Source organism: Fukomys damarensis, unplaced genomic scaffold (assembly GCF_012274545.1).
Source record: "Fukomys damarensis isolate Sample0158 unplaced genomic scaffold, DMR_v1.0_HiC HiC_scaffold_1, whole genome shotgun sequence".
NCBI classification, from domain to species: Eukaryota; Metazoa; Chordata; class Mammalia; order Rodentia; family Bathyergidae; genus Fukomys; species Fukomys damarensis.
In genome coordinates this window covers 37158631-37230719 of record NW_022900913.1, presented here as the reverse complement: position 1 = coordinate 37230719, position 72089 = coordinate 37158631, and positions in this window count along the sequence as shown.

Genomic DNA, 72089 nt, shown 5'->3' with positions numbered 1-72089 from the left:
CAAGACCCCTGATCTCAGCTAGTTAATGGCAGAACCCCACAACACAGACTGACCTCAGGCTGCGAGGCCCAGATTGAGTTCCCCAACCTCCTGAATGATTGAACTCCGCACAGTTCTACTACAGATTTCCCATGCCCTTTCTTTAAAGATGTTCAAAGTTGGGAACTCAGAAAAATGCCCTTTATGACCACTTCTGCCTCTGCAGAGTGGGTGCAAAGACTGGCACAATCAGGAGTCAGGGGGGGTGTTCAGGGACACATGAGCAGCTACTTTCCTGGCACTGGAGCAATGGCGGTGGCCCGGCAGGGGTGAGCAGGTCTATGTGTCCCACAGTCTGGGCCCAAACAGGCCCTCGTCGTACTGTAGCAATGGTGGCAGCCTGGCCTGAATTAGATATTTTTAAAAAATTAATTCATCAAATTTACATTTTCCTAGTACTTGTCATCTCATATAAAACAAATGACTCATATCCCAGTACTTTAATAAGCCTCTTAAATCTTAACTTTAGAATAAGCTGAATCTTTTCATCTTTTCAATAGTTTCCCATTCACTCAGTAAAACCTAAGTACACATACATGGTTATGAGATTAGAAAGAGAAAAGTATGTGGCAACCCCTATATTCTCTAATTCACAGCATAATGAGTAAAAACTTTATAGCAGAAGAATTGGGCAGAAAATCAGAAGCAGATTTGTGGTATTCACTTACAGATGTACTACTACCAAAGTGTCTCACACTATTCGAGGGCAGTGGCATTATCTTCATTATTACATGCTTCACATTAAACATGCAGTGAGTTTTTGGACAGTACAGGTGATTGAACTAAGGGGTTCTTGCACTTAAGTACATCCATAGCTCCTTTATTTTTTTATTTTGAGACAAGGTCTCACTAAGTCTCTAAGTTGCTGGGGCTCAGCTCAAACTTGTGATCATCCTGCCTCAGCCTCCCAGATGCTGGGATTATAGTTGTGTGTTATGGCTCATGATACAGGAGAAGGTAAATCTATTAGGACTTTGAAGACTTAGGTTTATATTCAGATCATTAATTGGCCACTTCACCTCGAAGAATAAGGTAATTTTATGGAAATCATTTAATCTATCTCAGTGTATTTTCTCTTTCATGACATCAACATAATAATGCTGACATATGCATCTCAAAAGATGGGTGCAAAGAAACTTATTTACCTTTGTCTTAAGTACCTCTAAATTTCAGATGATTTTCTTAAAAACTTAACAATGATCATTGATATCATTATTGCTAACTAATGTTTATTTTGTGATACTTGTTAATATAATGTCTACAAAGAGAAAATTTTGAAATATATTGGAGAAATAAGAGATACACATAATTGTGACATACAATTGGATATGCTGAGGATCAGATAATATGACAGCAATAAGTGGTAAGGACTTAAAAGTTCAGAAGTCATCCATTTCCCTGGCATCCTGTAAAAGTCTTTATAGAAGTTCTAGGAGGAAAATTTTACTTTGAAGTAAAGATAGGACCTGGAAAAATAAAGAGAATAGAGGGAATTTTGACAAACAAGTTGCCAAAATTTGTCACATCAAAAAAGTTAAAGAGGGTCAGGTATTTAGATCAATGGTTCTGCCACCTGCCTCACAAGTGTAAGTTTCTGAGTTTGATCCCCAGTATAAAAAAAATAAGTTAAAGATTTTCAGCTTGTATAATGAAGTGTGAGGACACCAATTTGACTAGACTATGGATGATTTGCATGTCATTGTATTAATCGTCTTTCCATTGCTGAGACAAAATGCCTGAGAAACACAACCTAGAGGAGAGGTGTATTTTATCTCATGATTTCAGAGGTTTCAGTCCATGGTCAGCTGCCTCTACTCTAGAAACATCATGGCAGAAGTGCGGGGCAGAGGGAAGTTGCTATCCACTGGCAACCAGGAAACAGAGAAACAGAGGGAAAGAACAAGAGAATAAGAACTAGGGACCAGATATCATTCCCCAAGGTCAGGCCCCTATGACCCACATGGACACACCACAAAATGTTTTGTTAATCTCCTGGGTTTTTCTCAAGCCAGTCAGGTTAACAATCCAGTCATTACAATAATATTGTCAGAAAATTACTTTTAAATAGTAAGTAGGATCAGAAGCCTGGAGGAGGCTTTGAAGTTGAGCTAACAATGTACTGAATGGTAATGTTGAAAATTTCAGGCTTCCTGAATACAAGAATAACATGATAAACTTTATCGCATATATAATATGGGGAAGTGAGAGCAGCAGCAATAGCACTCAGGAGAGCTCAGGGGTGAGGTTATGGATGTTAGGGATTGTGTCTAGTAATATAAATGACCAATATAAATGGCAAAGTGTATGGAATGGATAACTATTCTATTTTCCTTTTATGCCCATTGCCATTTCCCCTTTGTTCTAGGAAAATTACTCTCATTTTCACTCACACCTTGCATAAGAACTATCCCTCTTTCAGTCTGATGGTTCAGGAGATGTTGATTTTATCCTTGGGTGTGGAATCTTGCATTAGTCATCCTCCATTCCCACACAAGGGATATGAGCCAATGTGACATAGTCTGGGGACTTCGGTTGAAATTAGAAAGGAAGAATTGATACTGCTAAAAGAAAAGAATGCTAGTAGGGAGGCTAATTTGCCATTTACAGAGAAAAACTGAGAATGGAGCCAATACAGAAGGAGGAAGTCTAAGACATTAGGAGAGTACTAATTTGGGTCTGAGAAAAAGCCAAGGTTCTGAAATTTCTGCCACTTGTAACTGACATAGTGCTAATTACCACATGGGAATTAAAATAATTTTGAAATTTTGCATACGTATTAGTTCCCTAGAGGAGTCAAAGAAAGTACTAAAAAATTACACAGTTTAAACAGCAGAAATTTATTATCTCAATTTTAGATGCTAGAAGTACAAGATCAAAGTAATGACAGGTTTAGTTCTTCCTGAGACTTTTGAGGAAGAATCTTTTCCATATCTCATAGCCTCTGCTACTTGGCAGTCTTTGGCTTTTAGACACATCATGAAGACCCTTTCCTTCATCCTTACCCAGCAAGCTCAAATGTCTCTGTTCATAAGGGCACAATTATATTTGATTAGTGATTATCTTAATGGCCTTATACTAACTTGATCATGTGTAAAGACCCTATCTCCAAATAAGGTCACATTCACAGGCACTGGTGTTAGGCCTCAGTATCTTTAGGGAGAAAACAACTCAACACATAATGATATCCAGTAATTTTCCATGTTATAGAAAGTTGTAAATGAATCCCTTTTGATGATCTCAAAGTAAGCTATTATACAAACACAGCATTTACTTTTCCAGTCTTCCATAAATTATTCCTTCATTCAGTGTCATTAACATCCATTCCTAAAGTGTATCTCATCATCCATATAATTGCTAGGGTAAATCACATAGAAAAATTCAAGATAGAACACTGAGTGTAGAACTATTCCATTCATGAAAAGCGTTTGTTTCCACAGGGTTAAAAAAAAAAAAAAAAGGAACTCACACAAGGGAAAATGGTATATTTTTAGTTTGTAAGACCAGACATACAAAATGCCATCCACTTGAGTTATACTGCTTTCAGTGTCAAAGATTGATATGAATTATATGCTGTTGTGTCTGACCACAAAAAGCAAAATGGCTCCAGCTTCATGTGTATCTGTGAGTGGACATTTGTGATTTTCCTTGCAGTTGTTACAGATAAAAGATACAGTAAAACATTACGACAGAATGTGCTTCATGATAGCATGTGGTAATAGGACTCTAAGTTGATCAGCCTTCAGCAGCAAAAATGACCACCACAGAATAGTTTCCTGGGGTTATTATCTAAACAATCTAAGTTGTTATATGTGAACTGTGGGTATTGAGCATAATAGCTCTTTTTAGACTCAGACCTTGCATAATGGTGTATTGCTGTCTTTTCTGCACTAGCTAGTCAGGCAAATGTGGGTGACCTCCTTAGCAGCATCCTCTCAATTTAATCTGAAATAGACTAATCTTAAGGGTCCCTAAAATAAAAGATTTGAGAAAACTTATTTTAATCTTTTGAAGTAAAATGGTTTGCTTTGCAAAGAATATGTTCTTTGATGAAAGTAATTGGATGAATCGTACCTTGTCCTTTTCTGTCAATGCCAGAGGAAAAATCATTAGTTAAGTCAGTGAACACAGACACCCACCCTATTGTAAGGTGATCTTACAGAGGAATAGTAGTGGAGATGAAGGAGAAAAATCATAAGTCTTAGTGCCAGAATAGACCTAGGTTTGAATCCAAGTTCAGCTACTTGCTAAGTTGCAGGATATCAGAGATACAGTCTACTGAAAAATAAGGAGAATGCCTCCCATGTAGAACTTTTTGAAGATCAAATGGCATAATATTTGTACATATGATAGATTAATGACAATAAGATGAATTACATGGCATTGAATATCTTCTTTTAAGTTTGATATGACAATATTTTTGGAAAAATATATCTAAACACTTATATTGAATCTATGGTTTTCTGCCTATTTCTCCAATGCTCTAGCCACTACTTAGTGTATCTAGAGATTAGCTTCTTGGAAGAAAATGACAGAGTCATTTTAGTAAATTTCATCATAGTACACTTTGGTTTTTTAAGTTGTGATATTTTGAGCTGGATTCCCATGAATCAGACTCTGAGGAGAGAATATGAATACAAGGGATTGTTAAGGGCTTTCCAGAGAAATTGACAAGGAAGTATAAAATATAAAACGCAGAAGGTGAAGAAGCAGAGTATCATCATGTCAGGCAAAGTCCCTTGTGGTATCATTATAAGTAGATCACATGAGTGCTCGCTTTGGCGGCACATATACAAATAGATCCTATGGGGAGCTCTAGAGCATATATCATTTCAGAGTCGTTCTTGCCTAAGGCAAGGGAGCTGGACTTTACTAGTTCCACATTGATCAATCATTAGCTAAGGCAGCAGGATGCAGTGGTAGAAGGAATGTGGGACATCTCAAAGCACCACTATGTCATTCACTGCATTTTATCCTGCAAAATTTAGTAGCAAACTTTGTGTACATATGTTTATAATACATGCACATTTAAGAAATGTCAGTAGTGTATATATAAATACACATAGAGATGTGGACTTCAATTCTCCAATTTCTCCAAATTCTACAATTTGTTTACTTCTATATGTATATCAGCAATTATAAAGAAGAAGCATATTTCCTTGTATTGTATCTGGGAAAGGATGTCAGAGATTCTAACAAACAGCTCTTCTAACTTCTCTTAAATATTTGTTTTATCTTCAACAGGAGCTATAATATCTTCTATAACTAGTCATTCTCAAAATAGCATTGACAATGCCTAAGAATGCAGAGCAAACTAAGGTAATTTATGGAGTATGTAGACATACTACTAGCCCATTGCCACCATAGTATCATTTATTCCTTAAATGTTCAGAAATGACTTGCTGAATCACCTAACATTTATATCCTATAATTCATAGGCAATACAATATAAATTGTTATTAATGCAACACTTATAATCAAGAAAAAGATTTAAATTTGTCAATCCTTATAACCCAATTATTTTGTTTTTGGCAAAAACTGAAATTTATGAGGGTCTTTGTTCACCTTCCTGTGAAAACTTTATCTCTTTGCAATGTTTTAGGCTGTGAAGGTAACTGATTCTTACTTCTCTTACTTATATCTTGTTGCAAAAATACAACTTTACCAACTCTTACCCTTGTCAAAGCTCATGTTTTATAGTATAATAACATTTCAGCTGTCCCTAAACAAGAAAAGTAGAATGGAAGATAATAAAACCTGCAAATACAAAGTTATCATCATTTTGGGCAACATGTGCTGGACTTCAATGTCACTATAATTATATGTTGGTTTACTTTTCTAGCTATTTTCCCTTTGGTTCTGGATTTACATACAGGATCTCTCCCTAGATTTTCATATGAAACCACTGACTTATCTAAGCTCATTAACTCATCATTCCTAACTCCAGTGGTGCCACCAGGTTAATTTTTCCTAGGTATGGTTCCCAATATTCTTCCCTTGCTCTAAAACCTTTTTGATAATTTCTCATTGTTTGCCCTCACTCTTACACTTAAGGCTTTCTACGATATCTTTTATCTTTTTTTTTAGAATTACTTTTCATTTCCTTTAGGTCCAATTAATTTAAATAGTTGGCATAGATACAATTCTATCTTTCTTGCCTCCTTGTCTCTATTTTCCCAAAATTCTTTGAATTGAAAATATTTTAACTAGTAGTACCCCCAAAATATGATTATTTCTGGGTGTGATTCTTATGGTCATGTTCATAATTTTTTGTACTTTTTACATAGTACATATTTTATGTTCAGGACAAAAACAAAGTAATATGTGTAAGTCATACCAGTCTTTCAGAACTGACTCTTCCTACCAGCTTCTTGCAGTCTTCATACTTTCCTTCCTATAGATCTTCTCTGTCTTCTTCCCTTCTTGGCTAAAAGGTGACTTTCTTCAAGGCTTTTCTTCTACTGTATGTCTGATTTATTCTAAATATGTAAAATGTAGCTCTCAGTCTGATTTTTAGCTAAATGAGAATAAAAGAAAAAATTCTCAGAAGCCTCTTGATTTATATCCTTTCCAGTAAACAGCTTTACAAATGTAACATTTTTCCTCAAGTGAAAGCATAAATCAAGCAAGAGCTATCAAGTATTCTAGAAAGCAATGGGCTAATATTGGGCTCAAGTATCAGACTATTTACTAGATTCTACTACTTGCTAGTTCTGCAATATTGAACCTATTTAAATTTTTGGTACTTGATTCTTCATCTGTAAAATAAAGACAGCATTACACCTATCGTTTAGAATTATAGCAAGGATTAAATAATCTGGTACGCTTAAAATACTTAGACAAGTACCTCTCAAGTGGTAAATTTCCATAAGTAATATTTATTACTATTAGGAGATGAACTCAGCCTACATCATTTAGAATATATGTCCTATATTTGTATATATAATGGAGAAGACTTATTAACACACAATTTAGGAGTACCTAAGCTTACATAATCAAGATATTATAAAATGTGCAAATTTATATAATTCTATAAAATATGATAAAAATCATGTTTTATGCAACTTGAATATTTTACCTCTTAAAAGTTGGCATAAATTTGCATATTTTTTCCTTCAAAACTAGAAAACTGTTATTATCTTGTTGTTTAGAAATATAACAAAATATTATTGTGAAATAATTTATCAATACAAAAAAATATAAAGTAGAGAAGTGCTTCATGCACTGGTGAGGATCGATCATGAGGGAAGCCTGCCAGAGCCCCAGCCTTCATCCAGTGGGCCTGTGAGGATGAGCCAGCTGCACAGGAACATATGCAACATATCCACCTCCCATGCTCTTGAGTCTCTTGATTGTGCCAGTAACTGAATCCACTCTGTAGAGGCACAGGTGATTATAAAGTTCATTTTGCTGAGCTCCAGAAGATAGAATGGAAGTGAACAACTGCAATAAAGGCACATCAGAACTCTGTAGTTGGTAAATTGGAGGGATCACTACCTTCCATCAGAACTTGGACTATCTTCAAGGGAAGGGAAGGGAGAACCTGTAGTAGAAACTTGCAGAGTTCAACCCTGCAGGAGATCAGGGAGCTCAATTTTGGCCTTGCAGCTAGAATTCAGCCTGAATCTCAGGGATCTAGCATCAGCTAGTTGAGACAAAAATGACTTAATTCTGCACATTGCTGCTCACATTGTCTATTGTGACAGCAGAGATATACCCAGAGAGGCACATCGAATTCTTTTTCTTCTTTTGTTTCCTCACCTTATTCTGAAAATTCTTTTTTTTTCTTTCTTCTTTTACCCACTCAGACTCTTGCTCCCCAACATTATACGTCATCTTCCTTTTTGTTCCTGTTCCTGCCCTAAATTGGACTTCTTTTTCTCCTTTCTTTCTTTCTTTTCTTTCTTTCTCTCTTTTTCCTTCGCTTCAGGGTCATTAGTTTCAAAGGAAAGTGAGTCACTATTACTGTTAAGTTGTTCTATTTGTGTCTTTGTTCTTGCACTCTGTCTTTTCCTCTTCTTTTCAACAGTTTCCTAAAGTTTGTATGGTCATCCTGTGTCTTCTGGCTTAACACTTGAAACCTTTTCCTATTCATCTACTTATCTATTCCTCTCTTCCTAACTCCTTCTGAGACCTCATCCTAAAGGGTAAAGTTGCTATATTGAGGGTTTATTCACTATAAACACATTTAAGGCTGGTTATTAAATATTATTTAATTCACATGGTTTAAAGGTGAAGGATTAGTAACTACTACAAATTGTCAATTTTTAAACTGTGCTTGATTCTATTGTGTTGCTGATTGTATAAAATGGGCTAAAGGGTTGTGTTAAATGAGTTTTCCTTTCTGATATTATGAAAATGAGAATGTCTATGAGTCATTAGAAACTGAAAACTAAAGAACAGCTATATCAGGAAGATCAAAGTACTAACTCAGGAATTAAACCAAGGACAGCACAACAACAAAAATAAAAATGAGAATATACTTATGCAAAACATGACAGACTTCTACTTCACCAATGGCAAACTCTAGGGGAAATGAGGTTGAAAATTCTGACAAACAACCAGCAGGATACTCCAAACTTGTTACTGGAAGTAACAAAAGAGATCAATCAAGCTCTAGAAAAATTCAAAACAGAAATAATTTCCCAGATAACTACAGAGATGGTGAGCACAGTGAAAGACATGATTAGAGACTCTAGAACAGAAACTGACAAGAAAGAAAAAGATGAGCTCAGGACCATGATAGATGCCATGAATGCCCAAACGAAAGAAATAGAATACATGAGCAGGGGATTTGACTCAGTGGTTCTGATGCCTGCTTCACAAGTGTAAGGACCTCAGTTCAATGCTTGGTACAAAAAAAAAAAAAAAAAAAAAGAAAAAGAAAAAAAAAAAAAAAAAAAAAAAAAAGAAGAAGAAAAAAACAAATAGAATCCATGATACAGATTCAAACAGATATCCAAAAGATTAAAATCTCTATTGAAAGCATTTGCAACAGAATGAACAAATGTGAAGATAGAATTTCAGATATAGAAGACAGGATTGCAGTCAGTGACTGTGAAAAGGGAGATCTCTTAAAAAAGTGAGGGATCATGAGAAATCAATCCAACAACCCCTAGATGATGCAAAGAAGAATAACATAAGACTGATAGGAATCCATGAAGTAGTAGGAGAAAATGCAAATGACTTTAAAAAGCTGTTCACAGAATTAATGACAGAAAATATTCCAAACAGAGAGGAAGACTTTGACATACAGATAGATAAGTGAGGCATATAGGACTCCAACTAGCCATGATCAAACACCTAGACATATAATAGTCAAGATCCCAGAAACCCAACAGAAGAACAAAATACTACAAGCAGTTAGAGAAAAGAACCAAATCATATATAAAAGAAAGCCCATTAGAAACACAGTAGACTTTTCAACAGAAATCCTCAGGTCAAGGATAGCCTGGAGTCAGGTATTTCAAGTCCTAAGAGAGGACAACCTCCAACCTAGACTGATGTATCTTACAAAACTCTTTTAAAATGGATAGGGAAATAACGTACTTCCATCACGAGAAATAACTGAGAAACTTCATGAATACCAAACAGCACTACAGACAATTCTAAAAATATCCTAGAAAAATACAATGAAGGTCACAACAACATGAATTACAATGGGGCAAATCAATTAGGTGAGGCAGGAAACTAAAGACAGTGTTAATAATTAAAAAGAGCTAACAATAGAAAAATAACATGACAATGATAAGTCAATACATATCAGTTATAACCATCAATGTCAATGGCCTCAATATACCAATCAAAACAGACTGGCAGAATGGATTAAGAAGCAAAATCCAACATGATGTCTTGTACAAGAAACATACCTAGTTCAAAAAGAAACTCATAATCTGAAAGTGAAATGATGGAAAACAGTTCTCCATGTGATAGGAGCCCAGAAAAGAGCAGGGATACCTATCTTATTCAAAGATAAGTGCAATTAAGCTGGAGATCAATAGCATAAGAAACAGTAAGAACTTCACATACACATGGAAATTGAACAACAGGCTTCTAGCCAATCAATGGGTCAAAGAAGAAATTACTTTTTACAAATAAACAATAATTCCAATACAACAAAGAGGAATCTATGGGACACAATGAAAGCAGTACTACATGGAAAATTCATAGCAGTGAAGGCCCACAGTAGGAAAACAGAACGAGTGCAAATAAACAAACTAATGATGAATCTTAGGCTCCTAGAAAAAGAAGAGCAAGAAAAAACCAAATCTCATTCAAGGGAGGAAATTATAAAGATCAGAGCAGAAATAAATGAAATGGAAACTAAGAAAATGATACAAAAAAATCAATGAATCAAAGAGTTGGTTTTTTGAAAGAATAAATAAAATTGATGAACCCTTAGCTGATCTTGGCAAAAACAGGAAAGAAAAGGCTCAGATCCATGCAATTAGGAATGCAAAAGGTAAAGTCACAACAGATCCAGCAGAAACCCAAAAGTTCATCAATACCTACTTCAAGAACCTATACTCTAATAAAATGGAAAACACAGAATAAATGGAAAGATTTCTTGATACTTATAAATTATCAAAGTTGAATGAAGAATTTTAAAAAATTCTAAACACCCAAATGATAATCAGTGAAATTGAAAATGTAATTAAAAGTTTACTAAAGAAGAAAAGCCCAGGTACTGATGGATTCACTGCTGAATCCATTGTAAATGTTTACAAGACATTTACAGAAGAACTACTGCCATTACTCTTTAAACTTTTCAATGAAACTGAATGCGAAGCAATTCTTCCATATTCATTCCTGGGAACAAGTGTCACTTTGATTCTCAACCCACGGAAAGACCCAATTCACAGAGAGAATGACAGGCCAATCTTCTTAATGAACATAGATGCAAAAATCCTCAATAACATACTGGCAAACAGAATACAGAGGATCATACAGCCTGACCAAGTCAGATTTATTCCAGGGATGAAAGGATGGTTCAACACACACACACATCAATCAATGTAATACACTATATTAACAGAGTCAAGGACAAAAACCATGTGATCATCTCAACAGATGCAGAAAAAGCATTTGACAAAATTCAACACCTATTCATGATGAAAACCTGGAAGAAAATTGGAATCCATGGTCTTTATTTCAATTTCATAAAGGTATCTATGAAAAAACCAACATCCAACATCATATTGAATGACCAAAAGCTAAAAACCTTCATATTAAAATCAGGAACAAGACAAGAATGTCCACTATCACCAGTCCTGTTCAATATAGTTCTGGAAACATTAGCCAAAGCAATTAGGCAATAGAAAGAAATTAAAGCAATAAAGATAGGAAAGGAAGAAGTTAAAATATCATTATTTGCTGATGATATGACACTCTATGTAGAAGACCCAAAAAACTCTACCAAAAGGCTTCCAGACTTAATTGACACTTTCAGCAGAGTAGCTGGATACAAGATCAACACTCATAAATCAATAGCCTTCTTGTACACAGATAACAGACTCACTGAAAGAGAAATTAGGGAAAAAATTCCTTTCACAATAGCATCCAAAAATGAAATATCTATGAATCAATCTAATAAAAGAAGCAAAAGACCTCTACACTGAAAACTACAGCACTCTGAAGAAAGAGATCAAAGAGGATATAAGAAAATAGAAAGATATCCCCTGCTCCTGGGTAGGAAGAATCAATACAGTGAAAATGGCCATACTACCAAAACTGCTATACAGATTCAATGCATTATTGATTGAAATCCAACAGTTTATTTCAAAGAACTATAGAAAATAATCCAAAAGTTCATTTGGAACCAAAAGAGATCTAGAATAGCAAAAGCCATTCTAGGCAACAGAGATGTGACAGGGAGGTATCACAATCCCCAACTTGAAACTATACTCCAAAGCTGCTGTGATAAAAATAGCATGGTACTGGCAAAAAAACAGACCTGAGGATCAGTAGAATAGATTGGAAGATACAGAAACAACTCCAGGTGTACTCAGCTACCTCATCTTTTACAAATGAGTCAACCATCCTCAGTGAAGAAAAGATGGCCTTTTTAATAAATAGTGTTGGAAAAACTGGATTTCAACATGCCAAACATTAAAAGTAGACCCTTACCTTTCATGTGCACTAAACTAAAATCCAAGTGGATTAAAGATCTAAACATTAAAAAGGAAACACTAAACTTGCTGGAAGATAAGTCAGGCTGAACTGTCAAAGACATTGGCATAGGAAAAGACTTTTTGAACAAATCCTCAGTAGCACAGGAACTAGGACAAAGAATCAACAACTAGGATCTCATTTTATTAACAAGCTTTTGCACTGAAAAAAAACCATCAAGAGAGCTAAGAGACAATCTACAATGTTGGAAAAGAATTTTACCAGCTGCTCCTCAGCCAAAGGACTATTACCTAGAATATACAAGGAATGCAAAAACATCAGGCCCCCCAAATGTAAAGACCCAATTCTAAAATGTGCATCCAAAATGAACATACATTTCTCTGACAAAGAAGTATAAGCAGCAAATAAATATACAAAAACATGTTCAACATCACTGGTTATTCAAAAGATGAAGATGAAAACAACACTTAGATTCAACCTCTCCCCAGAAAGAATGGCTGTGATAAAGAAATCAACCAATAACAAATATTGCTGGGTTATGGAGAGAAAGGATTCCTTCTCCATTGTTGGTGGGAGTGCAGATTGTGCAACCACTGTGGAAATCAATATGGAGATACCTCAGACAGCTAAGATTAGAGGTTCCATTTGACCCAGACATCCCCCTCCTGGGTATCTTTCTAAAAGAATTAAAAGAATCATACCACAGTGTTATATGTGCATCCATGTTTATAGCAGCACAGTTTGTAATAGCGAAAACTTGGAAACAGCCCAATTGCCCATCAGTCAGAAACTGGATAAAGAAAATGTGTTTTTTCTATAAAATGGAGTACTATTTAGCCAATAAAGAATAAGAAACTAGAGTCATTCATAGGAAAATGGATGCATATTGAGACCATACTCTAAGTGAAATAAACAAGACACATATGTGTAAATACCAAATAGTTTCTCTGGTATGAAAAACTAAAAGTGTATATAAGGTCCAAAATGTGTATTTGACAATGTGAAATAGGAAGAAAAAGCCTAAAGGTGTAGGGGAAGAGGGCACAGTAGGTGAAAGGAAATAAGGGAAAAAAAATGTGAAAAATGAAAAAATGGAAACAATTGCTTTGTGTGTGTGTGTGTGTATATATATATATATATATATGGTAGTGCATAGGAATATACCATGCCAAGCTGTGTATATTTATATTTATATCATTACACACACACAAATTAAACATAGTTCTAAATATATATTTTTGTAGCCATATTTTTTTAATTAATTATATATCATAAACATCTTTTGCTATCAATATGAATGTATCTCATTCTTTTTAATTGTTGTATATTTATGGAATAAATTACTGATATTGCATTGATAGATCTGGGCCAAGGATTGAGTTCAGTGGCCCAGTGCCTGTGTGGTAAGTAGTAAGTCCTGAGTTCAATCCCTGTTTGGAAAGAAGAAAGAAAGAAAGAAGGAAAGAAGAAAGAAAGAAAGAAAGAAAGAAAGAAAGAAAGAAAGAAAGAAAGAAAGAAAGAAAGAAAGAAAGAAAGAAAGAAAGAAAGAAAGAAAGAAAGAAAGAAAGAAAGAAAGAAAGAAAGAAAGAAAGAAAGAAAGAAAGAAAGAAAGAAGGAAGGAAGGAAGGAAGGAAGGAAGGAAGGAAGGAAGGAAAGAAAGAAAGGAAGGAAGGAAGGAAGAAAGAAAAAGGGAAGAAAGAATACCTTCACTTACATTTTGTTACTTTTCAACAATTGATTCCTTAGAATAGACTCTAGTATTGAATTTGATAGATTAAAGGGCATAGTCAAGTCACATTGACTTCTAGAAAATTCACACAACAGTGTAGGAACGTATTTATCATTTTTATCATATTGGATATTATTGTTATTATTAATTTGCAATTATAACTATTAGGTAATCTTCTATTTTTAGTGGGTCATCTACATTTTTTTCTATTGTGAAATATGCAATAAAGTTTCTTAATGACATTAACTCCAAAAGAACACAGATCGAATCCATCAATTTCTACATATGTGCATATTTTGTATTATTTCTGTGTCCCGCAGACACACATACATTTACAGTTAATTTACATTTTTTCCTTTTATAATTTTACTAAAGCACTATGATGTCTTTTTCTCTCCTTTACCAACATCCACAAAGTCTCTGACTCTTACAATAATGACAGTCTTGATGATGGAAAAATAATGGAGAAAACACAGCATTTGCACCTCACTTGTAATATCACTAATATGAAAAACCAGCTCTTATTAATAGTCATACACATGTAAGACTTGGACATCGCTAAGGAAATTCCCATTGAGTATAATATTTAGAGAATATTCTCATTTCTATTTGTAATGAGTCACACAAACACAACTTTTGTTAGGACACAAGCTTAAAGGGTTAGCAGTGTTTTAAAAACAGCTGTCAGACTCATGTGAAACACCTGGTAAGATGTGTTTTTGCTTCAATAGTTCCATTATTAGTATTGCACAAATATTAGGAAGTATAATCTTCTGTCTAAATGTTGGCACTGTATGGAAGTGAAATAATTTTGGTTGATCAAATTAAATTTAATACATAATGTATAGTTAATTACTCTATATTTGTCTTAAGTTTGTAGATAATGTATTCATTAAGTACGGAGAAGTAGGAATGCAGATTTCTCTTTCTTGGTGGCTCTCTTAGTTACTGACACTGGGGTTTAGCCTATTTATACAAATTCATTGGTTCTTAGTGTTTTTTTAGATCTGTAGTAAGAAAATTAAATTAAATATTTTCAAAACCCTTTCTAGGGCAGGGGATTTAGCTCAGTGTTTCCACCGCCTGCCTTGCCAGTGTAAGGACCAAGTTTGATCTCCAGTACCAAAAACAAAACAAAACAAAAAACCCTTTCTAGTTCTGCCAAATTACCATACTACTGAGCCATAGTAATAGGATTTTGGACTGTGTATAGTGTCCAAGAGTAAAATTAAATAGAACCTAGACTGAGATAAGAAGCTTAGATCAAGTGGAGCAGTCGTAGAATTATACTTGGAATAAGTTATTTTCTGCCATTTGAAATATTTACATTTTTTCCCATTAACAATTCTGTGGATGGAGATAGGAGTTTTTACATTCTTCTTTCTACCTCCCTGCAAAGATGTACTTTTTCTGACATTTATTAATTTTTTTAAAGTGTCAACAGAGGTTATCTGGGTGGTGACAGTATATTAGATCCCAAAATAAAAGGCCCAATTAAAACATGGGTAAGTAAAATGAATAGACACACTTTTCAGAAGTGCAAGTGGCCAATAAATACATGAAGAAATTTTGGTATTATTGGCCATTAGAGAAATGCAAATCAAAACAACATAAAGATTCCATTTTACCCTAGAAATAATGGCTGTCATCAAGAAATCAAATAAATGCCCAGCAAGGCTGTAGGGGGTAAAGAAAATTTTGTACATTGTTGGAGGGAATGTAAACTCATAGAACCAATATAGAAATCAGTACATTCTCTGGTATGAATAAACAGCAATAATACATAAGATCCTAATAAGATTACTGACATTGTGAAATGGGGAAAAGGGGGCTAAAGGTGTAGGGAAGGTTAGATGGGTAGGGGAAGGGTAATAAGGGAAAAGAAAAAAATGTGAGATAATGAAAAGATGGAAATAAAGTGTTTGTAGATGGGGAGGGGAGGAGGGGGTGAAGGAAGGACAGGGACAAGGGGGAAAACTGAGAACCAAGACCTGTCATGTAGAGGTACAAGATCCCAACAATGAATGTAACTGTACTGTTTCCCTAAAATGTAGCAATAAACTCAATTAAAGCTGGAAAAAAAAAGAAATCAGTACAGAATTTACCAATTGCTGTTTCATTAATCCTTTCCTGCAGATGACATTGTGACACTTTTTAATTTTTAACTCTGATAGCTGAACATTTTATTCCTTTATTCCATATTTATTTCATTCTTAGTAATATGATATTGTAGTGTCTTTTTCTTAGCTTATTGCCCATCTATCCTTCTGTACGTGAGTGATTCGAGTGATTCTTGTGATTCTCTACTTTGCCTCTGATCAAAACACAGGAAAGCCCAGAGAAGGGGGCCCTTATCTGTCCCTGTTTCTGAGGTCAGAGAAGAATGGAGGGACAGCTTGTGAAAAATGACAACAGTTATTACCTCTCATGTCTCCCAACTGGGAGACCACCATTGCACATTCTGCTCTGACATCCTGGGAATACAAACCCTGAAAACTACATTTTTCTCTTGCCAGCTGGTTTCAGTGGGTTTTTCCCAGTGGGAAAACTAGAAGGAAAGTGGAAGCATGAGGACGGGGCCAGGATGGAGCAACCTTATATATGTACTTGCTGTTGCCTCCCAAGAGTGCTCCCTCCCATAACAGCAGTAGTTGTTTTGTGCTCCAGCTGGTTGGCTGGCTGTTTTTCATTCTGGAAAGCAGTGTCGTTACTTTCCATGGACTCCAGCTGCAGGCTGAGAGGGCTAAGTCCCGGCTGTGGGTCTTGCTCATTCTACCCACTCCTCAGCATGAGCAGGGCGTAGCCCTCCTCATCGGCTGCTCACTCAAACCCACTGAATCCTATGAAATCAGCTCAACTTACACTCGTTTTCTTCAGCAGCTGCCTACTTTGCTCACCATCTCTGTTTAACCTCCGCTCCAATCTATTTAACCAATTTATATTAAATCCTATGAAATACCTAATGTGGTTTTGGTTTTCTTTCCTGGACCCTCACTGAAATAGGATTTGAGTAACTTTTGTGGAGAAAGAGCAGCTTCTGCTTTACCTGCTAAAATTGGTGGACTTTTAGGTTTACTGACTTTAAAATGGAAAACCTAGATTGGAGCCCAAAAAGATGATAAGACTAGAACTATCAGAATACTGTTTTCTCATTTACATAGAACTGGTTTTGAAGTAAACAGTGATTTTCTGCTTTAAATTTTGTGAATACAGAACTATAACGACAATCACATATTATATATTTGTAACATATACACATACACTTACATATATATGATGATAGTTATATACTTCTTCAGTTATGGAACAATCAGGAAAGTATAAAATGCACAGGAAAATCTTTATGCTTTATGTTGTCAATTCAAACAGAAATTGTACGTGGTAATACAAGTTTTCAGAGTGCTGATGGAAGTGCAAATGTGTCTATTATTTTGATGACTAGAGTAGACTTGGAGAGATTTTCAGTGCTCTTCTCATCCAAACAAGAGCTTGGAGTGGATGAGCAGTTGTCCATTATCACTCATGAAAAGCTCTCTTCTCTTTGCCAGTTGTCACAAAAGGAAATTTAAATACTACTGGAGGGTTTTAGACATTGGGATAAAGCCTTTTTAGATCCTGATAATAGAAGACCAAGAACAAGGTTGGAAAAACAAAACACTCCAAAAACCGTATCATAGAGTTATTAAGTCATAAAAACTTTCCAGCACACTAGAGACCTCAATTTTTTTCATACTGTCATTCAATTGATGTGGTCATTGTAGCTAATGAGCTAGTGTGAAATGGTACTTTTGAGAAAAAAAAAGACACTGCCTTTGGGAAAGATTTATAGGTGTCTTTGTTAGGTGATAAGTTCAAGGGAAACCCAACTTGGGTACTCCAATAATTTCAAGGTGGTTTAAATGCAGTGAAATGCTTTAATAAGCTCTCTTAAGCCAAATTTCTTCAGCCTGATATTTAGATGTTTAAAGGAGAAAAACCTTTTACAAATGCAGTAAAACATGAGGCAAAATCAAGGGAAGTGTATATAAACCAGCATGAGCATCATTTTGATGTTTATAATGTGCTCAAATGATGAAAGACCACACTACACAGTTGCAACAGATTCTTTTCCATTTCTTGTTCTCTGGCCCTTGGCTTTGTCCTTTCTGCCTCTTCCATTGCTTCATAGTCACTGGTTTGTCAGGGAATAATTCAAGCATTTCATTTTGTAGGGAGATAAAGTCTGTAATTTTGTTTTTTGTTTTTTGTTTTTGTTTTTTTTTTTTGGTACCGGGGATTGAAGTTGGGTCCTTGTGCTTGCAAGGCAGGCCACCGAACAGCTGAGCTAAATCCCCAGCCCCTGTAATTTGTTTTGAGACTGAATCACTGGTTCTGCTTGTTAAAATGTGATGAATTTTATTAGATGAAAATATTTTAAAATTCAGCTATAGACAGAATCTGTAAACTGAATTTTGTAATAATATAAACAAGTTCTGAGTTGTTGTGAAATGCTTTTGTTTTACACTTTTTATTTAATATTATAAGCCTCTTCTGTCTTCCTATTTTTTTAAGAAAAAGTACATACAAACTATAGACTAGAAATCTCAGGGAAGACATCCTTAAATATGTAGTAACTGTGGTCTGAATGACTGATCTTTCAATATGTATATTGAAACCTAAGTCTTAGTTTGATAAACATTGAGAAATATCTTTTGGAAACTCTCATAAATAGTAGCTTTGGAAAAATCCTTTTATAAAGGGCTGAGGCACAGCTATGTTGGTACATACCGGTAACCTCAGATATACAGGAAGGTGAGGCCAGAAGATTATGAGTTCTTGGCCAGTGAGACCCTGTCTCAAAAAATGAAAACAGGATAGTGATAGAGCTCAACGGTTGAGTGCCCCTAGGTTCAAATTCTAGTAATACACTCACATACATACATGGGGCTTGAGGTGGCCAGTTTGTCCCTTCCACCAGACAAGTCATTGATTATGAGAAGTTCATCTTCACGCATCTACCCTGCTGTCACCTGTCACAGTGATTTTAGACTTCCCAACCTTCCAGACCTTACAAGAAGTAAGTTTCTGGTATTTATAAATTACCTAGTTTAAAACATTTTGTTACAGTGACAGAAAATAAAACAGAAATTGATACAAACACTTGGGGTGCTGCTGAAACAAACACCTGAAATTGTGGAACCAGCTTTGGAACTGGGTAAAGATCAGAGGTTGAGAGTAGGAAGAAAAAACCTCCATAAAGCCTAGGATACTATCAAAAGAGCAACAATCTTGTGGCTGAGATCTAAACTATCCTCACAAGGTCTCATTTGTTTGAAAGGTGATTAGACCATAGGAGCACTGTACTTATTACTAGATTCATCCACTGATGAGTTCTGCAGTTAAATGTGTTTTTACGAAGCAGGGCTTACTTGGAGGAGGGTCACTGGGGCTGTGACCCGGAAAGATACATTCTTGTCTATGGCTTCTCCCTTTTTTACCTGCTTCCTGGCTGCCATAGGGTGAGTAGCTTGTCTCCACCATCTCCTTCCACCATTTTGTTTCTGCCTCGGAGCCAGCCAATTATAGACAGAATTACACTGGAACTTTTGAGACAAATAAACCTCTCCCTCGAAGTTGCAAGTGTTAGTTATTTTGTTTCCAAGATAAGAAAGTGACTCGTAGACGAAATGAGAACTGGGACAAACTCCTCAAACTGGAAGAATTTGAAGAAGAGAGCTAGGAAACCTGAGGGTGCTGACAAAAGAGTAGGATTAACATGATGGTTCATGGATCCCTAACTATTTCATCAGTACCCATTATTGATTTACAGTTTAGTTTCTTGGCTCAGAAGAAAAATTTTTAAAGCACTACTTTACTAATTTAAAAAATAGAAAATACATTTATTTTCTTTGATGCCCAGTTTTTGTTATTGGACTAGACACAAGATGGGCTAATTCCCTAAGTAAAGAACAATTTGGCAGATATAGTCCCAAAGTCATAGTAACAAGAAATGTAGTTGTATTTATGGTTCAGATTAGTACACTGATGTGGAGACCTGAGAAGAAGAGAATTACAGGCTTAGCTATGAAAGAAATTAGAAGGAAGAATATGATATAAGTGATTCAGAATCTACTTTGGAAATGTTGACCATACATTTATTCTCTGTGGTTATTGAGAAGCAAACCTGGACAAGTAGAAGGTGTAGCCTAGCTTTTTTTTTTTCCTCATTGAGTTTATTGGTACATTTTAGGTATACAGTACAGTTACATTCATCATTGGGATCTTGTACCTTTACATGACAGGTCTTGGTTCTCATTCCCCCCCTTGTACCTACCCTCCCTTCACCCCCTTCTCCCCTCCCCATTTACAAACATTTTATTTCCATTTTTTCATTTATCTTCTTGCCATTCAATTAGTGTGTAAGTGGCATTTTTAAACATAGATTCTAAAGTTTTAAAAAAATGGTTAATTTTGATTGTGAACTTGATTGACTTGAGAGACATCTAGAAGACTAGTAAAAAATATGCTTGCAGTGTTGGAGTGGAGCATGGAACTGTGACCCTGGCAACTGTATTCGGTCCCCGGCCCTTTCCTATCTCTTGTTCTTACCCTGCATTCTGTTTCCCAGTTGCCACAGAGGGAACAGCTTTTCTTCACCATGCCCTTCTTCCACCATGATGTTTCTGCCTTGGAGCCACCAAACAGGAACTGAAACCTCTCCCCTTTTAAATTGTAGGTGTCAAATATTTCATCCTAGCAACAGGAACGCTGACCAATGGAACTGTCTACAAAGAAATTTCAGGGGGATGTTTGATGACAACAAACTGGGCTGCAAATTTGAAGAACTGTTCTAATTTGTCCTTAACTGTCAACTGACGGTGAGCTGCATGTTCTGAGGAAAGTCACTGTCATTGTTTTTTGTCCATGTCTAATGAAATATTTTTGTGAAGAAAGCACTTACAAAGTTTTTAAAAGTTAAAAATTTTCTGTGAACCCAAAGTATTATTAATCAGTCAGTATTATAATTTGAATTACTGTTAGCATTGTAGACAAGTAATTAGGTGTGAAGTAAAGCATAATTGTCTTCTGTTAAGAAGATATAATAAAACCACACAAATTTTAAAACAATAAAGTATATATAAAACCTCATATTGTGCATATATAATGATAATAAAAAGTTTCTAAGAAATAAGTATCACTCTGTACATGCATTGTAACTGTTATTACAAGCTTGTAATCATTTATCTACCAAAAGATAATTCAAAGCTGACTGTGAGAGTAATCGAGATGGGTATTACCTAGAGCTTCTTCCTATGTGAAAAATACATTTATAAACTCATATGGCATAGCTCTTAATGTACAAAGTGGAAGAAAGTAAATACATAAAATATTTTCCTTCCATTTGATGATATAAGGGTTTAAGGATCCTTAAGCCTCGTGTTTCCTTAAAGTCATACTTTGAATACCCCATGCATGCTGAGGAAATATTTCTTCAGGCATCCTAATCCTACTACTCCTACCATACATGGTTGTCAATGGATAATTATGAACATAGAAAGATAGAGATGCAAGTTTTTCACACTATTTGCTGGATTTCCAGCTGTTATTTATAATCTTTCTATATACTAATCTGTATTGTCTATTTACCCATCTGTCTGTATGTATCATCTGTCTATATGGTTGAAATATATAGCCATATCCTCTTGGTGTAAGTGCAAAATGATACATCTAGAACATTTTTCAGCAAACATTAACAACTTTTTTCTTTTGGTGGGACTTCTGAGATATTTTGTATTTTTTTCTTTGCACTATTATGAATTGATTTTCCTCTTTAATTTGTATTTTTATTAGTCCATTTTTGCAGTATATGATGATTGTATTCATTATGGAAAGTTGGTATGTGTACATCTTAATTCCTATGCTTTCCTTTCCTCCTTACACTGTCTCCAACTCTTGGCACTCTACCTACTTACAAAAATTCATTCTCCCGGTTTCCTATTATCTATATTTTATTTTACTCTAAATATTTATCGATTTGGGTGAAGGGAGGACAAGGACAAGGGAAAAAATGAGAACCAATACCTGTCACTTAAAGGTACAAGATCCCAATAATGAATGTAACCGTACTGTACACCTAAAATGTACCATTAAATTCAATGAGGAAAAAAATATTATGTATTTCTCAGATAAGACAAAACACATGATACTTAAACTTGTGTGTCTGATTTGTTTCACTTAAAATTATAGCCTCAAGGTGCATCAATTTTCCTACAAATGACCCCAAACCTTAATAGTAGACTAGTACTCCATTGTTCATAGATACCAAATTTTCTTTAACCATTCATCTGTTGATGAACATAAGACAAACCAAATATTGACATACAGTAAATATTTATTAAATGTGATAACCTTATGTCCATTAATAGAGAATAATTCAACAATAGTAGTCAACCAAATGCCTAAAGGTTAACAAATCTTAAAAGTAATACTAGTAAATATAAAGAGGGTTGGGAATAAGAAAATGAAAGAAATAAACTTTGAAAAATGAAAAGAAATATGACAAGAAGGAGATAAAAGTGAGACAGAGGATAGGTTTAAGATAAAGAATGACCGTAATAGAATTAGATCTAAATAATAGAAAAGAAAAATAAGAAAACGCAGAAATAAAGGAAGGAAAATAAAGAAAATAGAAAAAACCCAGACTCCCAAAAAGTGAAGAAAAAGAACTGAGACACTTCCCAGTTCCGGTGTGTGCCCGTGTGTATGTGTTTTGTTTTGTTTTTGTTTCAGTACAGGCGATCCAACTCAGGACTTTGTGCTTGAGAGGCAGGCGCAGCACCACTGACCTAAATCCCCAGTCCCATCCTGTGTGCTTTATAGTTTTATTTTATTTTATTAATTTATTTGTTTTTGGTATCAGGGATCGAACTTGGGTCCTTGCTCTTGCGAGGCAGGCAGCAGCACCACTGAGCTAAATCCCCAACTCCTATCCTCTGTGTGTGTGTGTGTGTGTGTGTGTGTGTATGTGTGTGTATGTGTGTGTGTGTGTGTGTGTATGTGTGTGTATGTGTGTGTGTGTGTGTGTGTATGTGTGTGTATGTGTGTGTGTGTGTGTGTGTATGTGTGTGTATGTGTGTGTGTGTGTGTGTGTGTGTGTGTATGTGTGTGTGTGTTTGTGTGTGTGTTTCTTTTTTCTCATTAAGTTTATTGGTACTTTTTACGTATATAGTGCAGTTACATTCATCATTGGGATCTTTACATATTATACCGTGGTTCCTATTTTTTCCCCTTACCCCTTCCCTCCCTTTACCCCTCCATCCTTCCCTATTCACAAAGACTTTGTTTCCATTTTCTTGTATTTTTTCATTTCCCTTATTTCCTTTCCCCTACTCTTTCCAATTTCCCTACACCTTTAGCCCTTTCCTTCCTATTTTACATTGTCAGTTATACAATTTGAACCATAATTACACTTTTACTTTTTCACACCAGAGAAGCTATTCGGTATTTACACATGTGTCTTATTTATTTCACTTAAGAGTATGGCCTCAATATGCATCCATTTTTCTGTGAATGACTCCAGTTTCTCATTCTTTATGGCTGAGTAGTATTCCATTTTATAGAAAAAAATGCATCTTCTTTATCCAGTCTCCAACTGATGGGCAATTGAGCTATTTCCAAGTTTTAGCCATTACAAATTGTGCCGCTATAAACATGGGTGCACATATATCACTGTGATATGATTCTTTTAATTCTTTTGGAAAGATACCCAGCAGAGGGATGGCTGGGTCAAATGGAACCTCTAATCCTAGTTGTTTGTGCTATCTCCATATTGATTTCCACAGTGGCTGCACCAGTCTGTACTCCCACCAACAATGGAGAGGAGTTTCTTTCTCTTCACAACCCCACCAACATTTATTATTGGTTGATTTTTTGGTAGCAGCATTTTTTCTGGGATTATGTGGAATCTCAGTGTTGTTTTCATCTGTATCTCTTGAATGGCCAGAGATGTGGAACATTTTTTTATTTATTTGCTGCTTTTACTTGTCTGTCCAAGAAGTGTCTGTTCCTTTCAGATGCCCATTTTTTAATCTGATCCTTATATTTGGGGGGTCTTGGAAACAAACCAATGCCCATCAACTGATGAATGGATAAAAAAGACTTTTAATGTTATGGAGTACCATCCTTGTGTGTTTTAATGTGTGGTTTCTTTTCATAGTCTCCAGTACTGGAATCCACCAGATATGTGGGACAGATAGTGAGTCTCTCCTAGGTCCTATTTTCTTTTTATAGCCATATTTTTGTCTGGGAATGATGGACCCTAATTGCCTTTCCTGCTGAAGGTGGTCTGTTAATGGTTTCTGTCCTAGGGCTATGTTCACTTCTGCTCCCTCTTCATGGCCCAAGTTATTACTTTTTCCAAGTACCTTTAAGGCCTATGGGTCTTTAGGGCACTCTCCCACCCATTACTTCAGAAGCCACTCTCTCTGTACACCCCAAGTTGTGACCAAGGCACATCCTGATCACTTAAAAAAGGAAAGGAAAGAGATCCCTGAGCTCTGTGTTGGGTATAGTCATCAGGACAGAATGTCAAGCAGTCCCCTACACTTAATGCCAGCACTTTCTAACCCAGACCTTTCTGAAAACCACACATCAGGGGACTGGCTTCTCAATATAGCGGGTAGGAAGGATGTGCACTTCCAAGCCTGATCTTAAACTTCTTGGGATGTCAGCCTATGCCTAGCCAGCGCCTTGTCCATGACTACCACTTGTGGTCACCTTCCACCCAGTTGTGGCGATAGGGTGAGTCCAGAATCCCTGGAGCATAGTTGTTTTATAATTGTTTCATGGCTCAGTCTTAAACAATGAACGCTTTTCCTGATTAATCATTCTCAAATATAGTGGGCACTTTGTTGGATTCCTTCTCCAATTATAGCCTACTATGTGGAAAAATTTACTTTCAGTAAAATCCCACACTGTTTCTGCATTTTCAAATTTCCTTGTAGCTAGCACTGCTGCCTTAGTCTGTTGTTTCTCTCTGGGGCCACTGACCCTCTCCAGACTTACTTCTGTTAGCAGAGACAGGTTTCTTTCCCTAGGAGCTGAGGTGAGCTTTCCAGACAGCTTAGTTCTTTTCTCTGCACTGGGCTCAGTTTCTCCAGTTTCTCTATCGTTTCTAGTTTTCTTGTCAGTTCCCTCCTGATTCCTGAGGATCCACATCTTTTTTTTCTTCACTCAATTGTTGTTTTCCAGGTGTCTTGATTCCAGGTCCCAAAGAGGCTGCATTTTCTCAAGTGAATTATTATTCCAGTCTTTTTTTCTAATACTCTCATTAAATTATTAAACTATTATTAAATTATTAAAACTAATTATTAAACTTTGCTATTGTGCTGTTTTGTGGGTGTAAACTTTACAGATCCTAATGTAATTTCTGGCATTGATGGCAAATACCATCTTTCATAAAACAAGTTTTGACTATTATTTGAAAAATTATTTATAAAATAAGTCATAACTGTGGCAACCAAAGTAAAACAAAATTGGCAGTTTAGTGAAGAATAATGTAATGTTTCTAAAGAGTAAATCTAAGTACAGGTTAGGGACGAATTCAAAGAATATTAAAATCTTATCATAAACAGGAAAAAAGCTAATGTAAATACAAAGACTTTTCCTACTCATCTACATATTACCAATCCATTATTGAATTCATTTTAGTCTGCATATATTCTGATAAAATCTAAAAAAAAATTGATTCACTAATAAATCTGATTAAACAAAACCATGAGTACTTCAGACTTACTGCAGCCATGCGATGGGATTCTGCTGGAAACACGACAGCAATGAGGTAAACAAGTTCAAGTTTACTGTTTGGTTTTTCTCAAATTGTAATAATTCCTAGTGGGAGCTAACAGAAATATTTGTATACTGATTCTTTGGCCATAACATATTTTACACATAAAATTCCAGATATAATTTTCTTTTTCCTCATTGAGCTTATTGGTACATTTTAGGTATACGGTACAGTTACATTCAGTACTGGGATCTTGTACCTTTACATGCCAGGTCTTGGTTCTCATTTTTTCCCCCTTGTCCCTGCCCTCCCTTCACCCCCTCTTCCCCTCCCCCTTTACAAACACTTCATTTCCATTTTTTCATTTTCTCATTGTTTTTCTTTTCCCTTACTAGCTTTCCCCTACCCTTCCCACTTTCCCTACACCTTTAGCCCCTTTCTTTGTATTTCACATTGTCAATTATCTCATTAGGATCTTCTGTACTATTATAGTTTATTCACACCAGAGAAACTATTCTGTTTACATGTATGACTTATTTATTTCACTTAAGAGTATATCCTCAATATGTATCCATTTTTCTATGAACGAATCTAAAATGAATGTTAATTCACAGTTCTAGCTCTATAATTCTTTTGTTTGTTTGTTTCTTTGTTTTTTGGTACCTGGGATCGAACTCAGGACCTTGCATTTGTGAGGCAGGTGCGATACCACTGAGCTAAATCCCTGGCCCCTGCAGATACAATTTTAATATCCTTTGTTGTTTGCTTTTTCTGACAGTTTCATTTTTATTCAAGTGCTGTCTTAATTTTCTACTCATTTTCACAATAGATAACTTTTTAATCTTAAATGTAAAGTAAGTTTACTTTAAAATTTATGAAGTCTTTTAAATTTCTTTATTAAACCACTTCTTTTACTGAGAAAACCAACATGAACTGTTTGAGTAGGGGAATTACAAACCCAAGTAAAGCATTAAAGATACTTCAGTTATAGCAGGGTTCTATGCCACCTTCACCTGCCTTTGGTTATAAAAAAAAAGGGGGGAAAAGAGAGCCCCCATTAACCTAAAGTTCTCAGATCCATTGGCAATGGTCTTAGAAAAGGAAAGATGGTCAAACTCCATCCTGTGTGGAATTATTTTTCAGAGTATTTTGGCCCCTTACACATTTGTAAAGGATTATGTGAGAATACAGCACACTGGGCCTTCATACTATCCCTGATTCTACATCTGCTGATTAAACTAACCAGGAATAGAAAATATTTGGAAAAACATTTGCATCTATACTGAATATGTTCAGACTTAGATTTTGTTTTTATCATTATTCCCCTCAAATAGTATGATAGCTATTTAAGTATCATTTACATTATATTAGGTATTATAAGCCATCTAGAGATAATAAAAACATGTGAGTATGTGTGTGCAGGGTATATGCAAATAATGCACCACTTTATATAAGGGATTTGAGCATCCGTAAGCTCTGACGTCTGTCTGAGTTGTTGAACTAATCTTCCATGGATTACAATTGTAATTACTTCTCACCTTAAATTACAATTCTTAAACCAGACTTTAAAGAAGTCTTTTGCTGTGATAAGTTTGAGATATTCCTTATTTCTTTTTCCTTTTAATGTGGAAACCTAGACTCCAGCTGCATGATGAAATGGTTTAGTAAAAGCACCTTGTGTAGTACCTGAGACATTGGAAATACTCAAGAGTTGTTAATTTTCTTACCATTTTTCTAGAATGAGAAAATAAATACACATTGCTCTCTTTGTTAATGCAAACCTAATGAATTTTTGGGGGTCTTGATATTAAAAAGAGCCAAGTATATACTCAGTCATTCAGAGGAAAAAGGAAGTTTTCTAGTTCCTGAGTCATGAATTTCCCATTAACATTTTAATTCTTTAATCCATAGAGGAAACCATGGCTGGCTATTAATATAATAGAACATTTACTTTTAAATCTTTTGAAAATTATACTTCATGTACAACAGTGATACATTCATATTTTAAAAGTAAAATGAGAACTTGTTTTATGAGTAACATCCTGTAGTGACACAAGACTTTAAAAATGAGCAATTGTTTTTATTATACCTTTATTAATTTTAAGGAGAACCTCTGGGTGAAAATGGTCAGATATAGTCATTAGGATCATCTTATGAAAAACAAAAGAGTAGAACTTATATTTTCATCATTGTTATTTTACAGACCATGAGGACTTCAAAGGTTTATTATTTAAATCTCCCTGGTTTTATTTCCACAAAGTAGAAAAGACATACATGAAAACCACTATTTCTCTTTTGGCCCTCATGTTCTGAATACAAATGGCTGTTCTTTCTTCTTATTATTTCTTAGATATGAGTTTATTCTTTTAGAACTAAGAAGGCATTGGTATGAGAATGAAGGGAATATTTTTGGAAAACTTTATTTGAGAATGAAGTATAGCAAAACAAGGTCTAGGAAGGAAAGATTTCGTTGAAAACAAATGTAGCTGGCTTTAGGTACCTTTGCTATTGAGAGGAAATCTTATTAATATCTCTCAGCCCACAACATGTACAAAATTAACCAAGAAAGAACTCAAAATGAAAAAAAATGTTAAAAATAGATCTTGATAAAACATTCCCTTTCCTCTAAAACTTGTGAATTCACCACAAAAACCTCCCACTAGTGCAAAACTCATTCTAAAAGGAATAACTAGCTTCCACAGGAACCTCCCACAGGATTTTACATATTATTTAAATCCCCTTACCAAAATCTTTCTTTCTATTATTCCTTTTTCAGTTATATGCTCAGCTGTCAGTGAATATCAACATGAAGAATTAGTAAAGTAAATGAACATAATAAAGAAAAATGGAATAAATATTTCACAGTATAAAAATAGTTTATTGAAATTCTAACTTAGAGTCTTTGCATTTCATTGTCAGTTGGACCTTCTCTTTGAATCCCTTGTGGTTCAAAGTGTGTTTTTTGAACCAGTAACCTCTTATCACCTGGGAATTTTTGGCAACATGGGTACACCTTGAAACCACGATTTTAAATAAACTAAATCAGACCCACCATCTTAAATATTGCACAATTTCTCTTTTATGAAAAACCTAAAGTATAAATGAATTAAAGAGCAAAATAATATATAGATAATAGAAAGCAAGGAGATAGATCTTTTACAAATTGAAAGGGGACCAAGGTAGGGGTTGTGTAAAAAGTATCAGGTATATCATGTACTTCTACCAACTACCCACAGAGAATGTAGTCACTATGCATGACAAATATGTACTAATAATAAAAAAATAAATTCAAAGATGCAAGTTCCAGCCTACTTAGTAGAACTTGAAGTTTAATGAGGTTTCCTTGTGTTTTGTATGCCGATTAAAATTTTAATAATTTAATTAAAAAAGACTTCTGCTCTGCCTACTCAGAAACAACATAAGAACATCTCATTCTTACTTTTCCTATGCATAAGACTGAAATACAAACAAGCTTTTAAAAAAACACTTATGTTCTTGGCTTTTAATGTTAAAATTCAATAAAACTCCCTTTTCATGTTTCTAATATTAGATATTATAGCCAATTGGACTGATTCACTCGTGTTTAATGATTTTGAATTTTTCCACTTCATGATGCAGTCTAATTTCCTGTCATACATTAGATATCAGCCAATGAAATCTGAGAAAAATAGTACCAACAGATCATTCTCTTCTTTTCACTCATACCACTATGGTGAGGCTAGAAAATTCAGATTTTTAAAAAAACTCCCTTACCTTCTTCACAATGTCAAATACCTTTTTCAAATGACCTCTGATTCTCTTTTGCCTATATTTCTCTAGTCATCAGCCTGCTTTTCTCCCTAAGACAGCTCTTGGTGTTTATCCAGTCTCTACATTTACTGAACTTCTGAACATAGCACTTCCTAGTCTCTGTACAGGATCACCAGTTCCACAACTTAACAGGAACAACTCCCTCTCAATGAACCATAGTCAAATACATTAATAAATATTAGGCTTGATAAATACAAGAATTTTTTAATTTTATCAATCATAGGTCACGCTTTGATATGGAAAGTTCTTATTTTTGTCAGGTTTTGTTTTTTTTTTTTAGTTTATTGGTACATTTTAGGTGTACAGTACAGTTACATTCATTATTGGAATCTTGTACCTTTACATGACAGGTCTTGGTTCTCATTTTTTCCCCTTGTCCCTGCCCTCACTTCACCCCCTCCTCCCCTCCCCCTTTACAAACACTTCATTTCCATTTTTTTCATTTTCTCATATGTTTTTCTTTTCCCTTATTGGCTTTCCCCTACCCTTTCCACTTTCCTTACACCTTTAGCCCTTTTCTTCCTATTTTACATTGTCTGTTATATCATTAGGATCTTATGCTTTAACTAACAGTATCCTAAAGATAGTATACACTCCACAGTCTGGAAGAGATGAGAAATTCAAAAACAAAAATAGAACTGATTCTCGACCAAAGCTTTTACAGGCTCAGAGTAATTTAATAAGCACCAACAGACTAGATAAAAGACAAAGCACAATTATATATTTTACCAGAGAAGTCTTTTTTCCCCCACAAAATATCTGCAGAGCATTCTGTGACTATGTTTTGAAAAAAGTAGTTTGAATAACCTGTCTTTATTTTCCTCCTGCTACAGAATTTAAATGGCTTCATACTCTAGAATATCAAATTAGTTTTTCTGCTTCTTTCCTCATGAGTTACCTAATACATTTCTGTCTACTGTCTTATATGTATCCAGGGCTTACACCCCCACACTGTGTTGAGAATCCCCTCTCTTCCACACTTACATAAACAGTACAAAACCTGGTGGATCCTCAATGCCTTTTTCTTCCTTGTATTCTCCCTTCCCTGGAATGAAATGTGCAGCACACCTCTCCAATCATATTTTTGACAGCCCAGTTTATTTTCAGTATTGTTCATCTTAGATTTGGTTCCCCCTAAATAGACACAAACAAGAGGATTTTTGTGAAAATGATTTGTTAAGAAGTATCAAGAAAACCTAGGAAAGGAAGAGGAAAAAAGATGCAGATGGGAATGGAGCCAAGCAAGCTTTGGATATGCACTAAAGTGCCAAGGAGGGTCACTGCCTCTGCCTCATGGGGGTTTTGGGGGACAGTATTAACCCTCTGTCCCAATGCTGCCATGATTCCACTGACTATGGAAGCCAAGACTCTGGCAGGAGTTGATTAAGGACTGCGTTGGTTGTAACAGAGGAGAATAAATTCATGTACACCCCAGCCTACCTCTTACAAGGACAACTGGGTGCTAGTGGCTAGGGATGGAAGCACATAGGAGCCTATGAGGGCACAACTGGTGAGACAATGCTGGGAGGGCAGACAGTGCAAAGGATAGCAGCTACTGCTTCTTTGCCTTCTTCTCTAACAAGGTGCCTTTCTATTGGGTGAAAGTTTGATAAACTTGGCTTTAGCATTGCTCCATTTCATATTTACTTGCTCTGGAGCTTCCATGTCTATTTTCTTTTTCTTTTTCATTGAGTTATTGGTACTTTTTAAGTATGCAGTATAGTTACATTCATCATTGGGATCTTGTACCTTTACATGACAGGTCTTGGTTCTCATTGTCTCCCCATACCCCTGCCCTCCCTTCACCCCCCTACCCTATTTACAAAGACTGTTTCCATTTTTTTCTTTCCTCATATCATTCATTCCCTTCTTTCCTTTCCTCTACCCACCCCAATTCCCCTACACCTTTAGACCTTTTCTTCCTATTTCACATTGTAAGTTTCACAATTTGGATGTTATTTACACTTTTACTTTTTCACACCAGAGGAACTATTTGATACTTACACGTGTGTGTCTTATTTATTTCACTTAAGAGTATGGCTTCAATATGCATCCATTTACCTATGAATGACTTTAGTTTCTCATTCTTTAAGGCTGAGTAGTATTCCATTATACAGAAAAACCACATCTTCTTTATCCAGTCTCCAACTGGTGGGCAATAGGGCTGTTTCCAAGTTTTAGCTATTACAAACTATGCCACTATAAACATGGTGCACATATATCACTGTGGTATGATTCTTTTAATTCTATTGGAAAGATACCCAGCAGTGGGAAGGAAGGCTGAGTCAAATAGAACCTCTAGCTCTAGTTACTTATGGTATCTCCATATTGATTTCCATGGTGGTTGTACCAGTCTGCACTCCCACCAACAATGGAGAAGGGTTCCTTTCTCCCCACAACCCTGCCAACATTTGTTATTGGTAGATTTCTTGATAGCATCAATTCTTTGTGGGGTGAGGTGGAATCTCAGTGTTGTTTTCATCTGCATCTCTTGATTGACCCATGATGTGGAATGTTTTTTCAAATGTTTATTTGCTGCTTTTACTTCTTTGTCAGAGAAATGTCTGTTCATTTCAGATGCCCATTTTTTAATTGGGTCTTAATATTTGGGAGGCCTGTTTTTTTTTGAGTTCTTTATATATTCTACATGAGAAGCAGTTGGTAATGCTTTTCCCACATTGTAGGTTGTCTCTTAGCTCTGTTGCTGGTTTCTTTTGCAGTGCAGAAGCTTTTTAATATGAGATCCCAGTTGTTGATTCTTTGTGCTAGTTCCTGTGCTACTGAGGATTTGTTCATAAAGTTTTTTCCTAGGCCAATGTCTTTGAGAGTTCTGCCTAACTCAACTTCAGCAAGTTTAGTGTTTCTTTTTTAATAATTAGATCTTTAATACACTTGGATTTTAGTTTAGTGCAGGTGAAAAGTAAGGGTCTACTTTTAATTTATGGCATGTTGAAATCCAGTTTTTCCAACACCATTTATTAAGAGGTTATCCTTCTTCCACTGAGGATGGTTGACTCATTTGTAAAAGATGAGGTATCTGAGTACCTAGAGTTGTTTCTGTATCTTCCAATCTATTCCACTGATCCTCAGGTCTGTTTTGTTGCCAGTACCATGCTGTTTTTATCACAGTGGCTTTGGAGTACTTTTTCAGGTTCAGGATTGTGATACCCCGCTGTCACATCTCTGTTGGCTAGAATGGCTTTTGCTATTCTAGATCTCTTCTAGTTCCAAATGAATTTTTGGATTATTTTTTCAAGTTCTGTGACATACACTGTTGGAATTTCAATCAGAATTGCACTAAATCTATATAGCAGTTTTGGTAGTATGACCATTTTCACTATGTTGATTCTTCCCACCCAGGAGCAGGGGATATCTTTCTATTTTCTTATATCTGCTTCAATCTCTTTTTTTAGAGTGCTGCAGTTTTGAATACAGAAGTCTTTTGCTTCCTTCATTAGATCAATTCCTAGATACTTCATTTTTTGGATGCTATTGTGAAAGGAATTGTTTCCCTAATTTCTCTCTCAGTGAGTCTATTATTTGTGTACAAAAAGGCTATTGATTTCTGAATGTTGACCTTGTATCCAGCTCCTCTGCTGAAGGTGTCAATTAAGTCTTCTTAGAAACCTTTTGGTAGAGTGTTTTGGGTGTTCTATGTAGAATATCATATCATCGGCAAATAATGACATTTTAACTTCTTCCTTCCCTATCTTTATTGCTTTAATTTCTTTCTCTTGCCTAATTGCTTTGGCTAATGTTTCCAGAACTATATTGAACAGGACTGGTGATAGTGGACATCCTTGTCTTGTTCCTGATTTTAATATGAAGGTTTTTAGCTTTTGGTCACTTAATATGATGTTGGATGTTGGTTTTTCATAGGTAGCTTTGTCAAGTTGAGATAAAGACCATGGATTCCAATTTTCTTCCAGGTTTTCATCATGAATAGGTGTTGAATTTTGTCAAATGCTTTTTCTGCATCTTCTGAGATGATCACATGTTTTTTTGTCCTTGACTCTGTCAATATAGTGAATTACATTGATTGATGTGTGTGTGTGTTGAACCATCCTTTCATCCCTGGAATAAATCTGACTTGGTCAGGCTGTATGATCCTCTGTATTCTGTTTGCCAGTTTCTTATTATGTTTGAATCTGTTTAATGGATTCAATTTCTTTCCTATGTTGGGCATTCATGCTTTCCATTTCTTTCCTATGCTGAATATTCTTGGCTTCTATCATAGTCCTGAGCTCATCTATTTTTTTGTCTGTTTCTGTTCTAGAATCTTTAATTATGTCTTTCATTGTGCTCACCATCTCTGTAGTTGTCTGGGAAATTTATTTCTGCTTTGAATTTTTCTAGAGCCTCATTGATTTGTTTTGTTCTTCCAGTGATATGAGTTTGGGGTGTCCTGGAGGTTGATTGTTAAACTTTTCCATGTCATTTCCCCTAGAATTGCTGTTGGTGACCTGAAAGTCTGTACTTGGGTCCTGCTTAAGTGTATTCTAATTTTTATTTTTGTGGTTGTGCTGTCCTTGATTTAATTCCTGGGGTAGTACTTTGATATTTCTGATATAGCTGCTCTTTAGGTTTTCAGTCTCTAATGACTCATAGACACTCTTGTTTTCATAATATTAGAAAGGATAACTCATTAAAACAATCACAACCCTTTAGACCAGTTGATATAATCAGCAACACAATAGCATCAGGCACAGTTTAAAAATTGACCATTTGTGGTAGTTATTAATGTATCACTTTTAAACCATGTGAATTAAATCGAAATCCAGCCCAGCCCAAATATGTTTACAGTGAATAAACTCTTCAATATCACAACTTTACCCTTCAGGATGAGGTCTCAGAAGGACTTAGCAGGAGAGGAATAGATAGGTAGCAGAGTTGGTTTCAAGTGAAGCCAGAGGACACAGTGTGATCCCCTAACCTCTAGGAAACTGTTGAAGACAAGAGGAAAAGACAGAGTGCAAGAACAAAGACAAGCATAGAACAACTTAAAAGTAATAGGGAAGCTATAAACTATATTCACTTTCATTTGAAACTAATGACACTGGAGTGAAGGAAAAGGAAGAGAAAAGAAAGAAGAAATCTGAATTAGAGCAGGAACAGGAATAAAAAGGGAGATGAAACATAATGTGGGGGAGAAGAGACTGAGAGTGAAAAAGAATAAATGAAAAAGGAAGAATTTGCAGAATGGGAATAAATAAATATTTAAAACAAAAAGTTTGCTTTTCCAGGTTCTGCAGTCATCTGAACAAAATTATAGACATTCAGCACATTCCATTAAAAAACAAAACAAAACAAAACAAAAAGAAACAAAGAAAAGAATAATATCCAGACAACAGCAAAGTTCTGTTGCTGTTGTGGTACCAGGCACCATTTTTTTATTAGCATCTTAATCATCATCTGGAAAGAGAAAATTCTACAGTAATATCATTAAATGTAGCTCTGATAAAGCACAGTCCCTACTATGTATCACACAGCAAGTATAAGATATTTTACCTTCATAGAGGTATGATACAGTACCATCCTACATCAATAATACTAGAATCAGTTTTGGTTTGAAATTTACTTTGTCTGCAAATAAGATTGCTAGAGCTGTTGCTGCTATTGATGCTATATATATAAATTGAATTTGGGGAAACTTTAACGGTGCTGCCAACTTTGGAAAAAGTCATTCCAATTTACTGTGTTGAGTTGGCATTGTACAGAAATGGACAGCCATATTGGTCTAGAAATGTTAATTTTTTATTTATTTATTTTTTCCATGTATACAGGGGTAGCACATCATACTAAATATGTAAGGTCATATCTACTTGGGTTTGATTACAGAAACTAATAAAGTAATCTCTAAATAATGAAAAAAAAGAATAAGATAAGACTATAAGAGCGAGAAGCAATTTAAATATGTTCAGGGACCATTTTCATCTCCAGAATTAAGGATTATTTTAATGTTACATCATTGCCTTTTCTCTTTCACTTTCATTTTTAGTTTTATTTTAGGATTCCATATTTTTAATGTTCATACAGAGATTTCTTTAACTGAAATACCAAACAGTTTCTCTGGTGTGAAAAACTATAATAGTACACAGGATCCTAATGAGATAATTAATAAAGTGAAATATGAAGTAAAGGTCTAAAGGTGTAGGGAAAGTGGGAAGAGTAGGGGAAAGGGAATAAGGGAAAAGAAAAAATATGAGAAAATGAAAAAATGGAAATAAAGTGTTTGTAAATGGGGAAGGGAGGAGGGGGTCAAGGGAGGGCAGGGACAAGGGGAAAAAAATGAGAATCAAGACCTATTATGTAAAGGTACAGAATCCCAATCATGAATGTAACTATTGTTTACCTAGATTGTACCAATAAACTCAATAAAAAAGAAAAAAAAACTTGGATAAATAAAACCAAAAATTAAAAATATGAGGAAAAGAAGAAAAAAATTAGAAGAGCCTCTTTCAGTGTATATCTCTGCTGTCACAATAGTCAAAGTTATCAGCCATGTGTAGAACTAAATCCATTAGTCTCAGCTAGCTGATGGCTGATGCCTGAGATTCAGGCAGAATTCTGGCTGCAGGGCCCAAGCTGAGCTCCCTGACCTCCTGCAGGGTTGAACTCTGCAAGGTTCTACTACAGGTTCCCACTTCCCTTCCAAGATAGTCCAAGTTGTGATGGAAGGTGGTGATCCCTCCAAATTACCAACTACAGAGATCTGATGTGCCTTTATTGCAGTTGTTCACTTCCATTCTAACTTCTGGAATGCAATAAAATGGCCTTTAAAATGGCCTTTATGACCACCTGTCCCTCTGCAGTGTTGATCCAGATATGGGAACTACCAGAAGGCACAAGAGCATTGGGTGGAGGGGGGATGCTGCAGAGGCACCCGTGTGACTGGGCATTCCTCACTGTTCTGCTCTGATGAAGGCCCAGGATGCTGGCAAACTTCCTGTGCAGCTGGGCATTCGTCACCAGTCTGCCCCAATGAAGGCCTGGTATTGTGTTTTTCTAAACTCAGCAAAATTATAAACTTTTCCTGAGAAATGTTTGTGTATGATCATTTTCTTGTAAATAATGCATTCCCCACAAATTCATTTATTAATTTAGGAAACATATCCCACCCTCAAATTAGATTTTGTACATTAAGAATTTGTGTATGATAATGACACGACTTGAACCCTTATTATTTGATGAGAGCAGAGGTAGCTGTTGAGATTTCAGCTGAATCAGTTTTAAAGAGAATATGACTGTGTTTACCATGAGGAGAGACGTGAACTGGCTAAAATGAAGGAAAGAGCTCATTTCCTTTGCTTGCTATTTTGATCATGATGAACTTTTTCCAGGTTACTAATAATACAATTTAGAATTAGAAGATCTAGAAAATGTAAGTCAGCAGCCCTGCATCAACAAACCAGGATCCTTGATCAATTTAAAACCTTGCTAGAGTTCAGTAAATTGCTTGTTCCAGAAGCAAAAGATCTAACAAACTTCATTTATTTACAATTTTTGCAACTATAAAGCATTTAGCATATAATAGCTGAGTCGGACAGCTGCTTAAAACTCAGTGTTGGTAAACTAGCTGTTGTTTCAGGCTACATAATTCAAATTCTATAGCCTTCCCATATCATTCTTTTTATCATTATGATAGCTTTTAGCATAAGAGGCTCAAAATTGCCAATTAATTAAAACTGCCCAGTTCTCTTCAGCTGTGCATGTAATCCACAGTGAGCTCTACAGCTGGGTGAGTACAGCCTTAGAATATCAGTCTCTGCTCATAACTACTGAATGATGTTGTACTCTTCAAGAATGCAGTTTCATGAGCTAAATGAAAAGGACAAAGCCTTAGTCTTCCTATACTATTACAGTGTGTAGATGTCTCCCACACCCATCTAACCTTTTCAGGAGCTCTTTGTAATTAATTTTTGGAATAAGCATTTCTTATTTTGACTTTTCTTTCTATGCTGAAAACAATCTTTTCCTCTTGATGCCCCCCCAAAGAACAACAAAATAATGCTGCTGATAGTAAGAGCTTTCTGACTCGCTGCCAATTACAGCCAACTGAAAGAAAAGCCACAAAGCTGCGGAGAAGTCCACAGTAACTTGCACTAGTCCCCCCACACCTTTGCAGAGAGAGTATTCCAGGACAGTCATTGTGCCTTGTCTTCTCTACAAGAAGCCAATATGCTCAGGCCTTTTTGGTGGAATATAGCTTCCCAAATTCACAAAGGAAAGTCCCTCAATTTATTGCTTCTTGAATATTCTGGTCAATCTGGGCCAGAGAACCTAATCATAAGCCTTATGTTTCAGTGGGCATTTACGTCATGTCAGAAACTATGATATGCTATGTGTTCTTTCTCACTTAATCCTAACCTTAATTCTAAAAGGTGACACTGCTTTGATCCTATTAATAGTCTTGGAAAAGTGACATTAGAGATTATAATACTTTCTCATCTTCAGCCCAATTCCCATAAAACAGAGCCAGAGATGAGGATTCTGGTAAAAAAAAAAAAAATGATTGGCAAAGTACAACTAGAAGAAATCAATAAGAAAATGAGAGAACGGAGGCAAGGACGGGACGGGGCCAAGTAAGGAAGAAACTCTATGCCAGCTTTAGCCTGTTAGCAGAAGGGAGCCCTAGTGAGAAGGAGAAGGCTCTGTATTATCTGAAACTAAAGCAGGGATCCAGGCCTACCCATTTCCTTACCCAGCAGTCATCTGTTAAAGTTTGCTCTGGGAGCATGTACATTCCTAGGCAATTCCACTTTCTGTGCTGGCGAGCAAAGCAAGCTTCTGAAGTCTGAGAACAACGAGAAGAAATGAGATAAATTCAGGTATTGGAAGAGGAAGTTCAATGAAGGAAGGCTGGGACCACTGACGTTATCCCATATATTTCCACATAGCTAAAATACAGCTGGGAAAGTTATCAGATTTCAAGTGAAGCCTCATTTCAAACCCTGGCAATTGGAGCCAGGAAAGGCCAGAATGGGAAGACTGTACTGCATGATCTGCCTAGTAACAGGAGCCATCAAAAGGCATTTTTCCAAAGCACAGCTTACTAAAGAGACACACAAAGATAGTTAACAGCTCAGGGGCAGATAGCCACTTAAATGAGAATGCTTGCCTGACACACAGTCCTGAATCTGTGCTAGTGCCTGACATGAGGAACGGAATAGGCTATTATAACTTTAAGATTACATATTTTACCTGGCAACTGCTGCCATTCTTGAAACAAAAGATACCCCCAGTATCATTGAATTGTCTTTCAAAACAACTTATGTAGCTTTTCTCTTTTCCAATAAAACCTTAAATTTTCCTTTCAGATTTGAACATACTGGAGGCCATCCTCATCTGGGCATGTGTCCCAAATTGCAATGCCAACTTTATATTATTCCCAAATGAAACTCTCTTGGTTGGAGATTCGTACTGAATATTTACTGTATTGACCCTGTGAAGCTATGATTTCAACCACACTCTCCCGGACTCTGCAGTATAAGGGTATCTGCCATCATCCCAGATGTTAGACAAAGTGGTCTGGTTCATGGGCGATCATGGGCAATGGAGGTTCATGGGTCGTTGAGATTCACATAAGGAGTTGTTGACAAAAGTTAACAGTAAGTGTCCTACAGTAGAAAAGATTATGTAGTGCAGAGAAAGTTACTGTAAATTATTTGGAGTGCTGTCAAGCCCTTGGAAGCAGTAGCTGTTTTGAACTAGGTTGCTGTCATGTTCAGAAATAAGATCAAAAGCGTGTAAACTATAGGGAAACCGATTTAAGCATGGTATAAGGAGGAATTCTAGGGCAATAAGAATTTTCTAATAGTGCAATCAGTTTATTCTGCAAAACAATAAAACTTGGCTGTGCTTCACATTTTTTTGTTTGTTTGTCTTTGTTTTTTTGAGATAAGGTCTTACTGTGTAGTTGAGACTGACCTGGAACTCAGTATGTAGCCCAGGCTGGTCTCAAACTCACAGCGATCCTCCTGCCTCAGCCTCCTGAGTACAAGGATGCAGGCATGCACCACCATGCCTGGCTGTTGTGCTTCACATTTTTACATAGGCTGAAGTATTTTCTGTCAAAGGGGTCCCATTATGTGAGAATTAAACCATGAGAATAACAACAAAAAAAATCCTTTAATTTCTGAAATGAGGGCTTAGTTTGGAAGAGCCATTTGACTTATTATATTGGCAGTCCCAGCCATAAATATAATGGTATATCACAAATATATTCCATGTTTTAGTGCAAAACAATAGGATGTGCTAGTTTCCATGAATATAAATTGCATAAAGATTTCCCTGTTTATTTACACAGTCTCACCTTTCCAATGACATTTGTTCCTTTATAATAAGCACATGTGTCAGGAGACAGAATGCTGCTGAATTTGGAAACTTGGTATGTGCAAATGTCCTATAGGTTGTTTGTGATAAATCTGAACTTCATGAAATTAGAATAAGATGATTTAAACATCAACTTTAAAGAAAGCTGAACATCAACACAAAAAACATGGCTACAAAACTGAGTGAAAATAATCTAAATAATCTGGTACAGACAAGGTCAATAATTAATCTCACTTAAGAACATACTCTGTAGGTTATCTACAAGAATTTTTCTTATATTTTAAAGATCTATAGACAGACACTGATGGTCTTAAATTACTCCATTCTATGTTTTTATTTTAAACACTTTGGAAAATCTTGAAAAAAGCTTCTTTGTTCTGAAACAAGGTGTCAAATCACTTAACAGGAAACATGAAGGAGAGGCAACCAAGTCATATGGAATTAGTTCTTATATCTTAGAGGTACTTCAGAAGGAGTAGTGTTGGTGTTTAGTTAGAAGAATCTGCAAGTTAAAAGTGTCTATGTTCTGCTTAATTAAAAGTTATAAATGTCTTCTCAATGATAGACTTGATTCTGGTCAGACATGTTTCTTAATCTCTCTTTTTTCCACTCTCTATTTTGCTCTCATTCTTTGCTTCTCTCTGCTCTGACCTTGTTTTCTACATTACTTAAGGAAGAAAGATACTTCAATAAAAGGATATATAGTTTTCTCTTGTTAAAAATACGTGTGTACAGGTCATGCAAAGAATTAGTGTGACTAGGAAGATTTATACAGCGCCATCAGCTCCCAGGATGTCCTTAACTTTATCTTAGCATAGCAGTCTTAGAAGGGGAGCTATTGATGCTTGCAGAGCTTGCTTTCTAGTGACATACATGCTGAAACTTCCTTCTGATAGTCCTACTGTGGTCCAGAGACTGTTCTACCTCTTTCCTGTTTTGTTTTCTTTGCTGCAGAAGCCACTGGCACTGAGCTGGTATGACTTCGCCCTTCTCACTCTTCATCACGTGGGACTTCCTTAGACCATAGTTAAGGCTCATCTACTTCTCCAGCCCTCTTCTCCTGTCTCACTCTCCTCCTGTCCATCTCTCTCATCTTGTTCTGTCTCACTTCCTACTTCTTTTCCTTCTGCTAATCTTGTTTTAACACCAGTAACACTTGGCTCATCCTTTGCAAATATATATTTTTCTCTTGGGCCCTTAATTGCTTTTTAAAACTTACTTTATTACTTCAATATCTTAAATGTACACCAAGTGTGGGAAGTGATGTAACACTCTGCATAGCAACCTTAATGTTATATAATTTTTTTTTAATTTTAAAAAAATCACAGATATATTTGTGGACCTGTATATTCCTCGATTTTATCTACTCCCTTCTTCAAGCTACAGGTAAGCACATTACTAATCAAAACTTATTCTCTATTATCCATTTGAAATATATTTATGCATATATAGACTTTTGTGTAGATTTTTGAGTCATATGAAGAACATGTTCTAGCTTTTTTCACTCAACATATTTTTATTTATCCATGTTGACAGAGCTATAATTCATTGTTTGATTACTGTAGAGTATTTCCTTCTATGAACACATCACACTATATTTATCCATTTTCAAATTAATGAAACTTTTGCTTACTCCTAAATTTTGTCTTTCAAAAGGTTGCACAGAACTTTCTTGTATATCCCTTCTCATGCACAAGCCCGTGTCTCCAAGATTTAGGGCATGGATATCTCTATTGATAACAGCATCACCTTGTCAGTGTGGCTGTACTGATTTGCGTTTCTGCATTTAATGTGCAGTATAAACAGAATCTGCTCTGTGAGCACTTTGTCCTTTGTGAGGTACCCTTACACTGTATATAAGCCAAGGAGATAATATAGAAAGATAGACTTCAAACAGGAAGAAAATTGGCCAAAACTCTATGATGGGTAATTATATGAGTAGTGTAACTCCGGGTCTCAAGTCTCACCTAGTTGTGAAGATAAGTTTGAACACTCATCCTGGCAGGTTCTACCAGACAACTTATGACAGTTCCACAAAGACTGGGCAAATGGTGAGCTGGAATCCTCACATTAGTCTTTCAGAAGTTGTCCTATCCTCTTCCAATAAGGATTCCTTGTTTGGGCTACAAATCTATGTTTTATTTTCTTTTGCACCTTCCCCCATCTTTTTGTCTCAATACAATCCTTGCCTAATTTCTTCCAGTAAGAAAGCCTAATCTCTGTCAAGATTTTGGCATTACAGGTCCTCATGATAATAGTCAGAATAAATGGCACTTTCCACTTCAATGGGCATTTACAAAAGTAACTTACTCTTCTACTCCCTGAAGATTTGGCAGCCTACAATATAGAAAAGCTCCCTGTATACAGACTATAGTGGGGAGGAAGATATAAAAAAGAAAACATGATGACTTCAGAGAGCCTTAAGAGTATGAAGAAAATCAAGCAGTGATCTGAGAGTGTCTGGGGCTGGTTGACAACATATTTATTAAGGGACATCTACTAAGTACCAGCAATGTGACATCAGTACTTGCCAAACTTGTGCAGTGTGCATGGTGCCAGAAGATATAGACTTTTGAACTTGATTTAACATGGCAATAATGTTGTTCAAATGAGGGTTTTTTATATATTCAGATGATAGCATAATATAATTACCACCACTGGAATTACATTTTTATTATGTGAAAAAATGTGGAAGCCTCACAATGGAAATTTACCACAGTAAGACAACATAACATGTGTGAAGGTAGTCAGAACACAAATGAGATGTCCTGGCTGTCCAACTGGAGGTGCATCTCTATGAACTAATAGTGTGTGGAAAAATTCATGTCATCTGAGTTTGTCAAGAAAGAATTCTAAGAGGCAGTGTGATTTAAGCTTAAAGAATGACTTTGATATACTATTATACTTTATTCACACCAGAGAAACTATTTGGTATTTACACCTGTGTGACTTACTTATTTCACTTAGGAGTATATCCTCAATATGCATCCATTTTCCTATGAATGACTCTAATTTCTCAGTCTTTATGGCTGAGTAGTATTCCATTTTATAGAAAAACCACATCTTCTTTATCCAGTCTCCAATTGATAGGCAAATGGGCTGTTTCCAAGTTTTAGCTATTCCAAACTGTGCTGCTATAAACACAGGTGCGCATATATCACTGTGATATGATTCTTTTAATTCTTTTGGAAAGATATCCAGCAGAGGGAAGGCTAGGTCAAATGGAACCTCTAGTCCCAGCTCTTTGAGGTATCTCTATATTGATTTCCATAGATACTAATGAGATAATTGACAATGTGAAATAGGAAGAAAGGGCTAAAGGTGCAGGGAATGTGGGAAGGGTAGGGGAAAGGTAATAAGGGAAAGAAAAATATAGGGGAAAATTAAAAATGTAAATAAAATGTTTGTAAATGGGGAGGGGAGGAGGGGGTGAAGGGAGAGCAGGGATTACAGGAAAAAATGAGAACCAAGACCTGTCATGGAAAGGTACAAGATCCCAATAATGAATGTAACTGTATTGTATACCTAAAATGTACCAACAAACTCATTGAGGAAAAAAAAAAAAGAATGACTTTGATATTGAGATTGTAAACTTAGATGTATATGGTATATAATTCTTTACAAAAATTAATAAACTTACTCTAATTTTTTCTTCTTGCCCTAGGTTCCACACTGAATTAATTGGCTTCCTTCTGCTACCCAAATCTTAGGTCTGACACCTTTTTTAAAAATATAAGTTTATGGGTACATTTTGGGTGTACATCATGTTCACATTCATCATTGGGAATGTGTATCTGTACATGATATGTCTTAGCTCTTGCTTTTTCCCCATACACTTGCCCTCCCTTCCACCCCTCCACCCCTCCTTATTTACAGAAAGCTTTGTTTCCATTTTTCCTTCTTTTCTTTCCTTTCCCCCGCAACTTCCCTTTCCCCATTTGAAACTTTGCTTTCTATGATCCATTCTGTATCTATTATACACTTTGGTCCTCATTTACACTTTCAGTTTCTCACACCAGAGAGACCATTCAGTATTCCCATGTGTATACTATTTTTTTCACTTGGCGTATGTAGGCCTGATATCTTATTTGGATTGATCTACGATTGTTCTTTCCTTGTCTCTCCCAGCCTCCTGGTGTCTACTTCTCTTGGGGTGAGAGGGTCTTGGAGTCCTCTGTGCCCCAAGTCACCTGCACCCTGCCAGACATCGTAAAATCGCCTTCCCTCCCATTATGTGCCACAGCAACATTCACTGTGCAGAAAGGAGTCGCACAAAGGGAAATAAAATCATAGTGATTTTCTCTGACTGAAAAAGAAAAATCTGTTGGCAGCAATCCTCTTTCAGCGATCCATTCTCCACTTGAAACAGACAAATTCCTTTCCCTGTTTTTTCCTTTCTTATTAAAAAAGTAATGTAGAAACAAAAGGAAGGGGCCTAGAGATTTTCCTACACTGACAATTAAGAAGCACAGCTTTAGAGAAGGGAAATTTGTAATCCAGTCTAAGGGAAAAAATAAAAAGAAGAATCTGTTAAGAATTCCATGAAAAAGAATGAAAGCATTGCGAGAAGGCTGGTATATGTAGGATGCAAATAATACCAACTTAAAATACTGGCCCTAATCTAGAAACATCCTAGATTTTTCTAGAAGAATATTAAATACATTCAGTCTTCCACAAACTTTTCTTTTAATTTCCATTCTTTTTTTACTCAATATGTTTGTAAAGTCAGAGCAATAAAACAATAGTTACATAACTGTTAATAAAAAGAACTAAATTCCTACCTTGAACAGTTTGTGGTCTAGAATGCAGACAGACAGACAAACCACGACTGAAATATGATCATTAACTGAGGCGGCTCTGTGGTGGGTGACAGAACAGTTTAAAACTTGCATATTTTTCTCCTGGGAAATAGTACCTTATCACAAGAGTGCCTCTAGAAATTTTTGGCATCTTTTTAATTTCATACTATGATTGCATTTTTAAAGGTAGATTCATTAAATCATAAACCTTCCAATTTTCCTTTTGTACAAAGTGGAAGCTACTTTTCTTTTTGCCCTTACTGCCTTCATCTGTTTATTTTTCCAGCTGCCGTCTGCTTCTACTCCAAACTCATTTCTCTTTTTGGCTTTCTGTTCTAGGCTTGCAGACAGAATGTGGGCCTGGTTTTCCATGTCACTGTATCCTCCACCTGCCTAAGGCCTGGTGCAGGGTGCTGCTCGAAGCAGGCTTGTTGACAAAATGCCTAAAGTTTCTAAAGCCACCCCAGAGACAAGGTGTTATTGCTCAGCTATCTTCATATGAATTTCAGAAAGAAATCAAGGGAACTGATTAAGCAGTGACTGCATTTTTGCTGCGGAATCACCTCCCTGAGAATCAGTGGGAAGCAAATTACAGGAAGGAAACCTGCAGGGAGAGTTACTCTTGATTAGACATCACTTTCACTGACCGCTCAAAAGGAAACCTGGTGCTCAGCGGTGGAACATTTTGACACAGACCACAGGCACTGTGTGAGCTGGGGCTGAAGGAAAAAAAATGGCTTCACGAACTGAACTAGATTCCATTTTAGCAGCCACAGAACGTGCAAGGATTCACTCACACGTTCGTATTTTAGAAGGGAAATACAGACTCATCAATATGAGACAATGCTACTTTCCGAAGAAGGAAGCCCTGTCAGTTTAATGATGGTATTTTCAAGAAGTGAGATTGAATCTATGTTCAGAGACCAGAACACCCACGGGCACTTTGAGTCTGGCACCCTATGCCACTAAGCCATCCTGACACTGATGGTATTTTTAGCAAACATTATCACTTACTTTCTAATTATTTTAAGTACAAAATCTCAGCATATATGATCGTGCTGCAAGATACAAAGAATGCAGAAATATACAAAGTAAAATGTTACATTCCCTTGTATTCTTTCCCCGCAAAGGTAACGTCCATTAACTGATAGGAACTGCTGTGGTCTTTATTTATAAGTCATATATGGTACATTACATGTGATGGTGTGTGTGTGTGTGTGTGTGTACGTGAGCGTGTGTGTGCACGTGTGTGTGTGTTGCCATTGGGTTCCAAAGCCAGGACCCCGTTAGTGCTGGACAAGCCTCTGCTGCTAAGCTACATTCCCATTCTCCATAGTGGACTCTAACAGAGATGGAGCACTGCTTCTGAATTGCTCTGTGATTTAATTCTTACTTAATGCTCTGCGTTGAAATGACCAAGCCAGAAGTAGAGTGTTAAGCATACTAGTAAAATATATGAGGTTTATAAGGAATTACTTCAAATTCAAAGCAGTTACCTGGGCTGTTTGGTATTTGAAATAAATTATGGACTGGAAATAGTTAATCATGAAGCTAGACACAGAGTAGATACTTAATAAGAATTTGTTCATTTGTAGTCAATTAATTTAATTTAATCTGCCATTACATGTGGACAATAGAGTTCTCCCAGTGTATTTGTCTATATATTACAAGATGTATACCAAAGAATTAAGTCTTTGTTTATCAATCTGCTCACTATGGTCATTCAACAAAACACACCCACTATGATGAATCTTTTCTGTATCAGCATGTTGGAGGTCCTTAGTCATTCTGAAATCAATAATAAGCTCAATAATAATAATAATAGAGGTTGTTTTGCTGTTTACAAGATACTTCCACATGCTTTTTTCAATTTAATACAACAATATCATTGTTCCAATGATCACGCCATCATTCCAATTTCACAGGCAAAAAAAGTGAGCTTCTGATATAACTCATTTTTCCAAGCCACCGAGGACAGAAAACTGAAAAAGCTGAGATACAAATTTCCTTACTTCAAATTCGAGGTTCCTTTGTATATTTTTTCTTGTACAAATTTTACTGTCCCCTAGGACATTTTTAAAAAGTGATTCATTCTTTAAGAGCTACTTATATAAAGAGGGCAGTAGGGTCAGTATCTGTTGGAAAATAAAAGTCTAGTACATTCTGAGGTTGTATGAACATTAAATTATTGGTATAGTTTACCCTGAAAGCTCTCAGTATTCAGTCCCATGATCCCCCAGAAATTTGTCAGAAAGACAAATTCCAAAGCTTTATCCAAGAGTTACTGCATCAGGATCTCTGGGGACAAGGCTCATTGGTCTGGGTTCAATAAATGCCCTAGGCAATTCTGATGCACATTAAAATTTGAGAACTCTAGTTCTCTCCAGTAGACTAGCAAAAGATAGATAAGAAACTATTTAAATTTAAGCAACTACCTGTTTGAGAATCTGTGTTGCAATATCTTCCTAATTAGGGGAAGTGGTAAGGGTAGGGGAAAGGTAATAAGGGAAAAGAAAAGAAATATGAGAAAATGAAAAAATTAGGACAAGGGGAAAAAATAAGAACAAAGACCTGTCATGTAAAGGTGCAAGATCCCAATGATGAATGTAACTGTACTGTATACCTAAAATGTACCAATAAACTCAATGAGGAAAAAAAAGAAATATCCTCCTATTAATATCAAAAGATATGCTCTACCCACCCCCACCCATCCCCCAAAATCAGAAGACAGCCTTTTCCCTGGAAATACTAGGGGCTGTTCTTTCTCTGGTCTAGCTCCAGGCTTGTTGCAATGACTTTTTTTTTTTTGTTTTTTGAGACAGGGTCTCACTATGTAGTTCAGACTGACCTGGAACTCACTATGTAGTCCAGGCTGGTTTCGAACTCACAACGATCCTCCTGCCTCAGCCTCCTGAGTACTGAGATTACAGGCATGCGCCACCACACCCAGCTTTGCAATAACTTTTTAAAAAGCTTCTTTAATATATTTCCCTGTTATTTCTCATTTCCCACATACCAACATGAAATCATTTTATACTTTTTTGATTAATTAAATTCAAATCAAAACAAACCAAAAGCAAATTAATGAATATGAAGAATAAAATTTTCAAAATCCTAAATACAAAGAAAAGTGTCAGGTAAGATGGTTACTTTTTGGCAACTCACTGACAGGAGCCTATTTAAGATAAACGGCGGGGAAAGAAAAGTAGTCAAAACATAAACCAGGGTCCAAAACTATTTTCACAGTGTGTTGTGTTCAGACTGGCCTTGAACTTGGTTGCCACTGCAGCAGCACTGAGAGGATAGTTGTATTGTTCTTCTTTGGCTTAGCATCTATTTCAGGGATGTCTGAGGCTTGGGGATTCTCTTGGATACTCTATCATCAGCCTGATGTACAAAATAATGAGAGAAATAGTGCACTGATCATAGTTTATGTCAAATTAGAGGAGCTTCAACTTGTTGTATGAAAAGATTGTCAACCAAAAAAAATATTAATTGTCCAGTGAATGATAGAAGTCTGCATGCAACATGGGTAGTGAGTACTACGTGTTTCTTCTTCAATGGAAATAAATCAAAGATGTGTGGTCTGTAAAAACTTTGATGTGCTTTTCTTTCAGGTGAAAATACAAGATAACATTGAACGGTATGCTTTTCCTTCACACTGAGTAGTATTTCACTGTGGAAGCTGGTGACACAGAGCTATATATCTGAATGAAATTACAGCAATGGAAAATCTGTACCAAATAACATAGCACAGTATAATCATGTTGCTGCTTCGAAAGAGATTAATACCTAATCACAGTGCAATTTTAATTAAAAAAGAGGTGGGAAATAGATGAAAAATTAGGGATGTTCAGTAAGCTAGTGATCAAAGCCAAACATTAAATTAAAATGTTTTCTATGAAAATATGAATCTGCTTATGCAGATTATCCCACTGAATGATTCCACCATCTGCAAAACGCATGCCTTTTTGCTTGACTCATTTATTACAAGTAGCTTAACAGCAATAGCACCCACTCTTAACATAAATAAGAGAGCCTTGAAATGTGAAAAATGATACAAAGAGACAATTGAGAAGTCATATTCTTTTGTAAAAACAAAGAAACCAGAGCTCTGTTTTCATACCATTTATTATAGCATCAGGACTGTGTGCTTTATGATTACGGCAATAGCAGAGGTTGCAGGGGAAAAGGGAGCTCTATAGTCTTGGTAGGAACTGGAAGCTAGTACAACTGGAAATTAGTATGAGGATTTCTCAAAAAAGTAAAAATATAAAGGGCATTTGACTTATGTTTATAGCAGCACAATTTATAATAGCTAAATCCTAGAAACAGCCAATATGTCCATCGACAGATGAAAGGAGAAAGAAAGTTTGGATTTATACACGGTGGAGTAGGAATCTGCCATAAAGAAGGAAGAACTTGAGTCATTTTTAGGAAAATGGATGGACCTTGATACCATCATGTTAGATGAAGTAATTCAGAGATGCAAGCTTAAGTATTGCATAGTTTCTCTTATATGAGAAACCTAAACTATAAATAAATAGCAAAATAAAAGATAGATAATAGGAAATAGGGAAATAGATCTTTTGAAAACAGAAAAGCAACCAAAGATGGGAGAATGAAGGAGAAGGTGATGAAAAACATTCAGATGTGTTATGTAAATGCACCAACTCACCATGATGAATATAATCATCATGTACTTCAAAGCACACTAAGAGACATAGAAAAAAAAGAGATTAGCAATATGCCTTTCCCCTCTCCCCAAACATCAAATGTTAGTCATAGTATAGTAACAGTTAAGGGACCTCTCCTTTGTGGATAGAGTGATAATTTCAACTCAGGATATGAATATAGATAGATGCCTCTTGAATGAGTAATTTGTAATTCTTAGTGGTACTTACCTATACTGACACAGACAATTTTAAAGTCACTTTTTTAGTTAAAGCCTATAGCCAAACAGGCCTTTGAAGATTTGATATTCATGATATGATGACTGTAGCATACATACTACTTCTTTGTCTTTCCGTATTTATAAGATAATAAATTGTTCTGACAGAATATGGGCCTATTTGCACAAATAGATTGTACAGTGTACATCCTGAGATCCATAGATATATTTTTTAGTTTAAGGAAATAAATACCTAAGATGCATTAAGAAGATTTTTATCTATATGTTACTATCCAAGTACTACACTTTCCAGCTCTCTCATGTTTTTACGTATGTATTTGAGCAATTAAAAAGCAAAATCTTTGTTAAGATTTCAAATTTCCTGCTAAAAGAAGTGTAATCTTATGGAAAAATTCGCATTGATGAAGTCACAACTGGGGTCCATGTGAGGTCCCTGAATGGCAGAATTCTCCATGAAACCCTGAAAAACTAGAGGGCATGAGAAAAGCCCAGTACATGTAAAACTAATGCAGAAAAAGGTTTTGGAGTGATTGTATCATGAAATTCTTGTGACTTTATCATTGAATGAAGCAACTCTTTGGGAACATAAAAATTTCTTCTACACGCCGCCTTTGGCATGACCCATATTGATAGATAACTGCTTCATTGCACTGCAGTTGCTGCAAAGAAAAATTATGTTCTTAAGTGGATAAATGTTGCAGAAAAGGCGATGAATGAAACTACTTTATTTGATGGTCGTGAAATGGAGTGGGGGGCCCAAACTGTAGGCTATCTCAGAGAAATGAAGGCAGTGTCCCTTTGGAAGCTCACCATGACTTTCTGCTATAGTTGTGAGTCGACAGTATCTGGGGGAAATTTTAATTTGTGATAGGTCTCATAGGCCCTCATAGTCAGAATTGGGGAAAAATAGGAAGTTTAGGTATACATATACTGACATTTTTGTCCATAAATATGTTTCACTAATAGCAGCAGATTAAGACTTCCATAATGAAGATTTAACCCAGTTAAAGGTTTCGCCCTGTACAACACAGTTCAGCAAAAAGAATGCCAAACAACAAAAATTAAATAGGACACAGCAAGAAAACATTCCTGGAGTTAATAAACACCATCAAGGATCAAATCAAGCAGAGATAAAATCAAAAGTGTAATATTATTTAAAATTATGTGATTATATTTTATTTTAAAATTAGAACTATTTGGTGATTAATCCCAATTTACTGTCCCTTTGATTCCTGAACTCTCCAGGAGAATGGTATGCAGAACATATCATGTCAGCCAGTGGCTAGAAAATGTGGCTCATCGGGAAAGCATGGACTACAGTTCATCTGGGGTCACTCTAAACATGGTGCCACATGCATGAAGGGGTTTGTAAGTGGGCTGTGTCAGCAATCCTATTCTTGGATGCAATGGATTATACACTGAGCACAAAGTAAACAGTCAGGGTTTGCTTACATTTACAGAAGGCTGGACAAAGGCTGCAGACAATATGGAGAAAGAGCTAAATTAACTAATTGAAGACAAGACAGTTCTATATATATTGAAGGATAAGGAGGATTTAGAATTCCATACTTGAATTTTTCAAGAAATCAAGAGCCATAGCATGTGTGAGTACATACCGCCAACATGTATTGTCCGTGGACTATAACACAAACCTCTTTAGGCGACCTATGCATAGAAAATAAAATGCACCTTTGTTTTTAAAGTGGTCCCTTCAAATGCACAAAAACACTCAATTTTTAAGAACAGAGAGTAGAAAAAACTTTTTCATTCTCTGATTTAGATGTTAAGAAATTACTTCAATATTTAAGTAGTGACTATTTTCCATGGTAATCGTGAAATAGTACTGTTTTGCCTTTCTCTAATTTTCTGGACATATCAAGTGAAAGTTTTGTTACTTAAAGTTTTAACATCCTGATTTTCTTAAGAACCAATCAGAAGACCATTACTTAAGTCTGGGTGAAAAAGTCTCCAATTTTCATAATTCAGGACCAAATGGGTTGTGGGAGTGTTATTTTATTAGCTTAACAGTTCAAATATAGGCTTCACTGAGAATGGGATCTCGAAGAATTTTAAATTTAGCAGTGAATTTCACCATATAAGAAACTGCACATTACCATGTATATAAAACTTAAAACATGATAAAATCCTCTACATAGCACATGACATCTCTTCCATCAGAATATCTGCATTGTAAGGCAAATTTGCTTATTTATTTATTTATTTCTGTTCCAGGGATCACACTCAGGACCTTGCACTTGTGAGAAAGGCACTGCGCCACTGAGCTACATCCCTGGCTCCAAATTTTCTCTTTTATACAACTGAAGCATTAGAGTGAGATAACCAAAAAGAGTTAATAGCCTTCCTGGTAAGCTGAAAACAAACCACTCAAAACTGTTTCTCTTCTATATACGTTGATCTTAAAGTGTGCTAGTTTTCTAAAAATTAAAGTGTCTTATAATGCAGAATTTTAATTTTACAAAATCAAAATCTTTTAAAATATCATTTACACAATAAAATGCTGAAAGAACACAAGAATTAAATGTATGTAGAAAAGCTAGTGAACTATAAATGGATTTCTAGAAGTACCTCAATAAATCTGACTGATATATAACATATGAAGTATTTTGTAATTTAAATTGGGGATGGAATTCTATGTTCCTAATTAAACTTCCAAAATTAGAAAGCAAATGTTATTCAACTGTTTGCTGAGAATGTTTAGCTTCCTGTCCCTAACTGAACCTCACTGCTTTCCTGTGGAATTGCATGGTGTGACTATAGATTTTTCTAGGAGTATAAAGCTTAATTTTAGAAGATAATTTAAAGAAGAAATAACTGTGAGCTCAAATTTCAGAACCACTTTTTACATCATCTTCACATAAAAAAGTTCTTAATTTGATACCTCCCATATACATTATCCCTTCAAAAATATTTTCATGTGTATATAAAAGGTCTCAAGATCAGTTACAGGTATTCACAGGGCACCAGTGAAGAAAATCAACAGAAATACTTACCTGTCTCATGGATTTCATATTTTTGCTGTTATTATTGTCCTCAATCTCATTAGAATTAGTTTTTTAAATTGTTTATTGGTACATTTTAGGTATACTGTTACATTATTAGGATCTTGTACCTTTACATGACAGGTCTTGGTTTTCATTTTTTCCCGTTGTCCCTGCCTTCCCTTCACCCCCTCCTCCCCTCCCCATTTATAAACACGTTATTTCCATTTTTTTTATTTTCTCATATTTTTTTCTTTTCCCTTATTACCTTTCCCCTACCCTTCACACTTTCCCTACATTTTTAGCTCTTTTCTTCCTATTTCATATTGTCAATTAACTTTTTTTGTTCTCATTGAGTTTATTGGTACATTTTAGGTATGCAGTACAGTTACATTCATTGTTGGGATCTTGTACCTCTACATGACAGGTCTTGGTTCTCATTTTTTCCCCTTGTCCCGGCCCTCCCTTCACCCCTCTTCCCCTCTCCCTTTACAAACACTTTCTTTCCATTTTCTCATATTTTTTCTTTTCCTTTATTAGTTTTCCCCTACCCTTCCCACTTTGCCTACTCCTTTGGCCTCTTCCTTCCTATTTCACATTGTCCATTATATCAGTAGGATCTTATGTACTGTTACAGTTATTCACACTATTTGTTATTTACACATGAGTGACTTATTTCACTTAGGAGTATATCCTCAATATGTGAAAACAACACTGAGATTCCACCTCACCCCACAAAGAATGGCTGCTATCAAGAAATCAAACAATAACAAATGTTGGTGGGGTTGTGGGGAGAAAGGAACCCTTCCTCATTGTTGGTGGGAGTGCCAACTGGTGCAACCACTGTGGAAATCAATATGGAGATACCTCAAAGAGCTGGGACTAGAGGTTCCATTTGACCCAGCTATCCCTCTGCTGGGTATCTTTCCAAAAGTATTAAAAGAATCATATCACAGTGATATATGTGCACCCATGTTCATAGCAGCACAGTTTATAATAGCTAAAACTTGGAAATAGCCCATTTGCCCATAAGTTAAGAGACTGGATAAAGAAGATGTGGTTTTTCTATAAAATGAAATATTACTCAGCCATAAAGAATGAGAAATTAGATTCATTCATAGGAAAATGGATACATATAGAATGAATATTTATTGAGTAAATGACAGATAAATGCGTATTTAAGAAAAAAGAGCATTTTGAAATTCTGTAATTATGATTATGAGTAATTATCATTGTGAGGAAATTGTGAAGTATTAATAGAATACAATTTACTTTGGTTGAATACTTATTGAAAAAATGTAGCTACCTAATCACTGCTAAAAGGTTAAAAGCCATATTTTAAAAGATAAATCAGAAAAGAAAAAGTAAAATTATCTTTGTTTGCAGATAATATTGTCTTATATGTGAATAGTGTCTGTGACTCCATAAAAAACTCCAGATGATCTGATAAACAAATTCAGTCGAGTTGCAGGATTCAAAATCAACATAGAATAATCAGTCCCATTTATATACATCAAAAATGAACTCTCCATATAGGAAATTAAGGAAAAAATTCTATTAAAAATTTAGGAATAAATTTAACCAAGGAGGTGAAATACTTGCACATTGAAAGGTACAACTCACTGATGAAATAAAGACACAAGTAAGGGCTGGAGATTTAGCTTAGTGGTCCCACCCACTTACATGCGCAAGGATCCAAGTTTGATCTCCCCAATACCAAAAAAGGACACAATTAAATGGAAAAAATCTTGTGTTTATGGGTCAGAAGTTTTGTTATTGTTCAAATATCCATCCTAGGGCCAGGGATTTAGCTCAGTGGCACCACACATGCCTTGCAAGTACAAGGTCCTGAGTTTGATCTCTAGTACCAAGAAAAAAAAAAGGCCAACCTATCCAAAACAACCTGCATTTCACCATACTCCTTATCAAATTCTCAATAATATTGCCTACAGAAAAATTTAAAAATCTTTAACCTTTTATGGAACCACAAAACTTCTTGAAGCACAAAGAAATTTTGGGCAAGAATAGCAAAGCTGGAGTCATCAAGCTTCTCATTTCAAAATATATCACAAAGCAATAGTAATTAGTCAGACACAGAATAGAAAGCCCAGAACTCATTTACTCACTCCAGTGATTTTTAATAAGGAGGCCAAGAACAAACAATGGGCAAAGAACAATCTCTTTCCACAAATGAGTGAAAAATTATATATCCACATAGAAAAGAATGAGATTGACCTCTTGTCTTATACCAGGTACAAAAATCAACTCAAAATGGATTCAAGATTTAAATGTGAAGACTTAAAACTGCAAAACTCCTAGAAGGAAACATATATGGATGTTTCATGATACTGGGATCGACAATAATTTCTTGGCTATAATTCCAAATATTTAAGCAACAAAAACAAAATTAGAAAGTAAGAAAGAACTACATCAAAATAAAAAGTTTCTGCAAGGAAAAAATCGAGTGAAAATAATTTAAGCAATGTGAGGAAATATTTTCCAACTGTATATCTGATCAGGGATACATCTCAGAAGTATATAGTAATAAACTCCTATAACTTAGTAATAAAAACGTTATCACTTGATTTTAAATGGACTTTCTTCAAAGAAGATATGTAAATGGCCACCAATTATATGAAAAAACTTTTCAGTGTCACTAATTAAGGGAAATGCAAGTCTACAGTTAAATACCAACCTACTCCAGGAAGTATGGCTACTGCCAAAAAGACTCATAGCATGTGCTGACAGAGACCTGGAAAAAGAAAACCCTTGGACAATATTGGTGGAAATATAAATTAATTTAATCTTTCTGGGAAACAATATGGAAATTCTTCAAAAAAACTACAAATAAAACTGCTACCATATACAAGCTGCTATTGTACTAAGAGTATATGGCCAAAAATCAAAACACATTGAATGTAATCATCATACATTCAAATGTGTACTAATAAAATTTTAATTTTATTTTAAAAAATTATTACAGTATGAAACGTTGCCATTAACCTTTTTAAAATATTCCCGTTTCCTCCTATATACCTATCCCATAATTTTTGCCCCTTTTGAAAGCAGTTCTGGAAGTCTTCTGTGCGTGGATAGTTGTGGTTGTCATGGTTGTCTTGATGTCTTACTTCATTTACCTTTCTAGTAATTTTGACTTCGAGGAAGAGCCAGAAGTAGCATGGATTAAAAAAAATTAGTATGCATATATACAATGGAATACTATTCAGTGATATGAATGAAACTGGAGATCCTTATGTTAAATGAAATTATTCAGGCACAGAAAGACAAGCACCATATGATTTAACTGACATATTGAGTATAAAAAGCTTGATCTCATAAAACTTGGGAGTAAAAAAAGTGGTTACCAGAGGCTGAGGGAAACAGATGGAGAGAGGGATGGGAGCTGATCAATGGTACTAACGTGTGGATAGATGAGAATAAGGCATTCTGTTGTACCCTTGTACCATAGAGGGGTCTATACGTACTGATAACGTACTATGTATTTCAAAAGGCTAGAATAAAAGATTTTTATGCCTGAGAAGATAGATACATTTACCCGAATTTGAACCTTAAACAACATATATATATGTTTCAAAATATCACACAGAATCTGTATTAGTCACGTTGTCATTAGTGGGACCCAATACCTGATGTCTGCAACCTAAGAAGGGCAGGGACATTTTCCACTTATGAGAATATGGATTAACCTAAAGGACATTTCCTAAGTGAAATAAGCTAGTCACAAAAGGACAAATATGAAGATTTCGATTGTATGAGATATCTAAAATAATCAAACTCACAAAAATCGAGGATGGAATTGTACTTACCAGGGGTTAGAGGAAACAGGAAAAGGGGATTGGTTCAGTTGGTAGTTCCAATTATGCAAGGTGGATGAATTTTGGAGAACTGCACAACATAGCATTTATAGTAAAAAGAAGATAAAAAGCATTTTAATATCTATGAGGAGGATGGATCTCATGTTCAATACTCCTATCAAAAGGAAATAAAAAATAAAATAAAAATGAGGCAGAAAAAATAATTCTGGGGTGATTAATATGATGAATGTCTCATCCTGATTGTAGTACTGGCTTTAGTGGTGTATCCATGGGCCCAAATTCATCACACAGTATGTATTAAATATGTACATTTCGGGTGTCAATTATGTATCAACAAAGTTATCAAACATATCTGTTTTGCTGATGAAAAGTCACTTACACAAATATTAATACTATAACTTCTTTCTTTTTTTCTTTTTGGTACAGGGGATCGAACTGAGGACCTTGCGTTTGTGAGGCAGGAGGCACCACCCCTGAGCTAAATCCCCAGCCCTCTTCTTTCTTGACAAAATATTTAAACGAAATAAGAATCTGGTGACCTTTGCTCCTAGATTCAGAACTGGTATTTTATCTCTAAAAGTAAATTCATATTCATTGTCAGAGAGGGTAAAAATAGTGGGAAGGTAGGTAGGTGAATGGAGCCTGCTCCTTATATACTAATGTCCAGTGCTATTCTCAAGACTAGAGGTTTTTAATTTTTCATTCATGCCAGCTTACTATATTACAAATGAAGTGCTTTGTCTTGATTGATCAAATCATCAAGCTTTGAATAAAGCTAAATAACAAAGCAGCAATATAAAAAAAAAAACACTGTCGCTAATTATTTGTTGTCATTGAACTTTCCAAACCAAAAGCTAAATGAATGTAAGATCACTTATGGAATCACCATGAAGAGAGCTTGACACTCTACCACTTTCATCATACAATCTTTTCAAATGAAGGCTCATTTCATTATAATAGCAATGAAACAAAACTGAAAATGTTCAAAATGTCAAGAGAACAAAGCATCAAAATTGCATCAAATGCTACAGCTTAAGGCTTTGAGGCAGGTAGAGGGAAGGACTGCAGTGGCTAAACATCTTAAGCCCTAAATAAGAAATGAATATGAAACACAATCTCCATTATCAGGAAACATAGTTTATTTGGGGGATGAACAAATACACAAATCAATATAAATTATTTTTTTTACTACTATAATTGAGAGAAACAAACCATGCTATCGTATATGGGTACCTCCTTAGATTCTCTGGTATTGACATGCCCGGAACAATCTCTTGAGAGGAAGTTGCTTTGAAATTTGAATCTTAAATGACAAAGTTTTGCCCAGATGAGAAAGTATGGAGAGAGGTAAAAGCAGTCCAGGAAGAGGAAGTTGTGATTTTAGAGGAATGGAGGAGGGAGAGAAGAAGGCAGCTTGTTGATTTAGAGAGTGGCAAATCTTAGTGTAACTAAAGTGAAAAGTGGAAAAGAAAGAATGTAGGGCAAGGTTGAAAAAGCTGTTATATGGCAGTGCTAAGGAACTTGGGCTCTTTCCTGGAAGCAGTTAATAATGCACAGAGTGATTTAAAGATGTACATCTTATTTATGCTGAAACGAAACACATCCATTAATTGAATTTTTTCATCGTTAATCACACTGAGGGAAGTTGCTGAATTAAATAAAGGTCACTTAATGTCAGAAAAAGAGTGCCACACTGGGGGAAAAACAATTATAAATCATTTGAATTCTTTATGTCACATAGCCGTTTTTTGGCTGGGAAATTTTAGAACACTCCCTCTCTTAGAGGTACACGGAACCACAAATAATGCAAATACCTCAAGAGTGTAACATGAGAAAAACTACCTTATACTCTCCTCTACTATCCACCCCAAATGCAAACACATTTCTTCATTGCTTAGAGTTTAGATAATTTGATCCCTCTCAATGTGAGACAGTTGCAAAGCCATATAAGGCTTATTATTCCCCTGTTTAAAAATATCACTGGGATTAACAAAATAAACTGGAAATGAACTGAAATCTTTGTTTCTATCATGAGAAAATGCAATGTTTAGCTGAACTTGGACTTCTGAAATTTTAAAAATGCTTTAATCATAATGTATTTTAACAAGTAGTGGACATAGCAGTAGTTGGTCATGATATTAATATTCATATCTAGACTGTGTCTAGGAAATTTATTCATATCAAAAAGTAATACAATGTATCTTTACAGTGTAAGAGCCTATGTTTAAACTGAGATATCTTAGTTTTTACATAAAAGTCTCATACTTATATCACTATCATTTTGGGGTTTTTTTTTTTTTTGGTCTGGGGATTGAACTCAGGACCTTGTGCTTAGCCAGGCGGGCATGGCGCCCACTGAGCTATAACCCTGTTTCCTCAACACCATTTTAATATGACCAAAATATGTAGGTGACATATAGAGACAACAAAAATTAGACATTTATAATAAACTGTATCATGTAATATTTCTTTATAGTATTTCAGTACACAGACTTCCAAAGAATGCTACTCATACTTTTCTTAAATTATCTAATAAAAAATCAGAATTCAAGAAGACTGTAGAAAAAGAACATGTGGGTCAGTGTTTAATCAGGAAGTGGTGATTCGTGGAGTGGTCGGGTTCTCATTCATTCGTAGCCCCAAACAGAAAACAGAGGTTAAGGACAATTACTAATAGGAGAAGAATACAAAGCTACCAAATTCTTAGAAAAAAAGGAAAATTCAGAAATTGGATTGTATACCTGTTAGTACAAGAAAAATATGTAAGGAAACAGTAAATAAGCATACGTGAAATATACACATCAGAACCAATGGAAAAAGCAGATCAATTGTCAGTCTTAACAATAAGCATTAATAAAATTATCTCACTTGTTAAATTATCAATGTAAGATTTTTAAAGAAACAAATTGCTATACAGTGGTAAATGAGACCTAAAATCAAATGCCACAGAAAGGTTGAAAATACAGAGATGAGCAAGAAAATATGACACAAAAAATGTTTAAATCATAGATAAGTCTTGACAAAAGAACAAAAAACAAATGCAAACTAAAAATTTCAATTATGACAATTTGTACATAAATCTATACGTTTAGACAAACATGAATCATAAAAATTTTTAGCCAAAATCCCATTTTAAAAATAAAAAACAATTTTGTTAAATATGACTACCTTTGAATACTTTTTAAATTATAAATATTTCATGAAAAACTCATTTTAATATTTTATGTAAAAATATTTATTTAAAAATTTTTATACTGATTTCCACTTTCTAAATATCTCTTAAAAAGGCTTGTTTCTCTCCATCTCTGTTGTCCCCTACTGTCATCCCAGCCACTGACATCTTGCATTGTGATCCATTTAATTTTTTATAACTCAGATCAGCATGTGTTCTCTTGGCTGCTTCCCATCCATTTTCTATGCTTGAACCTTGGAGCTCTTTCTAACACTTAAATATGATCACCTCACTTCCATAATTGTCAGGGGTTTCCTTTTGTCATTTAGAGGTAGTCCAGTCCACCTTTCCAAACCTTGTTCAGGCACTTCATGATCTAGCTTCTGTCTTCATTTGGTACTTGGGGATTGCCAGTCTCAATCCTGACCCAAGAGCTCTGTAAACTTGAATTCTTAGTGTTTGGCATTTGGCTCAAATGTTCTAGATATTAAAAAACAATACTGGAAAGTCACAATATTTTGTCCAAAAGAAGGTAGCTTGAATATGTAAAAATCACATTCTTCTTTATTCTGACATTATTATTCATTGCAGCAGTTGACAAAATGTTTGGCATATGGTGGATCACAGGTAAATATGTAATGAGCAATCACACATGCTACCTTTCAAGTTTCATGAAAAACCCAGAACTCATATTGAACTTACTCTACTGAGTCTCAGACAGATGACATTTAAAAAATCATGAGTCAATATCTGGTAGACCAGCCTATATATTAAATTATTTCTATGTTCTTAATTGTATATAATGCAATGCAACAGCAGGTTAAAATTCTGTGCCATGTAAAATCTAATAATAGTACAGACTGTTGGGTTAAAGAATTCACTGGAAAGAACTCTGAGTTACATTTTTGTAATTCTACTCAGTGAAACTCTATATCATAACTTTGAGAACTCTTCATTTCAGGGCCATTCTATAAAATTTCACATAAAAAATTAGTGAGGAGATGTACGCAGCATAGGAGGGTCTGTATCTCAGAAAAGAGTCTAAATGGTTTCCATGGGCTTCCTCTTAGGGCTGTTTTTTTTTTTTCCATTTAAAGTGATTCATCTGATGAGATACACTGGCAGGGGTACAGCTTCTCAGTTGGTATGATGTCTAGGGGAGTGCCAGATATTTTCTATTTGTCATTTCAGATCTGCTCTTTACTCTGTTTTGTACCTTATAAGTTGAACTCTGTATCTGTCATCAGTTTGGGTTTTCCTGACTAAATATGGAGCATGGAAAGAGAGGTCAAAGCAGTTATCTTCCTAGCACCATCTGCAATTTGGCAGGAATCATGTTCTTCCATAGGTCACAGCCCCTGAAAAATCAGGCCCTCCTGCATCACAAGGACAGCTCTCACCAGCCCACCATTGCTCCCTCCATTTGCCACCTCAAGCCCGGAGATGACAAAGGCCTGCTAATGTTGTTACCTCTGGAGTATTTCACCACTCCTTGATTTTCTTGGAAAAGTTTCCCACACATTTGCAAATATTCTGCTTTTTAAACTCTCCCAGTGTTCTAGTTTGAGTTTGTTGGCTGATATAACTGACTCACAGATTCAGACTATCATGAAGTAATGTAACCTCCCCACGTCATCTTGATGATTTCATACCAGAAACAGCCATAACCCAGAGCCACTTCTGATCTAATGACTAAGCTGACATTTTTCACTGCGATCTGCTGGCGTCAAACTTTGCTGTTCAGGTCAATTGCTTATGAAAGGATTTAACCTTAAGCCCTTCTGAATGTCTTTACAGATTCCTTAGAATTGTTTAAAAAGATCCTGAGAGGATTTCCCTGGTTTTCTACTTGTCTGTATGAAAATAAGAATCAAGAAAATAACCCTTAATTGCTCAGCTGTGGAGCAATCAGAACACATCTCAACATGTCTGTGATCAGCTGTAAAGCCACAGTATGTGCCTCCCATACCCTCTTTGCCTCCCTTGCTTTGGAATCTGTTCTTGCCATTTATTCTATTTGTTCTGTCTTAGGTGACAATGCTGAGATGGTTCAAAAAACAACATTACTTTTAACCTTTTTCTAGGACATATAGAGATTCAGATTATCATTAACACACAAGGATGCTACCGGCAAAGGATGTGCTTACAGGAGGTTGAAGGAAGGAAAGACCCCCACCCATTGATTAGATTAGATTGTAGAATTCTTTTGGGGGGTACCAGGATCGAACTTGGGTGCAAAGCAGGTGCCAGAAACACTGAGCTGACTCCCTGGCCTTTAGATCTTAGAATTCTATAAAATAAGTCACATTTGTGCTAAAGCAACAAAGATGAATTTTATCACTACTATTAGCATCACTTTATAGTTACTTTATTAGGGTTTTTAAATTTTTATTTATATATTTATTTATGGTATCGGGGATCAAACTCGGGACTCCGCACTTGCAAGGCAGGTGGCAACACCACTGAGCTAAATCCCCAGCCCATACTTTATTAGTCATTTAGAGTAAAAAGCATTATTGAAAGGGCAACTATAAATGAAGACATCAAGGTGAGTAAATATAGTGTTCAGAGGTTTGAAGTTGAGTAAATCAGGTTGAAGTAGATGTTTTTTAAAGATAAATTTTTAAAATCTTGGTAAGATGGACTTAAATCAGTAGATGAGTGTAATATTAGGTTTCTCCAGAGTGACAGAAGGCAAGTGATAGGACTAAATATCCACACAGATATATGAGAGGTGATTTATTGACACCCACAATTGTGAGGCTGAGACATCCCCTAAGAAGCTGTCTGCAAACTGGAGACAGTGGTGTGTGGATGGTGTGGCTCAGGTCGAGTCTGAAGGCCACAGAACCAGGCAAGCTTGTGGTGTACAGCCAAAGGGCTAAGAACCTAAAGAGCTGATGCTGTAAGTTCTAAAGCCAGAGAGCTGGGAGTTCTGCTGTCCAAGGACAGGAGAAAAAGAGTGTTCTAGCCATGGACAAGAAAGAGAGAGTGAGAAATTCATGTTTCCTCTGCCCTTTGGTTGGATTTATTCCCCAACCCTGTTGGATGGCGTTCACCCACAATGAGGAAGAATCTTCTTCTCTTAATCCACCAACTCACATACCAATCTCAGGACACAGCTTACCACTTCTACAGGTATTCCTGGTCTACTTAAGTTGACCAGAGTTTAACCATCAAAATAACAGAATATTTTTGGGCCAGAGTGTGCCTATAACGTTGGTGATGTGGGAGTTTATTCTGAAGCCATGGTGTAAGACTGGCTGAGGTGGCAAACCCTAGTGCTGTCAGAATAGTCCGTTTTTGTTGTAATGTGAGTATTTGGTCTAGTTGCAGTGGGCGGCTGAATGGGAAGAAATCGGCAAATAAAAAATTATAGAAGGATTAATAAAATTCAAACAAATGCAGATGGTTTTATTCTCAAGTCTCTTAATATTTAAACCGTGTAAACTTTACCATTTTATTTTATTTTCCATGTATTTTATGCTTTCCTAAGCTATATTTTGTAAATACAACATTTTGGAACCCTCTCCAAATTCCATAAGACAGTAGCAAAGTCAACTGAAACGATTGCATAATTTGTTTTGCCTACAATTTTTTACTTCTTTCAGAAAGAACATAAACTCACATTGACTACATAAATATCAATTGCTAAAGTATATAGATAAAAGCTGCAGTTACTACAGGGATTACAAAGAGACACAGCTTAGATCACTATGCTCAGTGGCTGATAATTGCTTGCCTTCCTTTAAAGCCTGGGGTGTACTTATACTTAGTTCATTAGGCTTCACGGTTAAGCACAAGTAAAAAATATAAAATATGATAATTTTGCATAGATTCTGTATATCAAACATTCTCGAAGAAGAAGTAGAGTTGTTGTGAATGTTTTGAAGAAAAGTTTATAGCATTTGATTTGTTTGATTCCCCAGTTACAATGAAAATGATATTAGAAATGTAACTTATAAATCTTTGTAAAATAACCAAATAAATGAATTATGAACTTGATGAGTCAGCATTTTCTAAAACTATATTAGATTTATATACCTTATATACCTTAGTATGTAATTAATAATATTTCTCCAAAGTCAGTGAAGAACTGAGCAATTACTAATGAATGCATGTAACATGGACTATTTATTCATAGTTTGTGACAAATAACAATGTCTTTTAGGCTCATATTATAAATTCTTATCAGGCTAACTTACCCTCATAAGAACAATATAACAACCTTTTATTTCACTATTGATTTGGGTTGTTCTGAAACCTTCAAATAAAGCATGCTTTAAAGAAAAACAAAACATTTCAACATTTTCTATGCATTGTAAGCAATATTTGTATAACTTTGCATTTTGGCAAAATAAAATAATAATCTTTGGTGTGGTTTGTGAAATATTGCAATGGGCATAAACTTTGCTAGGATGTATACATAATTGGAAATTTAAGTGCATTTTGGTTTTATCATCTACAAAATGAACAAATTTTAGACCAAGATATTATTCTTGCATTCATAAATTTGTTCAACAAATATTAGTAGAGTGTTACTTATATGTGTGTTTAGTAGTGTTGGCAAAAGTCAGTAATGAATAAGCTATTATACCATCCAGTAAGAGTTGTAATATACATTCATTCATTCATATATTTACTCCTTCATTTTTATTCCCAGACACTTAATGGACCTCGTGTGCATGAATCATAAACAAATATTACAAAATAAAAAGTTACAAAGTACTGAAAAAAGTAATAGAGTTCTGGAAAGAATTCTGAAACTTTAATACATATATAAGTTTTTATCACATTTTAGTAATTCTATATAATTACTTCACATTATTGGACAACAGGAGCATAATATGCATATATATGTTGTGTGTATACATACAAAGTACATACACATGTATGTAAGTAGGAATGACTAAAAATAAAAATATATATTTGATGAAAAATAAAGAAAATTTTTGAAAAGATAAAGTCAAAGCTTGTTTTTTTTTCCAGATCTATGTGCAAGACAACTTTCACTATAAATAAATGAGAGGCCTCAAAGTACATAGTAATGCAAATAACTTCATTATAATTTTAGTTCAAGATCACTTGAATCTAAATATTCAGGGGCAACTAATAAGACAACTAGATAGTGACCAAAGTGTACTCATTGATGCTGAGTCTGCAGTGATTTAGGATAATGCAATCTTTTAGTACATGGAATATATTAAATGTGAATTATAAGATTTTAAAAAACAAACCCTGTGATAGTGAAGATCAGTGCAATCCAACTGCAGGCACCCATTGAGAATACAGGGCCGAAGGCCTTCGTGGCTCCCTGGTAGACTAACATGAGACCTGGTTTCAGCTCTGCCATTTACTGATTCAACATTTACAACATCCAAGACATTTTCACAAGTGCTCTGCACATGCAAAGATGAGTAAGATGTGTATTCTTCCATAAGAGAGTTTACGGCATAGCAATGAAAACAAAGTATTTATTTAACATGAGAAATATTGTGGTAATGACTTTTAATAAGAAGCACAATTTAGGCAAGTTGATCCATAGCCATTCCAAAGTTATTACTGATCTCAGAGTCTCAGTTAACTTATATGGAATGGGATTGGAATTTTTAGTTCACAGGATTAATTGGAGGATCAAGGCTACACTATACTTTAAAATATTTTGCAATAATTAATTCTTTTATTTTTTCAGAATTAATTGAGTAATGCTACCAGTTGAAGACTATAAATTTCATATATCTAGAAAACTAAGTGTGGTTGATAGTATGACTTGCAAATCGCTTAGTGCAACACTCAACAACAGATGATAATTTGAACTTCGGAAAGGCTGATCTGTTTAGCATTTCAGATCTTCTTAGTGGTTGAATCTAAACTAAAGCACAAAACACTGATTTCTAATTTTCATAACTCCCAGCATTTTAGCCACACTGTTGAAATTAAGCAGAAAATGTTAAACAGCCAATATGTATATTCAACTTTTCAGTGTCAGATTTTATATCCACGGATGACTCTGTTTTCCTCAGAATTGTCACTGTATACATAATAGAAGAATGATTCACCTCCATAGAAAATCAGTTCACTGGCATTGAGCTAAGGTCATACCTGAAATTTTAAACTGAGAATTTTCCATCACTGGCCATTATTTCAGCATTCCTAGGTGGTTCTGGCAGTGCTTGAAACAGCCCAGAAAACTACAAGTACTTCATTTAATGTTTTCTTTGTACTGGCAAGAGCCTCCTCCTTATAAAATGGACTCTGAAGATTTTTGAGATTGTGCTCTTCCCCCTTAAAGAATGAAGTCTGTATGAGAAAGCTAGACAGGGTGACAGCATATTTGCAGCAAGCCAAATCTGCATTGCTTCACCCTGCCTTTCTCCTCTCCCGCCTTAGGCTTATGAATTACTTTGTAAGCTGATTACTGTTGAGCATTTCATTTTTAAGATAAATCTGAAATTTTAAATATTTGTACATTCTCTAATGTAAGGCTCAATAGAGGACTAGTGAAAGCCATATTCATTTTTTAAATGAATAGCTTTCTTCACCTTTTCCTGGGAAACATTTGCAGATGATATCCCTATAAAATGCAGTTTATCTATGAAAATGTATCTATTAAATAAGAAGGGCCTGTAACATCATCATGAGTTTCGATGATTGAGATGTTTTTCAAATAATATATTAGTAACTTATTTAATAGATGGCTTTTAAAAAATTCACCTTATAAAATATCTAGCTCTGTTTTAAATTATCAATTATTATATTTACCTAACTTCATACTAGTGGAAACAATAACGCACCCTATTCTTATATCATCAAGAAATCATTATGGAAGAAAGTGAAAGATTGTAGATATATTGGAATGAATAAAAACGTGCCAATTTTTCATAAGATATTCGAAGCTTCAGAGAATCGTACTGTGCACTGCTCGATTTTTCTTCACTGTTGCATTGTAGTCCACAGTATGAATATGCATTTGTATTGTTTCCAACCCCGTTAACATGTACATTCTTACTCCAAATAAAGGACACAGACGACTACTTATATGTGTATACATAGATTTGTCTCATCTGAAATGTCGTTGCACTTAAAATTCAGCATCCTCTTTGGAGCTGTACTGTGTGCAGTTTGAACCAGATTGCACTTGTCTGTGCTTATTCCATGGCTCCCTCTGCTCCTGATATTGCTAGGATTCCACACCCACATTCTTGTTTCACATGAGACTCTTCATCCCCATAAATGTCACACCAGTGCAGTGCTTTCCCTCCCTACATCTTTCACAGAGATGACTGTGTCCTGAATGCCCAGAATAAATGAATAGGGAGCTTCCCTCCCTTCTCCCAGAGCCCAGGCTCCCTTCTACTCACAGAACAATGGTATAAGGTCGTGCCTCCTTTGCTCTATGTATTTCTTCCACCTACAAATGAGGTGGAGTTCAGGGAAGGGAAGATTAAAACTTGGCTCTATGCCTCATTTCATTGTAATCTCTGTATTTTGTTTTACTTGGCAGGAACCCAGGATCCTCATCCATAAGTTCCAATTTCTGACAGGGTTTTATGAAAATTTTAAATAAGTAAATTGAGTAAAGCATCAATTCTAGCACTCAGTTGGTACAAAATTAATGTTAGCTAATACGATTTCTGTAGGCCCACCACGCAGATTTCAAGGTAATAATGTCAACAGTAATGAAGGTAGCAATAGTGCAGTAAAAGTCAATCCGTCACAAACTTTATCCAGCTGTGATGTGGCTATGTAAGATCCTGTGTGTTAAGCAGGGGAATTTTGGGGAGGGAGAAGAGTTAATCACTTCTACTCACTCCTGAATATTTTTTATTCTACTTACTGGGGCTTCAGGTATTTTCTCAAGATTCTTTCAAAACTCAGGGTCTCCCTATGTTTCTAGTTGTCCACCTCTTCACATTGTTCTCTGGAGAAACAGCTGAATCACTCCTTTGCTTAAGTAGGATTCTGATTGGATAAGAATGCAGTTGCATTTTTTTCTAGTTTAAAAAAATCAGAGTGGCATTATTTACACTGTTTATTCATCAAGTTATCCAGAAAATTTCATAACATATTTTTTTCTTTGAAAATAAAATTTCCTTGAAGGTAGTGGCTTGTTTACATAGATTAATTTTTTTAAATTGTCTTTTGAAATACCTACTCCTAAGTTTTAAATTCTCAGTTATTTTGTTTATCTAAGTTTGTTCCAACAATATACTCATACATATTTGTGTATGTATGTCTGAGTTGTGTATGTATGTCTAATATATGTATGCACAGACACACACACACACACACACACACATAAATGAAGAGAGGTAGAAAGGGCCTGAAACGGGTGACTTTTGGAGTAAATGTTTTAAGATAATTTACCATAATGCTATTTTGTTCCCTGATTTTTCTCTTGGAGAAACTCAGCATATTAAGAAGTACATATCTATCATGTGCTTTTAGCAGATGTGATGCTATTTCATTATGTGAGTACACACACACACACACACACACATAAATATGAAGAGAGGGGCTTCAGAGGGAATAGGAAGAAGGGGAGAGAGACAGAAAGAGAAATTTAGAAGCAATTAAAACATAAAAGTAAGAAAAATGTCACTATGGGCAGAAATTTTAAATTAAGCATGTGTTTTATTATGTTGGAATCAACACTTGAATTCAGAAAATTGTTATGTAGGAGTAAATTTAATATATCAAATTTCATTACACTAAATATTTATTTAGCATCTACTGGTATGAGACTTTGATAAGAGACTCAATTGCAGATAAAATAGAATAAGATAAAAATATTGCAAAAATTGTACAAAAAGATGATAGAATGAGTACCAGGAAATGGAAACTTGTATTTCTTTGTGTCACTATGAGACTAAGAAATCCTATTTTCTCAATTCCAAATTTCTAATTTTGCAGTTCTAGGGTTTGAACTCATAGCCTTCAACCTGAGCTACATCTTGAGCCCTTCTTTTACTTTTTATTTTGAGAGAGGGTATTGCTAAGTTGCTAAATTGTCAGGCTGCTCTTCAACTTGCTGTCTTACTGTCTCAGCCCCTCAAAGTGGTAGAATTACATACATGTGCCACCATGCCCAACTTTTTGTTCTTTATTTTAAAAAATAAAGTCAACCGGATATAATGTGTGGTTTAAAAAATTGAATGTTTGCACATCTTGAGCCAAGGGAGGTTATAAAAGATATACTTGGGACAGCTTGGAAAATTTAAATATGACTAGTGATAGGCGATATGATAGCTTATTGTTAGTTTTCTGTAAGTGTCTGGTTTAGTGAGGATTTTGAAAAATTTAGAAGAATAATTCTGAGGCAGATCTGGAAAGATATAAGGATAGAAGCTATGCAAGATAGATGATATAATTAAAAAGGATATTATTCATAAAATCAAAGATATCCTTGTGACCCTTTTGTGAGGAAGAACAAAATATTATTAGAAATATTGAAGGAAGGAGCACCTTTACATAAATTCTTTTTGAATTAGCATATATTAATTATACAGAATAATGAGTTTCATTGAAATATTTTCAAACATGCATAAACATACTTTTATCATATTCTTTCCCCATTATTTTTGGGCAAGAAGAGATTTAATTAATTCTATTATAATATAGTAACTGTCCATGACTTTTTAAAGCAATTATTATTTTCCAAATTGATTAATCATACAGTAAAAAAATACTAGTTGAACACATGACATACAGTTTGAATATATTCTGTCATATTTTAGCTTAAATGCCACTCTCTGTTCTTAGAAGAGTATGTTGATAGAGTATATTATTATTATCTTGAGAGTATTATCAATTCATGCTTTAAATTCTGAAGCGAATCTACACACAAAAAAAAATGTGTTAGAGACAAATGACATTGTCAGATTCCTAGATGGGAAAATTATTAGCTGTCAATAACTACAAGATTATTAGAATTTTACCAATATTGGGCTTAAATATTTGGCTTCAGCAAGTAATTCTTTCTTTGAAGTACGTTGCCTTGAATTAATAACCAAATAATTTTACAACTTGGATAAAACCTAAAACTACTCTTATCGATGAGAAAGGGAAGACCCAGCGAAGTAAACTTCCATAATTACTAAATATAGAAAACAAAACAATCAGACCAGAATGTAGATCTTCTCGTTCGTAACACCTTTTATTGACTATATCATTTGTTGTTTTTGTCCGTGAGCCCGCGAAGACTCCCGGGAAGTTTCTGGAACGCTTCCGCTTTATTCAGCAAATGCACAGGCTTATATAGGGTAAAGCTGGGGTGGAGCCAGGGTGGAGTCGGGATATTGGCGCATCGTTATTGGTCACGTGTTAGTTTTGGGGGCTGTATGCTTTAGGGGCTGAGGCGATTGGAGTCAGGACTTCAGAGGTTTTTGAGAGGAACAGTTTATCTCCCTAAGGTCAGATCTCTCCACACGGAGGGGTGGGTATAATTCCAGCCCTAACTAGGCCTTGGAGTTTTCTCAGGAGAGATGTGTGTGGCACTCCTGACTCAGCCAGGCATTAACCTGATCCTCAGTCATTTTTCTTTCTTTTACTAAAGAGCTCAAAGCCTCCAAACATGTGTTTCAATCCACCATCGTGGGTCAAGAGGTCTTTCTGTGTGCTGGCCTTCCACCTCATTTCCCGTTAGTGCTCATACCTTGCTCATTATTTCTTCATATCTTCTTCAAGCGTAAACTGGCCATCAAAGAATGCTGTGCTCAATGCCACTGTCTATTGAGGAGGGATAAGAATCGCTTAGTTTATCAGGATGAGATAACCCAATTGCAAACATCCTTGTAACAAAGGCAAAGCAAATAAATAAAATAAAAACTTTTCTCAAGAATTTTTATTGTGGTAAAAATATATGACATAAGTGTACCATTTTAATCACTTTTAAATGTGCGGTTTTGTGGGATTCATTTTATTCATAATGCTGCACAACCATTATCTTCATATATTTCCAAATGTATGCATTTCCCTTTCTTGGCCCAAGCAGAAACTCCATACCCAGTAAGTAATAACTTTCTGACCTTCTCCGTCTCCACGTCAGATAACCTGTGATGACTCTCAGACTCCATAAATTTGCCTATTTTATATATTTCATGAAGTGAAACCATGTATCTGTATCCCTTTTTATCCCTTTCTTTTTCTCTCAGCATAATTTCCTGAAGATTCATCCATTTATCAGAATTTCATTCTGTATAATGGTTGAATAATACTTGTTTATACCACATTTTCTTTATTTAGTCATCTGTAGCTGGATTCTTGGTATTTCTCTTTAAATCTGGAAACGTTGCTCTTTCATATTCCAACCTTCCAAAGCCCATGAACAAGGTAATACCTATTGGGGTAGCTTTATATCTGAATTTTAAGAAGACATGCTAAAAATTAAATTATTGCATGGTTTACTACTATCAAATGTTATTAAATTTATTTAATAACAGGAAATTTAAATCACTTCACATTTTTATTGTCACAAAATAAGGCTACTATAATTCATTAATATTGTTTAAATAATTTTTATTTTGAATATTATAATTCATGTTATTTAAACAAATTTTTATGCTGGTTTAGAATTATAATTATAGAAAAGTAATATCTACCGTCCTCAAATATGTTAGAGTAATAAATACCTCTTCAAAGTCACTAATCCCTAGCAAAAACACAAAAGCATATGTTCACGATTTTTTAGATGATATTGTGGTTCTTGGAATTACCAAGCTCTTTCATATGTCTCATCCTAATCATGTTTGATATTTAATCAAAAGTTCTGAGAGGCAGAGAAAGGAGATGCAAATGCCTCCCAAATCATTCTTTATGCATAATATTGGCCTTAGAACTCCAACTGTCATAGACTTAAAATTCATGATCCATTATGGTTTGACTAATCATTCTATAAAAATAGCTGTTTTGTTCCCTCCTAAGTAACAAATATTTATGGTAAATATCCATGACATGTTTGTGCTGTTTTTCATGCCCTCTCTCGTACATTAAATTTTCAATAAAAATTCCGAGATACACTTTATTACATTTACTAAATTTAAAACAGGAATGCAATATCTCTTTTGCATTCACAGGCAATGCCTTTGTTCTTTTAACAATGGTACTTAGAAAAATACTTTATACATAAAAGATATTCCAGATCTTGTTGTTAATTTGCTTTGATTCTTGTTTTTGATCATTTAATCCCTAAAAATACATTGCTTGATGTTATGAATGGATGATTTCCTATCATGAGTAAAAGAATGAAGAGATCATATCTTTTGGCAGAATTATACCTGAACCATTAAGTATAATTTAGCTGATTTTTTCAATACAGCCTCAATAAACATTTCTAATATTTTTAAGTACTTCCAAGGAGACCAAGAAAGTGGCTTCAGTACTTTCAGCGAAAAGTTAATTCACAAAGGAAGCTTGTGTTTTATGAGGCTTTCCTGAATTACAGAAATTAAAGATGGACGGACCCATTAGGTCATTCGGTCCATTCCCTTAAGCGTGCAGATTTGCTCCCTAAAGTGTATACACTAGGGGCTTGCAGCAAAGGAAACATTAAAACTCAACTCCAATTGAGATA